The 60,948-nt window shown below is 55.6% G+C and overlaps 2 protein-coding genes across 3 annotated transcripts; one reads left to right on the top strand and one right to left on the bottom strand.

The window, feature by feature from the left end:
* The first annotated feature begins 633 nt into the window (after positions 1-633).
* MMP21 (matrix metallopeptidase 21) lies at positions 634-7,474 on the top strand. Its single transcript, XM_045854550.1, has 8 exons — positions 634-795; positions 1,069-1,624; positions 2,536-2,675; positions 2,909-3,050; positions 3,968-4,225; positions 5,775-5,947; positions 6,198-6,509; positions 7,368-7,474. The coding sequence occupies exons 1-7, from the start codon at positions 634-636 to the stop codon at positions 6,504-6,506; spliced, it is 1,740 nt and encodes a 579-aa protein (XP_045710506.1). The 3' UTR covers positions 6,507-6,509; positions 7,368-7,474.
* Positions 7,475-8,351: 877 nt separating this feature from the next.
* EDRF1 (erythroid differentiation regulatory factor 1) lies at positions 8,352-40,229 on the bottom strand. 2 transcript variants are annotated; one of them, XM_045854429.1, is made up of 25 exons: positions 39,993-40,229; positions 38,812-39,020; positions 36,991-37,057; positions 36,218-36,343; positions 35,008-35,132; positions 34,605-34,761; positions 31,660-31,761; positions 31,279-31,400; positions 30,461-30,572; positions 27,868-28,015; positions 27,676-27,784; positions 27,248-27,359; positions 25,583-25,852; positions 23,670-23,741; positions 23,235-23,385; positions 21,043-21,231; positions 20,526-20,726; positions 19,020-19,238; positions 17,425-17,648; positions 15,383-15,541; positions 15,122-15,271; positions 13,500-13,653; positions 10,878-10,993; positions 9,919-10,070; positions 8,352-9,114 (listed from the first exon to the last, which is right to left on the bottom strand). In XM_045854429.1, exons 1-25 carry the CDS (start codon positions 40,098-40,100, stop codon positions 8,958-8,960), a joined length of 3,711 nt encoding a protein of 1,236 aa, XP_045710385.1. In that variant the 5' UTR covers positions 40,101-40,229; the 3' UTR covers positions 8,352-8,957. The 2 variants fall into 2 exon arrangements, with proteins under 2 accessions (XP_045710385.1, XP_045710386.1); XM_045854430.1 differs by having other exon boundaries at positions 8,352-9,111.
* Between the last annotated feature and the right edge of the window lie 20,719 nt (positions 40,230-60,948).

Below are 60,948 nucleotides of genomic sequence, written 5' to 3'. Positions count from 1 at the left end.
GAAACACGTGTGGTGCCGTGTGCGGGTACCAGACTTATGGGGGTACCAGACTTATGGGGGGCGATCACTTTGTAAATTATATAAATGTGTAACCACTAACCTGCACACCCAAAACTAGTATTAAATAATACTGAATGTCAACTGTAATTGACAAGTAAAAAAATAAAAGGCTAAAAAAAGTTAAAGCAATTTCCACTCCCTCCACAAAAACAGACCCAAACTTCGAGCAAACTAAATGGTCCGGGTGTTTCAGAGCAGGTGCGGCGCTCAGCCGGGGCTGCCGGGGCGGGTGTGTGGGTGTCGAGCCTCCACTCCCACCAGCTCGCAGGCCGCAGCCACGCCCACCCAGCGACCCCTGGTAAACACAGCCGCTGCTGCCGCATGCGTGCCCTGCGGCTGCTGGAGGACTCTGCAAACGGAGCTGGGGGAGAGGGGGGCGTTCTCACCCAGCTTCAAGAGGGGTGGTCCCGGGGTCTTCAAAGAGCGGCCCGCAGGGCCTGCTGCCCCTGGTGGGCACACTTCGCACTCGGGTGAGAAGGGCGGGGCCCTCGGCAGCACACGATAAGAAGTCCCGGGCCTCCCGCAGGAGGGGAGACAGCGGCTCAGAGGCGGGAAGGCGGCTCGGACAGGGCCATGCTTGTGGACTCCATCTTCCGGCTGACCCTGCTGCTCTGCGGGCTCGCGGCCCCGCGGCCTGCCCAGCCAGAGGCCCTCTTCCACAGCCGGGGCCGTTGGGACCTGGCGCCGTCCCCGCTGCGCCGGGCCACACCCATCGCCAACCTCCGCGCTGCGCAGGTAGGGGAAGCCGAGGCTGCGACTACGCGCGCGCACGCACGCACGCACGCACTCGCACAGGTGTGCGTACGCCTGTCGAGTGCTGGACCTCGCACAAACCACCAATAGCAGGGTAGAAATGCCGCCCAGCGGAAGTAAATACACAGGGTAGTAAACACGGATGGCGTCACGCAGATGCCCACTGGCCCGCATGGCATGAACGATCAGAGGACACGGGTGTGGAGTGCGCCCTCAGCTGCGCCCCCCACCGACGGGTGCGTTTCTTCCCCGCAGCGGTTCCTGTCTAAATACGGCTGGGCGGAGGGGACCCCGGGGGCGGGGTTCCCGGCCCCAGTGCCCCGGGGTCCCCGCCGTGACCAGCCGCCTGAGGGTCCCCAGGGCGCCGCCCTGGCTGAAGCCCTCCGCAGGTTCCAGAAAGTCAACGCGCTGCCTGCCAGCGGGAAGCTGGACGCGGCCACGCTGGCGGCCATGAACCGGCCTCGCTGCGGCGTCTCCGATGAGCTGCCCCAGCTGCGGGCCAAGAGCACCGCACCCCGGACCCCACTGACCCCACGCCCCCGCCCGAAGCGCTTCCTACATCTGCTGTTTCCAGGGCCAGGCTGGCAGCTTGAGGGCTCCCCGCAGAGTGGGGGCACCCTGGCCTTCGCCAAAAGGACCCTAACCTGGAGGCTGATGGGGGAGGGCTACAGCAGCCAGCTGTCCGTGCAGGAGCAGCGGTACATCTTCCGCCTGGCCTTCAGGATGTGGAGCGAGGTGATGCCCCTGAACTTCCGGGAGGACCTCACTGCCCCTGCGGCCACCATTGACATAAAGCTGGGCTTTGGACGAGGTACGAAGGGTGGAGACTCTGCCCCCGCCCTGTCCTCTCTGCAGGCAGCAGGGCCCTCTCTACCTCCCCGCATAGCCCGAGGTAGGGACCAGTTAGCATGAGCTTCAGGTGGAACAGGGTGACCTGGGGAGCCCCACCCTGGCCTCCTGCTCCGCGTGGTCACCCGCAGGGCGCTTTGCGGTGGCACCAACCCCGCCTCCCAGGCTGTTCTGAGAGGGCACCTGTCCTGGCACAGGCACACTGTAAGCCCTCTGTAGATGTAGCTTTGTTATGACTCACTCGGAAGGGCACAGGCGTGCCACCTTGCGAAAAGCCCACAGGGTCTCACAGGGAGAGCAGCGCAGGTCAGCCGTGAGCATTGCTCACAGGGGCTCAGGGCACTCAGCAGACGGGGTGGCTGTCCCCCAGGCCCCAGCTGGGTGCTAACAGCTGCGCCGCTGGTCTCACAACTCCCTAATGCGGGAAGTACACAAGGCACGGGTGGCGGGGAAACGCTACAAATGCAAGGGTGTGACCACTGGGCAGCACCTGTGTTCCTGCTGGGCACTCAGCTAGTGGGGTCCAGCCCATGGGGTCCAGCGCGGCTCTGGTCTCCTCTGCAGGCCTCCAGCAACCCACGCCCACCTCGCACCCCTGCTCGCAGACAAGTGGAGCCCGGGCTCTGCTCTCGGCTCCCAGCACACTGGGTGCCCGGCTGTCTGCGCCCTTAAACCTAGTGACCCAGTTTATAAACAGCCGAGTCTCACTGCTCCTCTCGCTCAGGGGCTGGTCCGGGGTCGCTGCTCCTGCTACGGGACCGCAGTCCCCTCAAGCTGGGAAACCCCACCAGGGTGTACATTCCCCGCCAGGTAAGGGGTCTGTGCAGTGGGCACCCCCGACTCACCTGGCCCGCCTCCCTCTCCCCTGGCCAGGCCGGCACCTGGGCTGTCCTCGGGTTTTCGACGGGAGCGGGCAGGAGTTTGCACACGCCTGGCGCCTGGGCGACATTCACTTCGACGATGACGAGCACTTCACCCCTCCCACCAGTGACATGGGCATCAGCCTCCTCAAGGTCAGCGGTCTCGTGCTGGCTGCTGGGCACAGCAATGAGGCAGCAGAGGGCAGAGCTGCACGGGCAGGTGGGAGTACGGGGGGCCAGGGCCTCTCTGCTGAAGTGTCTGCGTCCCCCTGAGAAGGTTCCCTCCCCCCCCAGCATACTCCCCCCCAGAGCAGCCTGCCCCGGGGGTGGGGTGGCGCCCGGACAGCCAGGGCTGCACCGCACCGGTGGCCTGTGTTCCCTCCTAGGTGGCTGTCCACGAGATCGGCCACGTGCTGGGCCTGCCGCACAGCTACAGGCCAGGATCCATAATGCAGCCGAATTACGTCCCCCAGGGGCCTGCGCTGGAGCTGGACTGGTCAGACAGGAAAGCCATCCAAAAGCTGTACGGTAAGACCTGCACGGAGAGCTCGCCCTCGGGGCTGGCGGGGCGCAGCAGGACCCCACTCGCTCCTCAGCCCGACGGCCCCCGGGCAGCTGCCGTGAGGCTCCGAGACCGTGAAAGGCGGCCTGCGCACCCCCTTGCGTTTGCTCGTTCTCTGTCCGCTTTCTCATGACACACCGTATTCCTGGGACAGGGTGGTTTTCTAAACGCAGGCTGGCCGCCCAGCCAGGGTGTCCCTCTAGAGCCACGGGAGCTGGGAGCCACTGGAAGAAGTCGTCCGTGATCTCAGGCACGGAACAGCACGGCCATGCCGGGATAAGCTGTAATGTCTGTCTGATTGTTCAGGCCCGAGGGCCGGCGGTTCATTATTTGATGGAAGTGAGGAATGATTCGGCTCCGCAGCTGCAGGGAAGGGAGCTACCCTCCACTCTTCCGTCTGAAACAGGGACCGTGCCCACTTCGGTGCCACCCACAGCATCCCATTCTCACCACGGAGCCCCTTGGAGGGCAGGTCAGGCACCACACCACCACTCGGGGGTATCTCCCTCAGCTGTGCCCAGAGCCAAACCTCCTCCCTGCGGAGAAGCCAGAGCAGCCATCAGGGGGCGTCAGCTGGACTTAAGGTGGCCGTGTCGCTGGCCTCCCAGTACAGGCCTTCGGACGGTGAGCCAGGGCACAGTTTACAACGGGGCTGGAGCGGCTCCTGTGCCCAGGCCTGTCGGGGGGCCACCGGCTGCCTCCTGCTCCCTGCCCTCCACCGGGGGAGGCTTACTCCCACTCCCCCACCGTGTCTGGCTCTAAGATGTCTCAGTAGAAAGCTTCAGCCTAGCGGTGCTCTCTGCACAAGTCACCCAGGAGAGAGGGAACCGCTGGTTTTTGCACCAGGTGTCAAGGGCTGGACCTTCTTTTTTTTTTTTTTAAGGTTCCTGCGAAGGCGCATTTGACACTGCCTTTGACTGGATTCGCAGGGAGAGAAACCACCACGGAGAGGTGACGGTGAGGTTCAGCACCTACTTCTTCCGCCGCAGCTGGTACTGGCTTTACGAAAACCGGAACAACCGGACCCGCTACGGGGACCCCATCCCCATCCTCGCGGGCTGGCACGGACTCCCGGCGCAAGACATAGACGCTTTCGTCCACGTCTGGACGTGGGGAAGGGACGAGCGTTACTTTTTCAAAGGTAGAGGCCCTCGCGCGGCCCCGTTTCTCTTACTAAACAAATGCCGTCAGAACAAAGGCCGTGGGCCCTCACCGAGGACGCTTCTGTGACGCTCTGGGAAGTACTTCCTTTCCGCCTGTCCCATCAGACAGTGCGCGGGGGGTGTGCGGGGTCCCCATCCTTTCACCCGGGCGCAGAGTGCCCCGGATGCGCATGCGTGAGCGAACGCTGCGCGGGCTCTGAGGGGCTGCCGAACAGCTGTCCGAAAGGGCCCCCCCCCCCCAATTCGGAAGTTCCCATCTGACCCTGCAGAGAGAACCACCTTAGAAGCCCACGAGAGGCACAGTCCGTCTGAAGGGGCGCAATAAGCAGAGCTGGCCACTGTCGCCCCAGAATAGGGTGCTGGAGCCACCCAGGAGTCAGGGCTTGGCCCAGACTGGACAGATGGGGGGGACCTGAGTAGTGTGTGTGTGGGGAGGCAGGGGGCGGGGGAGGCGGTGGGGGTCAGGCTCACAGCCCTAGACCTGGCGGTGGCAGGGCCCTCGTGCGGCGGGATTAGGCTGGAAGGACAGGGTTAGCCCCGCCACAGGGAAGCCGGAACACCAGGCCCAGGACCAGGCATCAGCCAGCAGGCGGCGACCGGGGCACAGCAGCAGTTCCTGGGCGCGGAGGTCTGAGTCCTGCAGGAGGCAGCTGCGGAGGTGGGGCCTGCAGGGCTTGGTGAGCACCCCAGCGGCCAGGCCAGCGGGCCGCCTTTGCGAACCAGACCCAGGGAGTCGCATCATGAACATGGCCTTGTGGTTGCTTTTTCTTCCCCTCGCTGCCCCGCTTCCTGGCAATGCAACCACACTGCTTCGGAGTCCGAAGGTTAGGTGGCTGGGGGAGAGCCGACGAGGCCACAGCCAGCCCGGAAGGACTTGGCCAGCAGATTCTGCCATGAGAAATCTGGGAGTAAATTTAGTCTTAGTTTTCCTTCACATCGCACAGGGAATTCCTTTAGTTCAGTCGCACAAAGAAATCTGTCAAGTAGGCTTTTGTCGTTTGGGTATTTCAGAGTCAGGAAGACATTTTCCCAAGGTTTAAGAAGTGCTGAACTGAGCCCTGGCTGGCGTAGCTCAGTGGATTGAGCGCGGGCTGCGAACCAAAGTGTCGCAGGTTTGATTCCCAGCCAGGGCACATGCCCGGGTTGCAGGCCATGACCCCCAGCAACTGCACATTGATGTTTCTCTATCTCCCTCCCTTCCCTCTCTAAAAATAAATAAAATCTTAAAAAAAAAAAAAAGGGAAGAAGTGCTGAACTGCAGCGGGTGTTGGCGACCCCCGGACCACCGCTGGGGCCCAACAAGAAGTGACTCAGGACCTGAAACAAGCGGCCCTGGGGAGGGGGCGGGTCGGAGGCAGGTGCAACTTAGATGCGTTGCCGCCAGTCCGGCTGTCCCCCCGCAGGGCGTCAGGACCTCCTGGCACACTGGGGCCCATGTGGGAAGCCAGCTGGGTTGCCATTCCTGATTTACCTGTAATAAGCCGCGGTGGCGTTTTTTGTTTTTTGTTTTTTTTGTTTGGCTCTCAGGGACGCAATACTGGAGATACGACAGCGACAGGGACCAGGCCCACACGGAGGACGAGCAAGGAAAAGCCTACCCCAGGTTGATTTCGGAAGGGTTTCCGGGCGTCCCTAGTCCGCTGGACACCGCCTTCTACGACCGGAGGAAGCAGCTGATTTACTTCTTCAGGGGGTCCCTCGTAAGTGGGGCTTTGCCGCCTGGTGCGGCCGTGTCCGCCCTAACTGACCTTTTTCCCAGGCGGCCAAGTGCTCGGCTGAGAGCTGAGCGGTCGCCTCGGGCCGGTCCGGCCGCGGCAGATGTCCCATCACGGGGGACCTGGTCCAGAACGTGCAGCCCGAGGCCCTTGGGGCGGAGACACAGGTTGGCCCGCCTCACTGCTCCGAATCGGTGGTCTTCGGAAAGGCCAGTCCTGCTCCCTCGATCCGCAGGTGTTCGCGTTCGACGTGAACAGGAACCGCGTCCTCGGGTCCTACCCGAAGCAGATGGCTGACGCCTTCCCGGCGGTGGAGCCGCGCGACCACCCGCTCCGGGACCTGGACGCGGCGTACTACTCCTACGCGCACAAGGCGGTCTTCCTGCTCAAGGGCAGCGCCTACTGGCGAGTGGCGGGCGACGGCGACCGGCCGCGGGGGCGGCGCGCGGGGCTCCCGCCCAATGGCGTGTTCCCCCGGCAGCGCGTCTCCCGGAAGTGGTTTGACGTGTGCGACGTGCACGCCTCCACGCTGGACATGTCGTGAGCGGTGAGTGGCGCGGGCGGGCGCAGGGAGCCGGCGGGGTTCTCTTCCGAGACACGAAGTCAGATTTCTTTCACCAAGAAAACCCACCCGACTTCCGGTAACCGAGGTGAACAGGGCTCGCTAAGTTAGAACCACGGGAGAAAGTATTAATTGGACCTTTAAAATACTTGATCTAAAAATCAATTAGGCAAAAAATAATTTTACCGATTTTACCAAATTTGCTTAGAAAAGGTTAAAGGAAGTGCTCAGGAATCTTCCTTTGCCGCGGTCGCTAGGGCGCTGCAGCCCCGCCCCCGACACGCCTGCCCGCCACCCCCCCACGGACGTCCGTCCGGAGGAGATGGGAAGACGCCACTCCCTTAAGGGTCCTGCCCAGGGACCCTTAGGTCGGACGCAGTGGTGGCCCTTGACCCCCCTTTCCTCACTCGGGCCTGGTGCCCCGACACTGTCCGTTCCTTGGGGCTCTCTTCGCTTGAACACAGGCCTGCGTCCCACGTGGTCCCGGACAGCTTCCTAGCCCCGCCCCTTCCCAATGGAACTCTGTACGCAGAGGTTTGCTTATGTCCCGAGGGCTAACTGGGTGTTTCCCTGTATCAGCTACCTCTAAGGCAGGCACCACGTCCCTTTGAGGTCCCATAATGTAGCTCCTTAATACGAACAAACCCCGACGTCCGTATGTGACGACGGGGACAGAACTCGGGCGCTGACACCGACTGGGAAAGACTCAGCTGTCCCACTGATGGGGCCCAAACACCACGCCGCCTTTGGAGGAACAGCTGGGACACCGCATTTGTAAGCTTATTTAAATCAAAATCGGCAAATTACACACACTTTAAAAGCCTCCCCACCGCCCTGTGACAGTTCCACACTGCTGCTGTGACAAGGGAGGACAGCTAGGATCTGCATCTTCCCGTTTAGAAACAAATCCTCCTCCGACTGCAAGGCTGTTGGGCTGCGCAGAGGCTTCCGTCCCCACCTCCAGCCTCCTCCTGCGGATGCGGAGCCGGTTCTGAAACTCTTCCTCCAAACGAGAGGTAGAGGCGGCCTCCCCGTGAGCAGGTCTGACCAGCTCAGCGGCGACCCGGACCGAGCGCTGGCCCAGGGGACAGAGTGACAGCTGACCCAACAAGAGGCACTGCTGATTTCGCACAGCTGCTTTCCGGTGTAGTCAGAACTTGACGTGCTTCCCCGTGCAGTTTCTGAGAATGGATGCAAATCTGTCCCAAGGACAATGCAAACCGACAAGGGCATGGACACAGGGCGAGAGAGCCCTGCCAGCTCTGCCAGAGGTCAGCTCACCGTCAAGGGGAACACCTGAAAATCTCAGCGCACGAGAAAGCAGTGTGTAAAAATGCACCTTCAAAGGAGCCTATTCCGCACCCTTCCCGAGCACAGCCCAGCGCCCTTCACAGCAGTGCGGCTGGAGGGGCTGCCAGGCGGGGGCAGAGCTGCAGGGATGACGACCCAGACGGCGCTGCAGGGTGTGCTGGCGCACCACGGTGTCCGACGACCCAGGTGGCGCTGCAGGGCGTGCTCTCGTGCGCCACGGCGTCATGCACAGAAACCCAGCTGTCTGTCGCCTGACAGGGCAAGCACCGCACTGCCCACCGGGGCCCGGGGAAACGCCAACGCAGCACGTCTGTGCCCCGGACACAGCCGCGTGCCAAGTACTACGTATGATATCCTAGTGAGGATCCAGTGCGTGGCAGATTTTATTTGTATTGTTTTAATCTTGACTTTGTAAAATTAATTAAACGAGTTCACATCAAAACTGAATGTGAAGAATGCGAAACAGAAAAAGACAGGTATTTTAAATAAATAATTTATTTACTCAAAATAGTCTTCTTACCTTATTCACAGTTTCAAGTTTAAAATAAAAGAGGAGGGCAGTGTCTGCCCCTGACCAGCTCCCACACGAGCGAGGTCCAAGCACACGGGCCCCCCCCGCACATGCACCGACAGACGACCGCGAGGCGGCTGGCGTTCCGACACCCCGGCCTGACGCTCGGAAGGGCCGGCCTCTTCCTCCTGCGCCGCCCGGAAGGAAGCGCCGTAGGTTTAACCCACCTGAACCACCAGAGTCACCTGGATGGGAAAGTCCCCTTGACCCACAGTAACGTTTACCCAAAACAACTGTGTCTCACACCCACGTAGCTCGAACACACTCCAGAGCACTCAGAAGTGTGGCCGCATCCCAGCAAGGCTGCTGACGCCGAGCTCCACTCTCTCCTCGGAGGAGGCGGCACCGGACGCTGGTCCCACACCGTCCGTGAGGAAGCCCGAGCCGCCGGCCCGCCGGCCTCGCCGTGGGTGACGAGCACGCCGCGTTCCCGCAGCGGTGCCTGCTGGGAGTGGCATTTCCTGTGCGTTTAATTGAACGAAGCACCGAGGGGCGGGGGTGCCCGAGTGCGGAAGGCACGGGCCGCACCTGCGCGGACGCGGCCCCGGGAGTCACTGGACGGCGCCGCCCCCCGCGAGCTGGCCCAGCAGGTGCAGGAGGATGTCGACCCTCTCCAAGAGACTCGTGTCCCGGTTAGCGGTAGCCCTCAGCAGCTGCGAGTAGACGTGCTTGTTGGTCCTGAGGGCCGCGTCCCCCTCCGAGTCACTGCTGGGTGAAAACAGGGCGGAACGGGAAAGGAGGCCGTGAAGAGCGGCACCCACCGCCTGCCCAGGGAGAGCCCCCGCAGGGCGGGCCGGCCGCCCTCCCCCGCCCCCTCCCCCGCCCCCGCCCCCGCCCCCGCAGGGGGGCCGGCGCTCCGTGAGGGCCCGCTCCACACTCCTCGTTGAGCCGCTGCTGGGGGCCCGTCTCTGGACATTCATGTCTGCACACCGATCAGAGCCAACGCTCGTGCCTTTCACGGACACCTGGGTGCCGCGTGTGTGCGAGCAGGGCAGACGGAAGTCCCGCCTTCACGCCGTCATCTGTGTTCTACCTGGGGGGCCGGGGGGCGGGCAGGTGGGGCGGACACGCAGTCAACCGGAAGAGAAGCGCATCAGGTGCGACACGCTACCAGGAAAATGCCGTGGAGACAGGCGGGGCGAGGGGAGCTCCCAGCACCTCCGCCAGCCCCCACCCAGCCTGAGGGTCCCCGGCTGGGTTAGCCAGCACGGGTCTGAGTGACTGTGGGGCTGCTTTCACCGGCGCGAGAATTAGCGTGGACCCGAGGCCCAGACTCCTGACTCACAGAACTACTGCCCCCCAGCGTATGTGAAGTGTCAGGGCGCCGGGCACGTGAGGCAGGCCCTCGGGTGCTGTTCTGCACTGAGCCGTGCGCACAGGAGGCCCGGGGCTTCCCCCGGGGCCGAGGCAGGAGCACCACCTCTCCTTTCCCCGCGTCAGCGCGGACCACCTGTGCGCCTTCCGCGGGCCAGGTGCGGGGGAAGAACTCCCGCCACCAGCAGTGGGACTCACCTTGTCTTCTTCTTGCCCGGAGACAGCAGCCGGATGGACTGAAGGAGCAGGAAGGACAGCCGGGACTCGAATATGCTGAGCAGTTTGAGCGCTTCTTCTCGGTTCAGACCGGGAGCCGCGTCAGCCGCGGGGGAGGGCCCGTCGCTCTTGGGCTGGAACGACGAGAAGTCCGCTCAACCCAGGCTCCCAGCAACCGCAGCTCACAGTCACGAGGCGGGCCGGGCCTCATCAACCCGGCAAGCCGGACCAGAGCCCACAGCCAGCAAACCGAGACCTCTTGTCAGGGACAGCCCTGCTGGCGGCGGCGGCGGTGGCAGTGACCAGGCCACCTCCCCCCCGCTCCCCAGAGCACTGTAATAAACTAGAATACAACAGGAGGCCGTCTCACACCCCACAGGTCTCAGCCAGGGCGGCAGCAGCAGCAGCACGAGGGCTGGGGCGCCGGCAGGCTGGGGAGGCCTCCCAGGGGCCTGCCGCGCCCGCACGCCCAGCAGTTGGGTGCAGAACACAAGAGGGTGCAGGCCTTTTCTCAACAGAGTACACACACCGAAGCAACACCTAACAGGGGCGGTACTCCAGGGCCCCGCTAACCAAGGTCTACGCAGTCGTTTTAAAATGTAAGACACACTTGTAGCCCCGGCCACGTGGCTCAGTTGGTTGGAGCGTCACCCAGCAAAGCCAAAGGTTGCAGGTTTGATTCCTGGTCAGGACACAGGCCTGGGTTGCGGGTTTGGTCCCAAGTTGGGGAATGTACAAGAAGCAACTGATCGATGGTTCTCACATCCATGTTTCTCTCTTTCTCTGTCCCTTCCCCTTTCTAAAATCAATAAGCATGTCCTCAGGTGAGGATTCAACAAAAAGATACACTTGCAAATGAAAGCGTGCCCGTGCACACACCGCCCCCGCCCCCCACGCTCACTGTGCACCCTCACCCCTTGGAGGAACCGGCCCCCACTCACCTGGCCCGACTCCTCCACAAGCTCCTTCCGCATGAGCTGGAACGCGTGGGTCGTCCTCACCATGATGTCCAGGGCCCCGGACAGCGTTTTCAGCTTCCCCACGTTGCTGCTCTGACCTGGGGTTAAACACAAACGGTCGTCCCTGTGAGCACAGACCTAGAGGCCCACGCGATGTCAACGTTTGTTGGTGAAATGCCTGCCTTCCAGATGCGCGTACAGGACGTTCAAGCGAAGACCCACACACTTGCAAACCCGACTCTTCCTCGGTAATTATCCCTCGAGGGAAGCAGGGAGTCTGGGCCCAGCCGCAGAGAATGACTGTCCGGCCGCGCCACCTGGCTCTGCCCGGTGAGAGCACTGCTGCGCGGAGCAGGAGCCAGCCCCCGAATGCCAGGCGTGGGGCCCGTGGAGGAGGGGGGGTGTGCGGGATGAAGGCCACCCGCTGTGGACCGGCTCCATGGCGCGGCCAAGTCCCTGGGGCGCTGAGTGCCCCCGTGCTCCCGGGAGGGCAGGCACACCCGCTTCCCGTGCAAAGCGGCCGGCCGGCCCGCTGAGCCCAGACTGGTTCACACGGGGACCAGAGCGACCTGCCCTTCAGCTGCCAGACGCTGTAGAGCACCTCCGCCCCGCCGCAGGAGCCTGAGTTCCGTCGTGTGCGGGGACGCGTCGCAGGGAGTTAACCGTGTCCCGACAGACCTGGCCCCGGCCTTCGGCTCCCAACAGGTCGGGACGCCCTTGGGCGCCCTGTCTGATAAGGGGTCCGTGTAGACCTGGGGCACCCCGGGCCACTCCGAGCAGCCTCATAACTGCTGCCCTGTGGAGGCTCTGGCCCCGCGACCCCCAGAGGGCCCGGAGTACATACAGGTCAGCCGAGTGGCAGTCAACCACGCGTGCTGGTGCCCCAGTAAAAGCCTGGACCTCGAGGCACAGGTGAACTGCCCCGCGGGAAACGCTCTGTGCACAGGGTCACACTTCGCTGCTGGGGACACTGAGCACCATCCGTGCCTCCACGGGGGCGAGGGGGACAACCAGAAACTTCTCGAGAGGCCGAGGGCTCAGAACTCCCCCGGACACTGGCCCTTGTGCCTCCTGCCCGGCCGACGGGGCCCCTTCTCCATCACAGACGGTGGCCGCGAGGGCACCAGCGTCGGTGAGCTCTGTGAGCCCTCCCGGGGAAATGTCGCCTGAGGGGGTCTTTGAGACCCCCCGAGTCACAGCTGGTGTGCAGTGGTCCTGGGGACCCACGACTCTGTAAATACAGCCAGTAACTTCACAGCACAAGCACCCTGCTGTCTCGGTATCCGGAAGGCTGGCAGGTGACTGCACGTGGGAATGCTCCTGGGGGCAGAGGGCAGGCGGTAACTCCACGCAGAAACCAAAGTGTGTGTGTGGGGGGATCCTCCGCACTACAGAAAAACTACGGGGGGAGTGAGAGAGAACGGGGAGGGCGTGCTGAACTGCAGCATCCAGTACCTGGCTAGCAGCCCGCTCCCCCAGATGTTTACATTACTTTCCTCAGGTACTCAGGGTATGGAACGATTTTTTTTAAAAGGGAATTAACCATACTTACCATCTTAACAAATTTGTTCCCAGTATCTATTCTTTTTTATAAGAATGATGCTTGCTCATTTTAAGAAATTCAAACATGCAGAAAATTCAAAGATGGAAATGCAAAAAGACCACTGGAAACCTGCCCCCAGAAACAGCGACGCCCACGCCCAGCCAGGCATTATACACTGGCCAGAAGTCACCAAAACTGCTCTCAGTGAAAAGCATGTTTAGAAACCGTCTGAACAGGCAATCCAGCTCATGACGCACAAAGGCCAGACCGGCACCCAGTGGGCGGGGCCTCCTCTCGGCTCCGGCCCCCCAGGGGCAGCAAAGCCATCACCGGTTTCCCGGCCTCTGTCCAGGGCCACTGCGCAGTCCTGGGCGGGCCAAGCACCTCCCTTATGTAATGTCACAGGAGAAGACAGCTGAGGGGAACACAAGTGAACGGCTGTCACTGTGAACAGCTGTTTCTGGCTTCCGTACACACGGGTGGTTCTCCAGACAGACCCCCGTGTGGACGGAGCTGGCGAGGCAGAGCGCGGAGACGTAGTAGGGACGAGCACTCTGTGCTGCAAGGCCGCCTCCCCGCCGGGCGACCGCCCCGCGAAGGCTCTGCGCTGTCTCTCACTGCCCCCCTGCCAGCAATCTGACCTTGGTCAGCATCTGCAGGTGCGTTCTGCTCTGGAGCCACTGCCCACAGCACCCACAGCACCCACAGCACCGGGTGAGCGTGGGCAGGGGCTCCAGGGGACCACCTCCCCTCCCCAACTGCTCTTCCGTCCCCGAGTTGTCCGCCGAGACTTACGTCTTTGTCTACGCTGGCTTGTCACAATTTTTTTTTTCCAAGGAAGGACTCATGGACTACACTTAAACATTGCTAGTCATCCAACATAACCTAACCCATTTCTCTGAGTTTTAAACAGCACTTCAGAAAGTGGAGAGACTCCTGGTCTCTACCCAAAGGCACTGGGGGAAAAAACCACCAAACCCCAAAAACGACACTCCTCGCACCCCGGAGGACCGCAGCCCGCCCGACTCGGAGGCGGTCCGCACCGGGGAACAGGCACTCACCGGCCATCTGGAACTCCGCGAACGCCACCCGCTCCAGCTGCACCCTCAGCAGCTCGCACGGCGTGTCCTTCAGGAGCTGGAAGAGCGTCACGGCTTTGCTGTAGTGGAGGTCGGCCAGCACCCGGTGCTGCTTCCTGAGATGCTCGTCGCCCACCTGGCACCAACGGAACACAAGGCAAACCCGGAGGCGTGGGTGTCACAGGAGCTACGCACCCGAGCCTCCGCCAGGGTCACCAAGAGCCCGGGTCACCGAGTGCCCGGGTGAGTGCCGTCTTTCTCTAGGTCCCGCAGTCTCAGCTCCTACATCCGGGTCTTTAATCCACTCTCAGGGGACGCGCTATGTGATGGGAGGCGGGAGTCCCACTCCCCTCTGCGCGCGGACACCCCTCCGTCTCAGCACTACCTGCTGAGGGACAACTCTTCCCAACTGAACTGTCTCGGACCTCTTAGGCCTGCTTCTGCCTGAGGGTATTGGGCCATCTGGGCAAACCTGAGTGTTGGCTGGGGGCCTCCTAGGGGCAGAGAGAGAGTGTCGAGGGCCAGCACCAAGTGGAAGGAAATCCTGTCTGATGAAGCTCAACCTCAAAAGGCAATAATCTCACGATGGGGCAACGCAGAAGTAAACCCTTGCCCCAGCTGAGCGCAAGCTGAGCTGTCTTGCTTGGTACTGTGCTAAGAAAGGGAAATCGGCAAAACAAAAGCCATCCCTGAAAAGCCGTGAGCACAAGCCTCCTGGCAGAAGCAAGGCCCCCCTGGAAGGGAGGGAGGGAGGGAGGCAGGCAGGGAGGGCAGCACCTTCAAGCTGGGCCTCGAGTTATTCTTAGAAATACACGCGTCTGAGTGCCAGGATGCACGTACAAGACTCTTTGCGGTTGATTACTTCTAATTGGCTCAAACTAAGACAACCTAGAAGTTCAGGAATCACTGAATGGATAAAGCTGTGATATAATCATTTCCTGAGTATACTGAGAAACTGAACAGCTACATGCACCGACCTGCAAGAATCTCAAAAACATGGTATTAAGTGAAAGGCATTTAAGCCACAGAAGAGTATGTTGAGTACGATTCATTCTATAAAGTTCACGAGCAGGTGAAATGCGAACATACTGTCTAAGTGATAAAACACAGACAAGGTGTGGACGTAACAGAAAATCCGGGACAGTGGTCGCTCTGGGTGGGTCCGGAGGGAGGGAGGGCCCACGGGGGAGCCCCACGGTGCCCCTGCGTTGCTCAACCTTGGGGCGAGGCGTGCAGGGCTTCTCCTCTGGCACGCTTCAACCTGTACATGTGTTTCCTCCACACTTTCTACATGCTCTTACATGCATGTCCTAGTTCACAACAAAAGTTTTAACAGATAGATGCTTCAAGATTTACATACAACTGTCCTTATAAAACCTAACTATACTTTAAAAAAAGCAAAATACACCCGGGCAAATGTATAATTTTGCAAACGAACTCCCAGTCAGTTATAGTAGACACACAAACATACGGCACGAGGAAAGACAGGGACGACGCCCACACTCCACAAGTTTCCCTAAGCAGCCCACGGAGGAGCAGGCATTTGAAACGGACACCGAAGTGCCAGAGAAGCACCAGAGCGCTTTCGAGGGGACCGGCCGCACCTGGTTCCGCAGGCAACTGTGGTACATGGACGCCAGCCGGTGGTGGATGGTGGCCGCTCGGTACTGGCGCAGGGGCTGCCGGGCCGACGCCGAGTCCGCGTCGCAGTGTCCCAGGGACTTCATCATGGCCTCACTGACTTCTCTTTCAATCTGTCTCGTTTTTAGGAGGGGGGGCAAAAAGAAGAGAGAGAAGCCTGTAAGTTGACGAGAACCTGCACGGCCGGCCGAAGCCCCCCTTTACGACCCGGCACGCGCCGGCACCTGCTCCTGAGCCTTCCGGGACAGCGGCGCGTAGTCCTGCTGCAGCGTGGCCATGGTGAAGTAGGTGGTGGACAGCTCCCAGTTCACGGAGTCCCAGACGGCCGGGTGCGCGTCCCGCGTCCCCAGGGACCGCAGGGCTTTCAGGTAGTAATCAACAGCCTGTGCGGGAGAGGGGGCAGAAGCGTGGGCACATGCCTGCCACGTCCCCCAGAGGAGGACCTGACGGGGGTGGCGGGGGGGGGCGTTCGTAACAGGACCGCATCAGGAGGAAGGAAAACAGTCCGTCAGCCCGACCGTTTCGGCGACTGGGCGACGAGAGGAGAGTTAGGGCAACCCACGTTCCCGCCCCTGGCCTGCAGGGAGGGGCCGGGAGGGGCTGGAGGGGCCGGGAGCCGCAGCACTTCCTGCCTCATGCTCCTGCGTGAGGACGCACTGCCTCCCCCTCTTTTCTTTCTTAATGAAAACCACAGCCCACGTAACAAGTACACTAAAAAAAAAAAATGGTCGCTGAGTCTAAGGAGAAAGAATTTGCCAGATGAGACTGGAGAAACAAGCAGCTCCTCCCGCCCTCTGCCGCCACCACCCCAAAACAGGCGGCCCCCACCCCTCACTCCAGCAGACCGAGCCCCACGGGCTCCTGTCGCCCAGCGGGAACGCCCTCGTTTCCCGCACGCATTCACCCACCCCTCCCCCGTGGAAGTGCAGACTGACTGCAACGGGCCTTTCACTCTACAGTCTGCCGCGCCGTGGCCGTTCTTCTTCACTGCATCACTGATTGTTCGGGTTCCGTTCCTCATGTAACCCAGAGAGTCCTGAGGCACGGTTTCCCGCCCTCGGAGAGCAGAGCCTTCCCCGGAAACCGTTCTCGGCCGCAGTAGCAGGAGCAAAGCACTGACCATTGATAAAGTTCTCTGAGTGTTCCCGGGTCCGCAGCGGAGCGCACACATTTTTATTCCATCCACTGCGATCAAAACGCTCAATCGCGTCCAGTTTTACGTGAAGCCTCGCGCTCCTGCGAGCTCTCTGAGGCCTCTCCGGCGCTTCGGGCCCATCCCGCTGGCAGAGCCCGGAGGCGAGGGGACGAAGCCTGGGTGCCTGGACACGGCTCGCAGCTCTGGGGCTCGACGCCCGGAGGCCGCGCCAGCCTCCGGGGTGGGAGCCTGGCGGAGTTTTGTTTTCCACCTTCTTTGTAAAAGCAACCCCCCCCCCAGATTTCAGTTAGTGAAAACAGGTACTGACGTGGGCCTTTTACAAAAGACAGCTTTCAAAACACGGACACCCGTGCTCGATGACATGCATGTTTATTCTCACGCACCCTCTCCAACACTGAATGCTACCGCCTGCCAAAAAACATTTGCTAATTTCACAAGTAAAAAACTTAATTTTTAAATTCCATAAAAGTTTAAATTTTGGTATCTTTCTCACATGTTAACCGTCTACTGTTATTATTACATATATGAAATTTTTGTTCAAGATTATGTGCCCTTCCTTCTCCCAGGACAGTTTATTTTCACAGGTGCCTAACTGTCATGTCCCAAGGGCACTGACCTCTGACCTGTCCCATGCGCTACAAAGGTGTTCACCACCCCGTGGTGCGCTGTTCAATCCTGCTTCTGCTGTGCACGTGAAACACTCTGTCTGGGCACATCTACTCTGCCCGCCTTCTGCCTCACGATCTCTGCCTGTGCCAGGCTGGGAGGCTCCTGCGAACCCCTGAGACACCCTCCTTCCCTCGTTTCCTCCGGTGTTCTGTTCCACCTGCCGTGCGGATCACCTGCCGTGCGGGTCTGTGACCCACCTGACCTCCCCCCGGTCAGCCAACGCACCGTGCTGCGCCGTCACGGCTCAGCCTGCCAGTCACAGTCCTCCCCACCCCTGACCTCTCAGCGCGCCGGGCCCACGGCCGCGTGAGCGGACGACCCGCGCAGTCCTGGGCCGGCACCGGTTTCCCCTCTCCCGGTTCTGTCCTCCCTCAGTGCAGCGAGGGCAAACGACAATGAGGCACGAACGGGGGAGGTCCCACCCGTAGGCAAACACGTTACCTTATTGTAATACAGGCCTTCCTCGGGTGAGAATTCACGCTTGAACTCGTCCCCTGCGCCGCAGTGCGCCTGCGCGCAGATCCGCATGAGCCTTCCCGTGTTGCACAGCAAAAGGGCGGCATTTGTGGCATCGCCTATCGACTCAAAGTTGTGAATTCCTTTTTCAAAACAAGAGAAGCTTTTTTTCCACAATTGCTGCTCTGCAGTAGACACGCTTTTGCTCACTTTATTTAAAAAAAAGAAAAAAAAGACAGTGTAAGCAGACATCCACGTACACCCCGCCGGCGTCCCTCGATGCGATCACGAGAGACAGTGCCCCCTACCCCCGATTCACGAGGAGGCCCTCACCCTGAACGTGGCCGTCTCTGGAGACGGGCCCTCTGAAGAGGTAGGTAAAGTGAAATGAGGTCACACCGCGGGGCCTAAACCCAACAGGACCGGAGCTCTTGTGAGGGACACACACCGGGACACCCGCAGAGGAAAGACACAGCGAGAGCCGGCCGCAGCGAGAGCCAAGCAGAGAGGCCTCCGAGGAACCCGGCCCTGCTGGCCCCCGGAGCTCCCTCCCGAGCGCGTGCGGGACACAGACTCCCGTGGTCTCGGCCCCCGGCCTGTGGTTTTGAGTTACTGCAGACGGACACACCCTCAGACACGCTCGTCTGCACTGACTGGCACTGACGGACGGAGGCCACGGCAAGCAAGAGCATCTGCGCGAAGCAGTGCCGCGTAAGGACTCGGAAGACAGCCCCGGGAGGGTAAGAGGCGGTCTGGTTTCTCTAGTTCCCCTGGTCTCCGACTACCGCTGTTCCCACTCCTCCACCCACCTCCTCCCCCAGAGGCACTCTGAAAGCACAGGTTCCTTCTTACACCTTCCTCTTCCTACACACACACAAAACCATTTACGACAGTATATATGACTGCGTATACGTGTGTAAAAAACAACTACTGTGGAGAAAGCACGGGTCCTCCCACTAACAACAAACTCTGTCCCTAACGTCGAGCACAGTTCACAAACAGGCACACAACTCACTCCACCTCCCACCCAGCCCTTCCCACCCCGGACGCCCACCGGCCCGGCCCCTACAGCTCCGGCTCCTTCCGCGCGCTGCCACGCAGTCGGGAGGCCTCCCCCGGCCCCTGCGGCTTGCTGACGTCCCACATGACGTGTGCTGATCTGCTCAAGCTGCACCTTCTCCCAAAAGCCTTCCGAGACCCCCCAACGTCAACAAACGTCTCCTCTCCCACTCTGCCACCACACTGCACTTGCACGTGAGGGCCCTGCCGGGACGTGTGCTCCGGTCCGTCTTCCCACCGCCGAGGAGAGCTGTGTCTTAGCTGCTGCGTAACCGGCATCAGGCCGGGCACAGGCTGGCCGTGCAGCTCCCTGCTCACTGATCAGATGGAGCACGGGGGGCATTGACATGACGAATTCCGAGGGGGAATAACACTCTTTCCTAGTTTCATTTCTTGAGAATTTAAGAAAGAAGGATTTCTTTAACTGAGCACCCAGGACATACAGCCCTGTGCCTTGCTCGCACCACGCGGGAGCAATGGGACCCTCTGAACGGACAGGACAGGCCTCGAGAGGCACTCACCCGCTCTCTCGCCCTGCAGCGCGGCTGCCTGGTTCATGTAGAACACGCCGATCTCGTTCCTGATGTTGCCCATCCTCTTCGACACCTGGACGCAGTGGTCCGGGTTCTGGCTCTTTAGGTCGCTGAACTGCAAGATCTCATTAGCGGCCTCGTAACATTTGCAGCTAACGGAAAGTTGGCTTTCCAAGTCTGTAGACAAATCAGTTGCCCACGCAAATCCTTGAAAAAAAGAAAAAGGAAACATGACTGTAAGTCACTTAAATCTTACTTCCTCAGTATTTAATCTGATACTTCTGAGATAATAAAATAAATGGAATGTAGTATGAAAATACAAAGATTCAATTAATAAAACTGTAAGTTTTAAAGTAAAGATCTCTTCATTCAGAAAACTATTATTTTCCTGGGACATTAACATTGGATTAAAATACTTTCCTGCCTAAAAACACCAAGCAGTTCCCACAACCCGTATTTTACCAGGTACACCTGCTTACTGCTACAGGGCTGAAGCTGTCTCCTGACACCGGGCAAGCCAGTCTTTGTTTTCACTAGTGGAAGCTCTGACTGCTACCAGAGGCAGTCAGGTGCGTTCCAGTCCGCCAGTGTACGTGTGGCTGGCTGTCTAGTGAGGACTGGAGGGAACAGGGGAACCCCAAGTTCAAAGGGAGAAAGGGGAGCACTCCTGTTGATAACACATACACGAGAGAACAACACTATCACAAAGAATATTTTAAATCAAATTAATACAACAGGAGTGGTAAAAACACACTGTGGATTTTCCCACAGTGTCTACTAAAATGAGAAACTCAGAAGGGGAAAGAGGAGAGAAAGAGGGCAAAAAAGAAAAAAAAAAATACTGTATTTCCCCTCAATGCACGTCTCTAGACGTTAAGTGTCGAAGACTTTCGGGAGGTGGAGAGCACGTGATGCACACAGCCTAAGAGTGTAAGAGTAATTCACGGCTCACTGCCGAAGACCGACCTCTCACCCCCACCCCCCCGGCCTGACCCAGCGCTCCGATCACCGCGCTGCGCTGAGAGGGAGGGCCCTGCTGCTGTGGACTAGGCTCCCCTGTGTCCCGTTTTAAAAATCCAATACCCCCCCTCCGAAAAAAAAAAGATACATTCCATCAGACTGCCAAGCCTGAGCTAAGTTTAACACAGGGCCTCTGTATCTGAGCCCCAGGAACCGTTCAGAAGGTGACCCACCCCGGCTTCCCAACGGTCCCCCTTCCCACAGACACCCTGGCTCAGCCCGGGGACCGCGAGGGCCGCTGGGAAACCCGCGCGGAGAGACGAGCGTGGCAAGCCAGCACGGCGGTCTCAGAGCCCATCCTGCAGTCGGTTCTGCCCGTGGGGTCAGTCAGTATAAAACGCTTCAGGAGCGTTTTATGTACAAACACACGCTAAAATTAAGAAGTAAGTGAAACGAAACAGCCACATCAAAACGCTGGCATCTCTGCCCCTTCTGGGACGAAGCCCAGCGAGCATGCGGGGCACGCCGGCCCACCGTGACAGCTGGACTCGCGGTGCAGGCTGTGCAGGATCTCCTGGTCCTCCTTGGTCTGGTAGTTGAACTCCTCCAGGTGCGCCGCCCTGTTGCTCGCGTTCTGGGCCAGCATCAGCTGGATGTCGCCGCACAGGGTCAGGTACTGCGACAGGAACAGCAGCACCTCAGAGAACATATTGGTGCAGAGGCAGCAGTACGTGTCTGTGTGGGAAGAGTAAAAAGGAGGAAGAAGGGCATTAAAAATTAACACAGTCAGATGAGAAAATCTGTCACCAGCTGAAAGCTTTGTAACACAGTATCTGCTCTACGTTTATGTCAAGTGTCAAATATGGCTTCACATATTTCAAAGTGAAGACACGTTAAACCACTCAGAGCAGAAAATGAAGAACTGCGTAGCTTACAAGGTGGAAAAGGCTGTTTCAGGAGTAAAACGGTACTGCGACCCGGATGCCCCCTCCGCTCCCCCTCCCACCCCCCCGCCGGGTGACGGCACCCGCTGGCGGCGGCGGCGACTCACCGTGGCTCTGCAGAGCGAGTCTGATGTAGCGCAGCGCTCGCCCGTACTTCTGCAGGCTCATGGCGGCGTCGGACAGGACGTAGTAGGCCTTGGACGACTTGAGAATCAGCTGCAGTTTCATCTTGTGTTGCCAAGAGCCAGGGACCATCCCAGACTGACAGGAGTAACTGCCCTTCTGAAGGGAGCCCACTGTGACAAAGGGCGGGGAGAGAAGGCAGCACACGTCACCAGAATGGGAGTCGCACTGGAAGGAACGGCCGCCACCAGAAACCCTCCAGGCGCAGGCACCCCCGCTGCTGCAACAGGACCGGTGCACGCGGTGCCCTGGGGGAGGAGCACAGCAGTGTCGCACCGGACACGCTCCCCGGGGAGTCCCTGAGCCCCCGCTTCTCGGCGGCCGGCAGCGGCCACTCCCTTCCAGGGCCACTTCCGTGCCTGAATTCTCGACCACCGCCCACCCCCCTTCTCCAGTCTACGCGACAGTCCGCCTAAAGGTCTCCTTCCTGGAGCCCAGCTTCACCTGCCGTTAGGATGGCTTCTCGCCCCGCACCCAGCCTCGCGTGCACAAGCGTCTCAGCGCACCGCCGGGCTGCCCTGTTTCCGTCTTCCTCCCAGGGCTCCGCACCCGCCCCCGCCGGCCGAAGTCAGGCTGCTGCTCGCTGCCTACGCGGATGCCTATTTTTCCCGTCTCCTGTCTTAGGGGGCTGCTGCTTCTATCGGGGACATTCTTTCATAAAGTCCAGCTTACGACCACCCTCTTGTGCTAAGCACCGTGCTAGGACTGCAGACGATGACATAAACGCATGGGCCTCTGCCCTTGAAGACGGCACAGACCAGAGGGGGAGACCGGCAGGTAACACAAACCACGACGACACACAGTGTGATTTCGGAGATGAGAACCACGTGCTGTGGGAGCCGCCCTCCCCCAGCCCCAGTCTCCAGGTTTCCCTGCTTTTATTTCTGATCAGCTACAGCATGTGCGTCTTTCAAAGCAACGAGACCTCACTCGTGGTTCTGTCTGTGCTCGAGGCCCGAGAGGACACCAAAGACGAGGGAGGCGGCGTGCCAGCTCACACGGTGTCCGAGAGCGAAGCCGCCAGGCACAGCTCACGGCGTGAGGCAGGCGTGGTGGGTGGTAAGGGGACCGAGACACGCCGGGGACAGCGGTGGGCAGGGAGACCCTGCGCATGCACGGCGGGGTTTTCAACAGCTGAGGGAGCAGGGGCGGGAGGGACAGACAGAAAAGGCTCTTCGGGGAAGAAAAGCAGAAAGGAAAACGAGCCCCGGAAAAAGCCCCAGACGTCTCGGTGCGGGTCTCCTTGCTGCATCCAGGCTCGAGCCTGGCACACGGGAGCACGTCGCGAATGCTGGGAAACCCGCCTCTCCCCACCCCAGGGAGGTTCCCCAAGAGAAGGTCCCAAAGCACTAGGTGTTATTTCAAACACACAGGCTTTCAAAGCAAGCTTTCAAAACTGAAACTGATTTTAAAAAGGAGGAAAGGTTGGAAAAATAAATCACTTGGATTAAAATAAACAAGGAACTCCTACTTTTACGGCAAGGCCACATGTCTTCACGAAGTGCTGTTCCCCAGGGACCAATCAGGCCTGCTTGTAAATGCCGCTCCCTGCCCATGCAAGCAGCACAAGGCAGCACAAGGCAACACCGGCCAGCTCCCCCGACGGCACTTGCCGTGAGCCCGTTCCGTGAGCCCGTTCTCAGGGCTGCACGCACTCACTTAGCCCTCGACCAGCCCTGTAAAGCAGCGCAACTATGGTCTCCGAAAAGCGCACGGCTGCCTCAGCAAAGCCAGGGCTCGGGGCTGGCAGCTCGGCTCCCGAGAGTACTCTGCCGTTTCCCTCCTTTCCCCGCAGCCTCCCCAAGTCTGCTCTCCCCGCGGCCGGGACTTCCCGGCAGAGCCCCCCCCAGCCAGGGCGGCAGGCACTAGTCCCGTAGCGGGTGGCACGAAGAGGCAGGTCCTATGCTCGCTCCATCAGAGGGTCCCGGAAAGGGTCAGACGACCCCGCTCTGTTTCGTGTTCTGGGTGAACAGGTATCTTCCCCTACTGTCTGTTCACACGCTAGCCTTCTTCTGAATCCGTCAGTGGATGCCTCAATGACGTACGTCTGCTGTTGGTGAGGGACTAACACATTGTCCTATTGAAAAGGCCTCATCTGCACATTAACTCAACTTACTTTTGTCCAAAAACAAGGCCATCTGCTTCTCCAGACCCTCGGGACCCCCCCTTGCGGATTCATCTTCGTACTTTAATGGAATTGGGGTGCTGGGGTCGGCTGCAGGGAGGTCGCTTTCTTTCTTAATGCTGTTATCCACCGATTTCAAACCCTTGAAGAAAAGGAGAAACATCCACTGCACAGGCAGCTGAAGGTCAGCTAGACACTAAATACAAGGAAATACCTGGACCACTGAGCACAGGTAGGAGAATTAATATTGTGAAAACAGACTTTAAAAACACACCTGACTTGAAAGAGTTGGGAAAAACTAATTTTTACTTCACGGTTAGAGAGAAAAAAGTCGCAGCAGAGTGTCACTCAGACCCCCAGGAACCAGTGCTACCTGCGTGCCAGGCACAGGTCTCAGCGGCGCAGCGAGGACGCACCCAGACTCACCTCCAGAACGTAGCTGAGCACCAGCCTGCAGCGCTCCTCCGTGTCGTGGCAAACCGGAAACGCACAGCTGGGCTTCGGAGACAGACACGTGAAACCGTTAATACGCTGCCCATGTGACAAATTCCCCAGCCCTCGGTCCCTGGGACTGCTCAACCTCCATACATCAGAAGTTTCACAATGTGCTTGTGTATTCAGCTTAGTGAGGCTAATCCACTGTTGTAACTGCAAGATTAAACTGATGTAACAAGCATCACCAACACAAATGCTGCTTAACAAAAAGGTTTTCTGGCACACAATGTTGCTTTAAGTACTAAAACTTTAAAAATGACTGTTATGACAAAAAAGTGAACGTGAGCAGTCATGTTTTAGATAAACGTACACCCTGTCTCGCAGGTCAGCTCAACCTGCACTTCGCAGCCCAGTTCCAGCACCGTCCACTCAGCAGTGAGTTGACGAGCAAGTGCCACCAAGGGTCTCCGCACGAGAGCGGCACTAACTACGAGTAAGGGCCTGCCTGGCACTGCGCTGCGGTGTGAGTCCCGCGGGGCCGGGGTTGGCGGCTGCCCTGACAGAGGAGGAGCAGGCACAGGCACAGGCAGAGGTCTGTCCGAGGGCACGTGAGTCAGTGTGGGGGCTGGGGCGCCGGAGCCAGGCCGACTCCACGCCTGGAAACGACACGGAGACGGCGAAGCCAACGGAAGACGCGTGTCTGGGAAAACCACCACGGAGTGCCAGAGACTGACAAAGTCCCGTCTCTGTAAAAACTGTGAACTAACATATCACTGCTTCTTCAATCATCACCTAATTGCTTCATAAGCCCAGAGTCTTGTGTCATAATGCAGTTCCTCAAATACACATCACTTCTGCAGTCAATGATTTGATGTTCAGAACAAGTTTTCACGCCACTGTGGGGTTCAAGCAGGAAGCGCGCTGAAGCTCAGACGGACAGTCAGTGACGTTTCTGCTGCAGCCGGTCCACATCCAACACGTGCCCGAGCCCCGAGAGACACTGCGCCCGTACCTTCGGGGAGCTTTCGCACCACGGAAGAGTGGACACGCACAAGAACCCCAGGTCACCTCCGGGGAAGGAGATGAAAACAGAGCAGGCTTTGGCGAAGCACCATCAGGGAAGGCCTCCTGGAGGAGAGCACGTGTCCGTCAGGACGCAAGGCTTAGAAAAAGGCGCCATGGACCGATCTGGGGAGGGTGCGTTCGGAGCACAAGCAACTGCAGCCGCAGGGGCCGAGATGGGCCACGTGTGAGGGGCAGAGAGACGGCAGCGTGGCGTGGGTGAGCGAGAGGGGAGAGTGCAGAGACAGAAGGTCAGAGACACGGGCAATGTGTTAGGGTGACAGAGGTGTCCCCTAGTAACCTAGTGGGATAAAAAGTTTCCATCTGAACACTGAGTTCCGAGCTCAAATGAAGAGACCATCCGTAAATACGACTGTGCCCCTCTTGCACGGCGACCTGGGCCTGATCCCAGGAGGCTGGACTGGAAAGTCACTGTAACTCAGAAAACGGAAACGCAACCGCACCACCGGGAAAACACGTTCTGCACCACAAGGAGCCTGAAGGGGGGCAGGTGTTGGGGTCTGTGTGGCCCCAAGAAGGCCAGAGGCAGGTCCCGCCTGGGCGACGTGGCTCCACCCCTGAGACAGCACCGCCCTGCAGCGCGGGGACGAGGTGCCAGACCTCTCAGCACACGGACCAACCCTGGGACACGGACGCACCCTGTCCACAGCCACCCTGGGACAACTATAAAACCAAGTTCAGAATTTTTAGAGCCAATGATTGTGAGACCCTGGACCATGAAAGACTTGTGGCAGTAACGCCACCTTCTGAGAGGCTGACTGTGCTCATTGAACCACGTTTCATCACTGGTACCATCTCGATACAAATTTAAACACGCTTACTCTGATCTGATGGATGGACTTGTACTTCTCTGGAACGGACAGTTCTCCAACGGACTTGATTATGGCCACCGCTTTGTTGTCCTCCGGAGGGTCGGAGCTGGTGCTGTAGGACCCGTTCTCGTCGCTGTCTGGCATCTCCTCCTCCTCCTCCTCCTCCTCGCTGTAGCTCTCATCAGAATTCTCATTCAAAGGACACTCTGAACTTTCTTCTTTTTTAGGTTCATCCAGTTGAAAAAGCTCTGAAAGCATGTAATTGGCTGAAGCAATAATCTTATAGAAAGAAAAAAAAAAACGCGTGTGACCATCCTCCAAGCCGAGCAGCCGAGCAGTCTAAAGCAGGGTGAGCCTCATGGCTGCGCTTACACTCCGCGGGGTCTGCCCACGGCTGTCCCCACCGGAGACCGCAGCAGCGTGCGCACAGAGAGGCGCGCCCCACTCGAAGTCACCGGCACTCTAAGCGTGCTCTGCTGAAGTCCACGGGTTGGTGTCTGTTTCCTGAAATCATCCTATCCCCAGCCCTCTCTTTAAAAAAAAAAGAAAGAAAAAAGGTGGCAACTGTATTTCACCGGAGACGAAAGTGCTCACGTGTAGAGTATGTTAACTCTCAGCAAGCGTGTCCTCCCCACCCACTGAGGACACGGCATTCTTCTTCACAAGCTATAAATCAGCAGCAGCTTATCTCGAACAGGCAACTAGTATTTACCACGGAATTTACCGTCCCCAGGGGAAAGCCCCCCACTAGCTTAATGAGGGCGAAGTTGAGCCTGGTGTCCCTTGAAATGGGCACGTACAGATGACTGTCTTTCCCACTCTAATACATGATTCAGTGGTTCGTCATCACCGGCACACAACAGCTGCCACGCCATTTTCCGACTGTCACATAAACTACTCAACATCCACTGACCACCACCACTGCAATTAGATACTGAAGTCACAGCTGCTTTTTTCCTGCAAAAAAGTTTTCTCTTGGTTTGGTCTCTAGAATGATCTTTAAACTGGATGTGGATACAATAAATATCAACTTGAATCGTGTAGTAAAAAGTGTGCATTCTACAGACCCTCTCCGATGTAAACAGGCTGCAGCCGGCCTTCCACCAAACACCACAGCGGTCAGACCCAGACAGCGAGGGGTGCGGTGAACTTGCGGGCCACGGCGGAGGGACTTCGTAGAGAGACGCGTTTATTACTGTATGCTGAAGTAGGGAAGGCGAGCCTGGTTTTTGCTAACAGCGATCAGCAAGGTCCATTTGTGTAAACAGATCTTAAGATACTGTGAAGTAGGTTTCCATCTCCAAGCAGTGATAAAACAAAGGGGGAAAGAGCACTCGCCACGAGTTCTACACTTGCAGGACAGTGCTGTTCAAGAAGAATGCGACGTGAGTCACATACGAAGCTTTAAATAGTCTGGTGGCCACATTAAATATCCAGTGAGAGTCAATAATGTGTTTGACTCAACAAACACATAACATGCACACACACACAATCTTCAAAATTCAGTGAGCGTTCTGGACTTACAGTGCACCTCAATTCAGAGCGAGCGCGTTTCCAGGGCCTGACGGCCCCGCCCGGCCCCCGGCCCCCAGCCCCACCCCGGGTGGGGCAGCCCTCACGCCCAGACCGCTTTCCCGGGCCGTGTTCCCACAGAGCACGGGACGCTCATCTCACCTGGGGGTGTCTGCTCTTGTCCAGCAATTTAAGGCAGTTGAGAAGCAATGTCCTGATAGTCCCATAGTGTTTCTTATTTTGATTCTTCTTCATCATCATGTTGCAAGCAACCCTACAAAAAAAGTTTACACCAACTGTGCTCCCCATTTACCATTCTCTGCAAGACTGCAATCTAGGCTCACCCCTCTCTCCTCCCGACAGAGGGAGGGCCCGAGGAAACACCAGACACTGCACCCCCCAGCCCCGCGAGTGTATCTTGGCACAGTCGCTGTGCGTGTGTGCACACGTACACACACACACACATACAGGTTTTGTTTTCCAAGCTGTGAAGACCTGACAGGCATTTAAAAGCCCTGGCTTGGCCAGTGTGGCTGTACACTGCATTTTACAAACGCTACCTCTTCCCCTTCACGTCTGACAGCACTCACTTGTATAGGAGAATGGCCACCGGCATCGTGAACGGGTTTTGGTATTTGTCTTCAGTCTCTTCACAGAGGGTAGTGAGGTCGTAGAGCTTCACTATGTCACTGCCACTCGCTGAAAACAGACAAACAAACAAATAAACCTCACTTTATACCAGTCCCTCAAATAGATTATTATTTACTCAAGAACTGGCTCACCTTTAAACAGCCAATAGGTATGTCCCTCTTTGGTACAATTAGATTTCAGAAATGACAAAATATTCTGGGCAATGTCTTTTATGACTTTAGTAGAAAAATTAGAGTTTTCCAAATCAGGAATCTCTTCCGTCTTTATCATTTCGTACTTCTGTAAAACACAGACGGAAGGCAGTTTCAGAGGAAACTTAGGCAGCAACGCTTCTTATTAAAAAGCAAGCACACACACAACCCCGCAGGCAGGAGGCCCATGCAGCACGGACAAGAAGTCACCAGCGGTTTCCCGCCTGGCCTCTGCCCCTGCCTTCCGGAGGAACCCGACCCACCCGCGGCAGCGCTGCTGCTTCACCCCGGAGTGGTCTCCGAGGAGCAGCCCCAGCAGACCGGGCTGCACAAGCGCAGGCACGGTCTCGTCTCTGCGCTCACCCGAGCGAGCCCCGCAGCACCCCCTTCTAGTCCGTCCACCCCAGCGGCTCTCTGCGGGGAGAGGGCACCCGAAGGCGGACTCCACCCAGTGAGCGGAGACGCTTCCCCCAGGAGACACTCCTTTTGCCCTCCAGCTGTGCGCGCTACTGCTTTCCGGGAACGGAGCACGTGGGGGGGGGGGGCGGGGGCAACAGCGAGGATGAAGGCTGTGTGCCCCTGACCACCGCCGTCCTTAAAGCACCCCCTGCTCTCTCCCAGCTCGGCTCCCGCTCACACTTCCCGAACCCCCTCTCCCATCTGCGGGAGTGCTCCAGCGCCAGAAACTCCACGTCAGTCAGGACACAGGACCAAACCTAGTCCCCTAGGGTTTGCATCCCTCGTGGCCCTTCCAGAGCTCTCCTGGAGTTCGCCCGGCACCATCGGGCGCTCCTCCCCGTCTGGGAACCGCCCCCTGACCCGTGGGGAAAGGCTCCGTGCCGAGGGAAGCAGACTCCCTCGGTGGTGAGCTCTAACAGGGTCTACCCGTCTTCTCTAACGCCTGCAGTCAAAAAGCTCAGCGGCACTTCAACGCTTTCCTCGGCCAAAACCCAGGACACTGGACGAAGCCAACCCACCGTCCCCCTCTCAGACGCAACACGACCACGGTTCCAGCCCCCGAGCCGAGCCGAGCGCTGGAGTCAAGTCCCTTGGACGCTTCCCCTCTCCTCACCCGGGGCCTCTCGGTCAACGCCGCCATCAGGGTGATGGTGTCACCGCGGTTCCCGACCAAGGGTGCAAGTCAGATTCGTCCACGAAGCCCCGCCCCTTCTACATCACTGCGGCCCGAGCGAGGTGGGTTTTCAAGGCACCCACGAGGGGCTCTGATGCACACTGCAGCCCCTGGGCTGCAGCCACTAACAACGGTTAAAAGTGTGTCCTTGGTCGGGGACGGGTTCAAATACTGGCACCACCACTGACCAGCAATGTGGCTCTGGGTGACTCACTTGAACCCCGAGTCTCCCTCTCCCTCCAACGGGAATAAAGGTACATGGGCAGCTAAGAGCTGATGCGATCATCAAATAAGGCAATGCCTGTAAAGCACTTAGCAAAGCGCTTGGGACAAAATGCACGCAATGAACACTAGCCATGATGACCTGTCAGTTCTTCGCAAGTGTGAGGGCCTCGTGCACCGACAGCCTGGGCTATGGCGTCACTTCTGAAAGCAGTGCACACCTGACCTGTCCTCGTCTCCAATCCTGCTGACCTGTCCTGCACGCATGCCACCCTCAAATGAACATCCCGACACAGGAGCCCCCGTCCCAGACACAGAGATTCCCCTGACTCCAGGGCACCAACCGAACCGAGTCCACCCTCCTTGGCTCAGCAAGACTCCCTGCCGTCTGCCTAGGACTCTGCCAGTCTCCCCGCCGTTCTGCTGCAGGGGTCTTCCCTCGCTGTTCCCTCACTGGTGTACCGTCGACCCCTCGTTTCTATCACGCGTCTTTGAAATCCACCTCTTATTTTCCGGAACGCTATCTGTCATTCGAGATCAAGTTAGGATGCCACTTCCTCCACAAAGCCTGCCTTCCAGATCGGGACAGAAGGGACCCACCCTTATAAAAGCATCCACGCTCCGTGTATCACACTTCCAACACTTAACCCGCCACTTCCCACTCTCTCTGCACATCGTTACCCCCCACGAGGTGCCTTTCTGAGCGATGACCACACTTGGTTGTCTGTTCCCCCCAACATTCACCACGGGAACAAAGCGCCTCAGAAGCAGACACGCCCAACAGCAACGTGCTCCACAAACTGTGCACCGTGTGCCACGGGCACCGTGGCCTTTCCCTGACCCTCGCACGCACGCACCGAGCTGCACAAACACCTCCCCCACACGGACGCTGCCAAGTAACTAGTCGGGGTAGCGGGCTTCACAGCTGGAGTTCTGTGGCTCCAGATGTGGGTTTAGGGCTTTCATGACCTTCTCAAGAGTCACCTGTAAAATTACACTCCTATAACGTCTAGAATTCTATCAACAACTCAACTGGGAAAATACCCAAGTTTCAGTTTATTCAAGCTGTCTTCCTTGTCAAAAATACGCCTTGGATTTTGAGGGCCGTAAAAACCTCGCCGAGGTGCCCTCGGCACCAGTTTGCCCTTGAGAGGTTAGAAAACTCACTCTGTATCTTACCTGTACAATTCCATTTACATGAAAACACATCACAAGCTCTGGCACATTGCATATCAAGTTGTCCAACCAATAGTCAATTCCAGTTAGCACATTAATTGGTTTGTTGTTATCCCTAAAAATATACATTTCTAGTGTTATTTGGTTTAATTGAGACGTTCCATAATGAATGATCTGAGACGCATGTCTCCTGTTTAACTATGGTACCCTATGCTCCCTAGATGGGAAATGCCGTGAGCTTCCTTGGCTTGGCTGGCGAGATGAGCACGCGCAGCTCCCGTGCTGTGTTACATTTAACATCGGTTCATGAGCTCTGCCTGCATTTCTAACTGGGGTCCGTACGGCTTCCGTAGGGACAGAGGGAAGCCGGCAGCAGACGGCCGTGGGCCTCCCGCACGCCCCTCAAACCAGCTGAGGGGCAGGCCGCCCGCCGCGCGTGGCCATGCCCGAGTGAGAACCCATGTCGGCTACCGTGCTCACACAGGTGGTGCAGGGAGAACAGCGCTCACAGGGGGCGGGAAGCCGGAAAACCACCTCCCTCGCTGATCAGATAAACCCACGACACTCGCACACGCTGCAGACTCAGACCTGAGACGAGGCCGGGGCAACAGAGCTCTGACTCCGTCCACCAGGGACCGTACCGAAACCCCAGCTACCGGGCTGTCGGCACTGGCTGCTAACAGCTCCTTTCTTGTTACCGTGCCGACTCGACTGGCGAGGGCAGGGCAGGGCTCAAACACCTGGAGAGGGCAGTGGCGGCCCGGCAGACGGGTGCGAGCAGGACGGGACGGGGACTGGAAAGGAACCCGTGTGCGGCTTACCTGAGGCGCAAGCTGACTGCGGGGTACCTGCCTCCCCCGAATATGGGCATGTTGGAGCCCACCAGCATGTGTATGTCTTCGAACGTCCACAGAATGTTCCGCACAAAGTCATTTTTAAGACCCTTTGGTGTAAAACAGGCAGGATTACTACATGATGCACAGGAGCTCCGTCATTCCCCCCGTGACCCCCGGAAAGACCAGAGAAGGGGAAAGACAAAGGAGACAAAGGAAGTTAATGAGACAGCCTGTGAGATCAGAGGTATTTCGAGAGCAACTTCCGGGATGGAGTAGGTTTTTCCCTACGAAGTCCCACGGAGACTAGCTCCTAGGTCACGAAGCAGGCTGCGGACAGCGTCGGCGCGGGCGGCGCGGCAGGCATACCTGACTGTTCTCCCCGTCATTGAACAGAGTGGTCAGGTTTTGCTCTTTGGGCGCCGAGGCCACGTGCCCCACTATGCATGAGGGTTCAAGAGGCTCACCTCCCTGTGGAAAGTGCAAGGACAGGAGTGACTCTGCTGCCGGGGCTTCTGGTGCGCCGCCTGCCGCTGAAGAGCCTCCCGCAGCGCTCACGGCCGACGCCTCTGGCCGGCCTCCCCCCGCCCCCCCCCCCCCGACTCTGCTCAGGGCACAGGGCACTGCCGGGGCTCCGGTCGCCGTGACCCACGTCCCTCGCAACCATCACTCACAGCTACTATACTGGGCTCATCACATTGGGTCTCACTCAAAAACAGGCTCAAGATTATTTTACTTTCAAAGTTTTAAGCTTTTCTCCTTTTGGGGTGAGTTTCAATACCCGTGCTCTTTAGCGCGCCCCACCCCTGCGAAATCAAACTGCTCCTAAGAACCCCCTGCCCCACTTTCGAGACCCCCATCGTGGTCACAGCCGTCTGCATCTGTTGTCAGTGTGCGCCACAGAACGCGGTCCTGGGACACCCCAGAGTGAGCTGTGACAGACGCTGCTGGCCGCAGACTTGCTTTGGGGTAACGAAGCCGAGTACTGTTAAAAAAGCCTCTGCCGGGTCCCGCAGCAGACAGATCTCTACCTCACCTGTGCGACCCGACGTCCTCAAGTGCCCTGAATCCCAGAACTCCTACTCCTCATGCAGTCCGTGCAACAGCTTTGGAAAACTCTCCCAGAAAAGGGGACTTGTGACAACGGGTAAACTGAGTGGTGACTCAATTTTCCGATGATTAGGGCAGCTGCCACTAAGAAGCATGAACTCTTCACGTCAGTGCCAGAGCAGCCCCCAAATGAGTGTGCGCATGTGGACACTGCTTTGCCCGTGAACTCTCACCTCCGCCCACGCGTGTACAAAGAGGCTTACGACTGACTGCCTGTGAAGGAGTGCACGCGACTCCAAGGCCGGGCTGCACATGTAATGTCCAGTGCTTCTGCTGCATCCTGACCGCTTAAAGGGCCCTAACGGAGCTTCCAACTTTTTTACTATTTATTTACACGGCCCAGTTATTAACCTGCGGGCCAACTCCCAAAATCCTACTTGCCAGGTGGATGCTTTAGCGGGTCTGGGCTCCAGGCTATGACGCCCCAACTAAAGGTCTGCCTGGCTCTAAGACCACACTAAAGACGCCTATGTCACCGATCACTGCTTAACCCAGGCCTTGAACTAGCAGTCTTGGTTTGGGGAACAAGAATTCATGAGGTGCTGGCTTGCAAACAAAAATAAATCTCTAAAAGCTAAAATTCAGGCCATATAACATGTTATGAAAATAATATGCAAAAGATTATTTTGCTGGCAAGCCAGCTCTTCCCGGGAACATGCCATTGCTAAGACCACCCGACCGCTCTGGGGCCCTTGTAAACGTGGGGAGGACATGGGCACGGCAGAGGATGGCGCTACGACAGGCCCCTGCAGTCACCAGGGTCAGCGTTTGAGCCCCAGCTGGGCCTCCGCCAGCTGTGTGGCCGCGGACAAACGTCTGCTCGTTGCTCATCGGTAAGAGCTTCAGTGGGCTCGTCTGTGAAACGATAGCATCCACACCTGACACATGTGCAGCTCTGAGGATGAGAAAACGGTGCACACACACGCGCACACACACTATGAAGCACATGGCGAGAGGCATCAATGAGGGGCAGTTTACTGCCTCCACGTGCCAGTCTACATGTGATCACCACACGAGGCGAGAAGAGAATGGGGGAGGGGAGATGGGCGGAAGGAGCCTGGTGTTTGTTTCTATGGTGAGTCTCTCGTAATGTGTGGGTTTTGAAGTCAGGGAAGACTGGAAAGTTTTTAAAAACTCCTTCGGTGAAATATAACCACATACAGGAGAGCATGTAAAACAAATAACACAGCCTAATGACAAAGCACAAAGCACACAGCACACGCCAGTGTCCCCAGTCCCCACGTCTCGACCTGGGAGCCCCCAAGTCCCTTCTCACTCACGCCCCCCCCCCCCCCGCCCCCAGTGGCCACCACTGCACCAGCCTGCACGCCAACTCCTTGCTTCCTTCTCCTCAGCTTTTCCCGACTTGGGAAAAACATGAACTCATTCCACAGTCTAGTGAGATTTCTCCATCTTAAAACCTACGAAAACTACAACCAAGGTAAATGTATTTGCTTCCTTGTAACCCTATAATTTGTAAAGACATAAACAACCCGGATGAGTAATTTTCACTTCGTGAGAACAATTTACCAAGTTAAAGATTGTATTCTTATCTTCTTAGAGTTTGTCCATCTATCTTCCTTGAAAACAGACATGTATAATTCACACCGACGGGATTCTTTCTTTCTTTGATAGCAACGACAATGAAGTTAAACAAGCAATAAGAAGAAACCAAGAACATAAGGGAAAACAGACCGTATTCTACTCTTTTCCGTTCTAAAAGCTTTATAAGGTCGATGTGGGTTAAAGTCTCAGGAACTTCACCCAGAAAACCTTAAGGGTGATTTTAGGCCTAACAATCTGACTACAAGTTAAAGTCGGCATTTCGATCACAAACAAGTCTGAGGCGATACTTGAGAGGCACTTACTCCACATCCGATGGTTAAAACACACTGCATCACTACATTCATTGTGTATTACAACACTCACGACTTTAAGGAGATAACCAGTATTAATAATCATGATGGTGAGCTATTTTAAATGCTGATACAATTTTTACATATTTTGATTTAATTAAAAAAACCTGATCTAGCCATTGACATCTCTTGTACATTGCTCTTGAAAAACTGAAAGTACCGTTTTCTGACTGTGAGCCATGAAGTGACAGAGTAACTCTTACTCCCGTTTGTGTATTTTTACTAGCAAGAGAACTGGTTTGTCTCCACAAACGCGTCCACGGAAGCAGCCCCTCGGCGCGGACTCACCTGGCTGGACGCGCCGGGATCCTCGGAGACGGAGGCAGGCATGTCGAAGGGGGCGGGCCACGAGGCCCCGTCCGCGTCCTGGGTCTGGTCGGAGCCTGGAGGGTCCTGCTGCCCCGCGGCGGGCGGGACGGGCTGCGCAGCCCCATCACCGTTGATACTGGCCACGTGGGAGACAGAGCGCATCACACTGCTGCCCGAGCGAGGCTCGTGCGAGCTGACTACTTTTTAGAAACTAGACTGTGATCAAACGTAAGTCTTATTTTTTTAAAAAAAGATAAGACACCGAACTGTCAACAATACCATAGTGGCAGACCTTAAATTATTATTGTTACTGGCTTCAGATTAAATTTCCGATCAGAATTTAATTTTCCTTTCACGATAAGACGAACAAGCAGCGGAGTACCTGTAGTACAGAAACTTGGAGAGAATGGCCTTCTGGTGCCAGTGCTCTTTGCTCTTCTTCTTCCGCTGCCACTTCTGGTCGATGAGCCTTTGGTAGAACTCCTTCAGCCACGTCCAGTCCCCGGTCTGAAAAACAGAAGATGCTGAGGAACGCGTCAAAACCGTCTGTTACCTATTACTCTTTTACAGGAAAGACTTTTTGTTTTTTAAATACTATTTCCTAAATACATACCCAAGCACTTATCTTTCCAGAGTCCATTCCTGTCGCTTCTTCTAGAAAATCTCCCTGTCCTTCCCTGTCTCCCCCGCTCCCTAAGCCAGGAGAGCAGAGGTGACCCTTCTCCGTAACATCCGCTCCGGCGCCTGGAGAAGCCCCACTGTGCGCAGTGTGCTGCAATGGTGTGTGTGTGTGTGTGTGTGTGTGTGTGTGTGTGTGTGTAACACCAAAGCTGGAAGCAGCCAGGAAGCAAGAACCACTGTCAACCCGAGACCTGCCCAGCAGCGAGCACACACGTGTCAGACTGAACGGAACTGCGGTCTTTGTGAAGGGACAGACTCGACTTTAAATGCCGATCAGATCACAGTCACTCATCTTCCTGCACCGAAGCACCGCAGGAACCGTCTTTGAAGAACAGCCTACGGGACTGGCAGAGCCGTGAACTACTGGCGGGGAACAGCCCATGAAGAGCTAAGCACAGCAATGGGGAGTGAGCCTTGGGGACAGCAACAGGGAGCTTTTTCACAACAGGTCCGTCGTCGGTGTCTGGGGGGAAGACGTCGTTTACCAACACTGATCGAGAATCTCTGCTCTTAACAAAACCTGTTCATTCTAACAACTATGGACTTGTAGGAATTGTAATATTTCTCACACCTCCTGGCAGTCCTATTGCTTGAGGATCTCCTTAAGGGAGACATCACAGCGCTTTCCAAAAGTTTAAACTAGCCCCTTTAATTTCAGAATTCTCACAACTTTCTTCATTGGCGTCATTATTTCTCTTGCAAGAATCCTGGCTATCAGTATCAGTAAGTTTCTTGCCAATTCTCTTCCCTATTTTTTACCAAAGCTTTTTTTTATTATCAGTGAAACTTCTCATTTCTCAGTTGCTGAAGCCCTCAATTACGTTTCCACTTCGACCTTTCTTTGAAACAATCACATTTCTAGCCCTTAAGTTGTTAATGCTTTTCGGGTGGTTTTCCACCAAAAGTGGTACCTGCGACGACCTCATGAAGAGCTCCTGAATGTCCAGCTCGTCCAACAGGAGAGTCCTGCCCACGCGGTGCACGGCCATGCTCACGTGGGACTTGCTATAGGGGATCTTCAGGAGCTTTTTTATGTTCTCAAAAAATGAAGAGGAAAAAAGAGTTTAGAAAGATGTTTGTAGTGTGATTCAGGATCTTTCCATTTTAATGTCATTCAATTTTAAAGCATAATAAACCTTATTTACCTAAGGTTATACAAACTGTGCTTTACACGAAGAGCTAAATACAAACCTAAAGACAGACCTTCAAAACTTCAATCACCCGCACTTTACAAGTCATACTGTGTCAACCTAACTGATGGTCACAGGTGCAGTTTTGCAGGCAAGAATCTCCTGAAGTTAAGTGATAGGTCACACTCGCACTGACCTAGGATTTTAGCATATCAGATAAAACTGACCAACTAAGGAGCGATAGATCTTGCTAGAAGCAGCATTTCTAATTCTCAACTGGTAACATACGAAATCATCCCAAACATTCTCATCACTTGTAACTGCTGGTTTTATATTAGCATTGCAACCGCTGCCAGTGTTTTGGGGGCTGTTCCTTCCTCTCTGAAGAAAGGAGGTGTGCTCAGGAGTGTTACTCTAATGACCAAGAAGGCATTCGGCAAGCACAGAGCTGTCTAATTTCATCACCAGTTTTGCAGGACCACAGAGCAGAGCACGCTGTGAGTGCCCCGCACAGGTGCCCCGACCCCTCTGCCCCCCCCAGTAAGGACACTCACCTCCGAGTCCGAGACGACGTCCACATCGTTCCCCACGGAATCGATGAAGTCGTACGCCATCCCAAAGCTAAAGGGGGGAAAAAGGCCGTGAAGGTCACGCGCACAGTGACGCAGGCAGAGTTAGTCACAGAACACTGTCGTTCGCCCTTCTAGGCTGCACAACTGCCACATTCTGGCAACTCCGACATCCGTGAGCCTGCCACCAGTCTGGTCAACTAGGTTTTCCTTCTCAAAGGTACATAAAATAACAGTGTGATGTATAAACAATGGCACCTTAGACTTGATAAAGTAAAGTAATAATCATTAGGAGCAATTCACAGAAATATCTAGAATAAAAACAATGAAAATTACGGTACTTCCATTGTGTAACCACAAGCCTCAAAAAATCTCCAAGAGAAATCAGTTCAAGATGTTACTCTTTTTAGGTGGGAAGGTCAGAAAAACATTTAACAGTATTTCAGTCTTTGAGACTGTGTTCCAAGTAATACACAATGCTACTCTTTTAAAATACACATCAAAAAAAGTGCACCTGACCCCAATTCAGCAGAAGGAGAAAAAAAATGTGCCAGACGCCACGTGAGGCTCGTGTACGCTCTGCACGCCTGACGGGCACCTGCCGGCAGCGGTTTTCAGTGAGCCAACGGCCGGGAGCGGGACGCGGGCCCAGGACCACCGCCCCCCCGCCACCCGTCACAGCATGCTCTGATTACCCAACCCTCCCGCGCTTCGGGTTTGCCTTGTGCAAAGTGGCCAACAGTGCCTAACTCAGAGGCTTACTGTTAGAATTAAGTGACATCAACATGTAGAGTACTTAACCCAATGTATGCAGTCAATATAATCACCATTTACGTCACTCCTAACATTTCGTGGTGTTCACACATCATAATTAAGCCATTCTTCTGAAAGGAGACACATGGACCATTTCCAACTTTTTGCTGGTAGAAATTTCGCTACAGACAACGACATCTGCGAGCATAACCTTCACCTGGAGCGGCATCAGGAGGGCTCCCACGGCACCGGCTCCGAAGGCACTCGCGTACTCACTCACTCACTCACGGCGCCTGCGGTGCGCCGTGTGGAGACCCTGCAGGCTCGACCACCGGGAGGACCGCGGACAGCCCCCCGCACGCACTGGCCTACAAGACTACGGGTGCTCACGCTCTGGTCTCATGAGACCCCGGGCTGCTCTCTCATTCCGACGCACCGACAAAGTGTCCAAGTCAAGGTACGAGGCACCCAGCTCGCTGGATCCCTACCTCAGGCGCTTCCAGACCAGACTACCCAGGCCAGACCACGGAAATGCCCCAGGGCAGATGAGGCACCTTCGGTGGCTTTCCCCCCCAGGCGTCCCCTCAACTCTCTGCGGTCACACATTCCAGAGATAAGTAAACTGGCTAAAAATAAAACACCTGATTGAACTTTAGAGGTCAAAATTCAGCTTTGACAACAAGGTGATGCAGACTTGAGAGAAGCATGTGCAACCACTATCTTCATGTTATATAACCCGATCGGCAGCGGAAAAACAGGGCTCTGAAAGTCCCATCGACGAGCACTACGAGTTAAACGGAAAAGCAAGCGCCAGAGTTCAGTGGGGAGCAGGGCTTGGGGGCAGCAGTGAAAGTACCGCTGACTGACCCTGACCGGAGTGGCTCCGCTGGGCCCACGAAGCCAAGCGCAGCTGGGGTGATGCCCGGTCTGGGCACATCCTGGGTATGGGGCGGGTTCCAGAGGCAACCAGTCGATGTTTCCCTCTCTAAAAGTAAATTTTTTTTTTAAATCTTAAAAAAAGGAAGCAACACACAAACACTGATTGACACTTACCTTGAAAACGGCTTGCTCTTCTTACTGTTGCCAAGAATGGTGGTTCCTGCCGGCCCGAGCTTGGCGCTCTCTCGCAACCAGTTGGCAGGTGGGAGTTTCAAGTCTGTCTTCTCCTCGAGGCGCGCGAACGCGGCCCGAGGAGGGGCGGAGGAGTACTTCACCACCGCGCGGCTCTTCACTTCGCTGCCCCCGAGACACAGAGCTGACCCCTAGACAGCACGCGGAACGGAACTTCCATGAGCACCCCCGAGGTCGAAGAGAACCCCACCTTCTTACAGGAAGACAACAAGGACCCACGCACGACATCAGGCTTCCCCAGGATGTACGTCACATGCTACTAATAGCACTGACACATGGGAGCATAATCTGTCACATTTAATTAGCTCTTCTTTTTTTTTTTTAGCCAAACTGTTTCAAAGATACAACATAAGTCACGCAGTAGGATGGTTACAGTGATGACCAGCTGGGAAGCAGGCCGGCCAATCTACCTTTTCGACGTTATTCACAGAAAGCGGGGAAGCGGGAACCAGCGAGAGTCAACACTGGTGTCAACTAAATGCCACGTTCGGTCAAACCTCCATCCAGGATCAAACACGTATTTTAATTCAACACCACACACCATTTAGAGAGCAGCTTGTGGCAAGACAGGGGCTCTGGGTGGGCAGACGTTTAGTACTTAATCCTCTGACGCTCTGGGCGGCGGCCCTGGGGGCTCCCCCCAGCCGCCACTCGCACCCCCTCCCCGCAAGCCCAGGGGCGCGCCCACGACGCCCTGCCCTCCTCTCCCGCAGTCCCCGGCTAACACTGAGCATCCTCCAGGCGTGCCCGGTCCCGCTCCCCGAAACCCTCTCGTCTCCCTCCCTCCTCGACGGCTGGGCCACACTTCGGAAGCACGTAGTGCTTACACGCACGAGCCTTGACGGCAGAGGAAGCGTCTAGATCACCGATCGGTTACCCTGGGGGTAACCAGGGCAGCCAGGGTAGCTTCTGACACAGGTGACTTGCAAGTAAATGCCTGGATGCCGGACGACGGGCACACAGACGCAAGCCCCGTTTTCGGGGGGCTGCCGCCGGGGAGGCTCGGAAAAAGCGCCCGAGGCCGCCGGGAACCGTGACATCTCTCTCCCCGGAGGAACGGGCCCGCAGCCCCGGAGTCCCGCAGTCACGCCCCGCGGACTCACCTGTGCAGAAGGTTCCTCAGCCTCTCCCGGGGGCAGCAGGCTGAGTCCTCCGCGAGCCGTGGCCCCGGCCGGCGGAGCGTCGGCCCCGGCCTCCTTGGAGTCCCCCATCACCTCGGGCCGGAGAAGGCGAGGCGAAGCAGGACCCAAGTCGCCGCGACGGGAACCCGGGCCCACCTACACGGCCGCACAGCAGAGAAGGCGCCAGGAACGCCCCAAAGACGCCCCAGAAACGCCCCTCGCACCGCACTTCCGGTCTCTCGCAGGAAGAAATAACTGTGGCACGCCCAAATCTCGCGAGCTTTGTGCCCGAGGCCCGGCCCGGCTTCTCCCCGGGGCAGCCACCTTCGCGGCCAGGCGGGAGCTGTAGTGCGCCTGCGCCTTCAGAGCCTCCCTGGAAAGCCACTTCTCGCGGTATCTGACTTTTACGCTCCGCCCCTTGCGCAGGGTTGGTCTTTGTTGGCAAACAGCTCTTGGCACTTGGGCCGCGGGCACGTCGGTGTCGCCGGGGTTCTCGCTGCGTGGGCGGGGACCGCTGCTGTCCGTTATATAAAGTAGTGCAATGTTAGCAGTCTTCTCTCCCCGGCCTCAGTGCGTCCTCGGTGCACAAACGGGCTCACGAAGACGTGCCCCGATGAGGGGCATTCAAGCCTCGAGCCCGCCCCGCCTGGGTGTCCTGTCCCCGCATCACAATGCCCGGGTGGCCCGCAGTCCCGGGAGCAGGAGCGGCGGCCGGGCTTCAGAGGCGGTGGTCCCTCCACAAGGTTTTCGTGGCCAGGTGCCGCGATCGCAGCATCTTCCGAGAGCCCGCGGTTTGGCTGGCCCCGGGCACTAGCCACGGGCGTTGCGGGTGGTCCAGGAAACACCCGGGGGCACATTCTGATGCCGCGGGCCTGGGACGAGCCTGAGCGTCTGCGTTTCTATCAGGCTCCCGGGAGACGACGCCGGCGCTGGGAGCAGCCGGGAGCTGCCGGGAGCTGGAGAAACTGCCGAGGCGGTTTTAAGGCTTCGCAGCTGCTAGTGGGCCCCGTCATCCGCGTGCTCCGCGCCCGGTGTCATATCGAGCGTAGTTAAATAAGGCCACATACTTCATAAAAATTTGCTTTGCGGTAAACTATTGGAAGTTTATTTGAAAAATTAATTTGTCTTGCAGCTATGTGGCTTTCTCTGATAACTACGTGCATATTCAGAAATCCTTGTGACCGAACGAACTCAACTGGCAATTTGCTTTTTTCAAATGGAACAAAACATTTTTCCAGGTTGTATTTAACATGGAATGTGATGTAGTAGGACATTTTGTAGACACGTCAACATGTATTGATTTTGATATTTATAATTTTCTGTTTGTATTTTGCACCCAGTTATTTTTTTTTTGCAAGTAATACGTTGTTACTATAGTAAAGAAAATGGACACAAATATCTAGATATTTAACGAGGATGGTTAAGTCTATTTTGAGGACGTAATACTATTAACTTGGGTAACCATTAACTTCTTTTTCAAGAAATGTAAGTTGTACATGATATGATGTTGAATGATAACACTTTAAAAAGCACATAACGCAGTACGATCCTAATTTTAAAAACATGTCTATTGCTGTGTTTATGTCCATCAACACGAGTGGTAAGATGAAGTGATTTAAAATGTATGCTTTAAAGCTTCTTTATTTTCCTGTTTCTTTCTTTCTAACTATGCATTACAGGCACGCCTCGTTTTATTGTGCTTAACTTTGTTGTGCGTCACAGGTGTTGCTTTTTTTTTTTTTTTAACAAACTAAAGGCAAAACCCTCCACCAGCAAGAAGATGACTACTCGCTTTATCCCTGTTCTTGTTTTCCAATGGTGGTCTGGAACCAAACTGGCCATGTCTCCAAGGAATGCCTGTATTTTATAGTCAATGTAATTTTATTAAGCTTTTAAACACACACACAGACATATATATATATATAATTTTGCTTTTACTAATCTTGAAATTGTTGTTTTCATTGTATAATTTTTTGTGAGAAGGAGTTTCCTGAGGCAGCAGTAATTCCTTTCTCAAAGGGATTGCAGACTTCTGGAGCAGTAAGTGCCTGAAGTCTTGTCCGTGTGCTGAGTGGGACAGAGTGCTGGAAACAGCCTGTGGAAGGGCAGGGAGGAAGGAAGCGGAGAGAGCCAGGAACTCAGCAGGGACAAAGAGCCCCAGATGGGACCCTGGGAGCCGAGGGGATGGGGGTGGGGTGGGGTTCAGGGACTCTCCTATGGAGGGGAGTCTGAGGAGGGGCTGGGTTTCCTGGGGCCACTCACAGGGCTGGGTCAGGAGAGACTGAGGCAGGGAAGCAGAGGGGTCCCTGTGGGCAGGAGACCCTGGGCACACCCGAGTTATACAAAGTTTATAAATACGTTCTTGTGGCTCTGAGTGCTTATTAATTTTTATCTTCCCTATTCAAAAAGCTTTACTGCCATTGCTTCTAATGTAAGTGATTGAAATGTAATGTGGGAAAACTTGGATCATTACTTCCAGAATTGCGCATTTTAAGAGGGTCAAGTTCATCTTTGTATTGTACCAAAGCTGGCCTCTCCCCTCCCCCATCCCCCAGCTCCAAGCACCTCCGGATGCGCCTCATCATCCTTGGCCTGCCCTGCACCAGGGGTGCCCTTACCCTGGGTCTTGTCCCCAGGCCGCACTCTCCTGCTTACCTGCCTCCCCTGCGCCTGACGCGCTCACCCCTTCGGAAGTGTTTGTTGAATAAATAAACTGCTTATAATGTTCTGCTTATGGAGCAAGTTGTTTTCTGAGTCAGTGTTGCTGGTGCTTTTCCTCCGCCCAGAACATCTTTTCCCTTCCTCCCCGGGCTTATTCCTCTGGACAGCCTCAGGTATCATCCCTGGTGTTCCGTCCGGACACGCTCTCTCCTTCCCCCTCAGGGTCCCTTTCTTTGCTCCCCAAGTCTGTGTGTGGCTTCATCCCACACTTGTCACTGAACCGAGAACTACCTGCTTGTATCTCTCCAGCTCGGGGACCCTGAGCTCCTCAGAGCACCCCTGTGTCACCAGCGCCTGGGCACGGCCACTGTTTTAGCCCTTAGGCAAGGCAGCCTCTGGCGCCAACAGGCTTTTAAAACTCTTACGAAAACCTTTGAGACATTTTAAGTCTCAATGTTGTTGGCTCTGGAATATTTTTTAAATCGCAAAATCAAAGCTAAACATGTTTCATAAAGTAGCTCCCCAATATTTCAGTGTCAGTGCCTTTAATTATTAAAGTTAGTATTGCAGTTCCATTCTAAAATTGGTAGGTTAGACTGTCTTTGATTACAAAAGTGCTCCCAGCATGCATGACGATTTCAGAGAAATCCCAGTCAACTGTAAATTGATACAACCCACAGCATACAGTATTTTCCAAAGCGAAATTAGGAATCTTTAGAAAGCTATCCAGGAAAACAATGTGTCAGACAGATGTGCCTTGGGCCTTCGGAGTCCCTAAACAGCACCACCTGGAAGAGGGGACCCATCGGGGGACAGTTGGATTGGGGCCCCTGCGGTCAGTTCCCCCTCCACTCCACGGCCTGGCATCTCACCCCTACTGAGCCTTGCTGTGTACTCTGCGCTGGACCCGAAAGGCCCTGAGCTCCTGACTCCCAGTCCCAGATGTTTTGAGTTGGAGGAGATTGGTCCTCTGGACCAATCACATCCGTCTTTGGATGGGAGCAGTGCAGTCTAGAGAGGAGAACAGAGCTGATGTGAATATTACACAAAGCGAGTTAGTACAAAGGCGGGACTAGTAGCCAGTTCCCACAGGTAGTACTCCCAGATAGCCTTCTGAAAAGCTGAATGGCAGACAAGCCTGTGGAACCTCAATTTCTTCCAGAATCACCCAGGAGACTTAAGCAAGGAGACCTGCAGCCACCCCCAGAGTCTAAATCAGTATCTCTGAGGTAGCGTCAAGGAAAGTGAGATGACTGGTAACTGACCATCTACAGATAAGATCTCCAAAGACAACATTTTGGGGTGCGGGAAGAACTGTAATTTCACTTTTTAAAGAAAACCCAAAAAATAAGGGCAAAATTAAGCCTTGCTGAGACTTCAAAAATGCATGGACCCCAGTGCCTCTCCCTGGGCCGTGGTACACTGGGATATTGGTCCAGTACGACTGATCGCCATACATTGATCGGTTGAAACAAGCGATTCCCTGGTGTCGGGGACTTGCAGCTGGGGTTGCAGGTAAGATATGGGACGCTCTGTTACACTGAAGTTTCAGATAAACCAGGAAAAGATGTTCAGGATCAGAATGCCCCACATATTAGTGTGTGAGTGTTCCACGTGACATTCGGGGCATGCTTCTGCTAGTCTTGTCTCCCCTTGCTCCAGGAGGTCGACCTCAACCTGGATCCTCACCAGTTGGAGTGGCAGATCGTGACTGCTGAGTGTCAGACTAGATCCCGACACAAGTGACCGACACCACTGCCGCACACTTGTCCGCAGTGAGACCAGTGGTCAAGCTTAGCATAGGTGTGGCAGGGACGACCAAGCTCCCCCAGGAGGGGCCCTGGGTATCTCTGGGCCACAGTGCATGGTGGCCTCGGTGGGCTGTTGAAGGCCATCCACATGGTCACACGCGATGACAAAACAAAGCCCTGTGGAGACTGTTCTCTGAGTTCTGTGATAAGATGGTGGTGACCTTGAAACTCTGACGTGCCACACCGAGGTCACAGACCACCTGGGACAAAGCACTCGAAAGAGTCATCAAGCTTTCAAAACGAGCTACTGTATTTCCTTTTATAAAAAGTGCCCCATTTTTTCATCTCTTCTGTGATCAGTGGCTGTCATTGGGGTGCTATGTAGAGACTTTCACCAAAAAAAAATAAACAAAAATAAAGACTTAATCTGTTCCTTCAAGTGGGAGTGATGTTTTAACAATGAGTGAGAAAGTCATCAGTTTTCAAAAGAACCTTACCCTCTGAAGAGGGCCTTTTTGAAAACAGATGTTTGGACATCTCTCCAATGTTAGGGGATCTTGTGGCTAAAAATGACGGGTAGCTAATAAAAAAAAAGTCATATCCGCACACTAAACTGAGAAACTGAAATCCCTAACCGTGTTTAAAAACCATCTGAATGGGGAGTGTGTGTTCTAAACATGCCGGGGAATGGCAAGGGGGCCAGCGGCGCAGATCCAGCTCAGCTAAGGCTGGAGTGCTACGGGGCGGGAGGCCGCAGACAAACCACCCAGACCTGGAGCTTCCTCCTGGCCACACTCGCAGGGCTTTGGAGAAACCTACCCACGTCTTAATTGTTCCCTTTGATCCGGGAGCTGGCCTGCTCAGAATGCCCCAACTGATCTTTCCGTCAGCTGCCAGCTGGTTTGTTTGCCCCCAAAACGCGTCTGCAGCCCTGGCTCCCCGGCGGCCAGCAGGGTTTTCCCCCTGTCCCCCTCTGATACATCCTGTTCTTAATTTCGTTCCCTGACAACCCTCAATTGACCTTTCTTCCTCGTGCACAGAGCAAGCAAATTACATGTGAAGCCACTAGCTAAACATCTGAATCATTGCTTGACACCATTCAATTGGTCTATAAGAAAGACTGATGGACTTCACAGAAGGTGGGAATTTGACTGGCCAGATTTCAGCTGAAACCTTTGCGTGATGGGTAGACGCAATTGAAACGGGCGGTGTGACGCGGCGAGCTCTGAGAGCATGTGATTCTTCCGAATTTACTGATCTCTTGAGATATTTTAAGCCACGACAGCCGTGCCAAACCAGTTTTCAAATAAACTGAACTTAAACCAACCGCTTCAAATGTTGTAACACAAAGTTTTCAACCAGGAGTCCCCAAAACAAAAGAAACCTGGCCAGCCACTGTAATTTCTTTTAAAAAATATTAGTGACAACAGAACTAGCTCGTGTTGAAATAAAAGTAGTATAAACATTCATTGCTCTAGACTTTAAAAATTTTCCACTTTTCTATTTTTATAGTATGTTATTGCTGTTAGTATATCATTTATAAATAAATAAAAACATGCATATTGGGGCTGTGTGTTCAGAATTTTTTAAATTGATTTTTTAAAAAGATTTTATTTACTTATTTTAGAGAGGGAAGGGAGGGAGAAAGAGAGAGAGAGAGAGAAACATCAATGTGCAGTTGCTGGGGGCCGTGGCCTGCAACCCAGGCATGTGCCCCGACTAGGAATCGAACCTATCACACTTGGGTTCATAGCCCGAGCTCAATCCCCTGAGCTACACCAGCCAGGGCCAGAATTTTTTTAACCTAATCATGGTGTAATAAACAGTTTATAAACCACTGCTTTCAGAAAGACTACAATAGACACACCGTAGTATCAAAAGCCAGGTGCTCGCCACTCTTTAAGTCCAGAACAATTGCCAAGTTCAAGACCCATCTTTTCCTTGTACACTCTAATCTGACGAGAGTGGAAGACTTTTCAAGTACGGGACAGCATTGACCTTGGTGTACAATCCACCTGTGTCCTAGTGAGACCCTTGTGGCTGCAGCCACACGACACCTTCTTTAATCAGTAGGTGACAGTTATTTCGTTGCTGCTTTGTAAATGGATAACACTGAAGCAAAGAATTTGAAGCGATTTGGACGTGACTTCGGCAGCATCGGGAGGTGTTCCTTTTCCAGATACCCAGGGGCAGTCAGATTCTTTCTCAAGCGAAGCCCGAAACTCGGTGACTTTCAGAAGGCAAGGCAAGCGACATCTCTGCGGAGCATTACTTTCGCAGCAGAAGTGCTCTTAAGGCCGTGGCGAGGTTTACCCTCCGGAACTGATTATCATTACCCTACATGCATCCTAGGAACAGTTTCAAAGTCACGTGCCTCTGCTCTCCAGGCACCTCACTGGTGGCTGGAGCCCAGGCATTATTCAAGCCGTGCTTGCACCGTAGGCTAAGAGTGAGAAGGAAAGGATTCTCAAATGAACCTTCAAATCAATGCCACGGTCAGGCGCTGCTTGTGCGTTCTCTCAGCCTTTCCAGTTAAGGGCTTGGCCTTTGCAGACCCTAATGAATCATTTAGCGATTAAGCATTTACGAGGAGGCTTCCAGTGGAGAGAACACAAGGAACGCATCACTTAGTGCAAAAGCATCAAGTGTCACCGCCGGCCGCTGCAGGGACCTCTTTCCTGAACATTTCTGTAACACATGTCCTCCTCGTGGGCATCGAAGAGTTTGGTTTTATGTTCTCAGTGCAGTGCGGTCGCAGGGCTCCCAGTGACAGAATCCATCGCATGCAAATCTTGGGCAGAATGGTAACTCCTGGGTGAACCACGGGTAGTATCCACATATGACAATTATTTCCACATTTATTTACATTTTTTCCATTTAAGACACGGAGCCAGAATCCACAGATGTCGTTACCCATCTGCACACTTTCGTGTTCCTACCCAGAAGGCAAGAACGTTGCATGTGAAGAGTGTCTGGATTTCTGCTCCTTCTCACCACAAGTGACTTTCTCAGTGCCGACCGTCCACGTTTACCCGGCGTGAGTGCCGGTCCAGGCCCTGCGTGCGTCCTGGAGAGCTTTGAGGTCCGGGTACCACAGGCATGTTATACGCACCAAGTGGAAAAGCGCCATTTGCATTCATCTGCTGCTGTGGCACTTCTCTCTGGAATCTTCCTCTTGTCTGTCAACACTGCGCACAAAAGGACGGCCTCATCCGTTACAAATGTTCTTTCAGTCGTCTGGCGGTAGGAAAGGGAGAGCACCAGGAACGGGAAGAGGAAGTTCAGCTCTTCTATTGGAGGGGCCCGGGCTTGCTCACCCCTAAACCCACGCGGGGTCCTGGGGATTGCTGTGGAAAGACCTGCGTACGAAATCAAGGCAGCGCTTCGTGCACGGTGGCCGCAGTGACTGCTCATTATCGGACCGCAGTGGCCCACGGGCGGACGCCAGCTGCAGGGAGCCGCCTGTGAGTCCTCGCGCACAGCCCTGGCGGAGTGTGGTCCGCACGGGCCTCCACGGCCCCAGGAAGGCTCCCAGCGTGCAGACACTGCTACCCAGGCGGCCCCTACCACCTGGGGTGTGTCCTTGCTCGCCGCGGGCGCTGCTTGGTGTGATTTAAGAAACATCCAGGACTTTCTGCCCCAGGGGATCTGTTGTGCCTCGTCACACACAGAGGAGGGGTGGCCCACCTGCACGTGTGACAATTAGTTGAAGTGGAGCCTGGCTCCGGGGGCCTCCCGTTCCCATCTGGGATATTCTAGACCCGATGGGTTGGGGAGCCGTATACACGAATGGAGGCCTGGAGGCGCAGGGGGAGAGGTGCTCGGGGGCAGGGTGCTGCCGCGGAGAAGGATGCCCCCCCATGGAGGGAGACCCCTATCCCGCCCCTGCCCTCAGACCCCTCTCCTGGAGCCCCCTCTGAGTCCGCAAAGCTGCTTCTTCTCCTCCTCCTCCTCCTCCTCGGCCTTTGTCTTCAAATCTTTTCATCACAAACACGTCGAATACATGCGTAAGTAGAGAGCGCAGGGAGACAAACCCGCTGTCCCCGTCACCAGCATCCACCCAGGACAAGCGCGGCCACGCATCCCGTGTGCTCTCACCTCCTCGGCCCCCTCCCGGGGTCCCTGAAAGTAGCTCATCCTCAATCATGGTTCACTGACTCCTCCCTCTCGCCTTTTCTGGCCATTTGCTTCTCTTCCACCAGTCACTGTGTGAAGCCAGCCTGTTAGGTTGGCTACGAAAGGCACGCTTCTCGGGCGAACCCCGGGCATTTCCGAGAGAGACAATGGGGCTGGCCAGCAGTGCACTCCTGACTCGGTTCCCCCAGCAGATGCCTACCGAGCCCCAGGCGCAGTGCGGGGCTAAAGGGGTCAGCAGGTCAGGGCGCCAGCCCTCCGGGGCTGGAGATCGGGTCCTGGGGAGAGGGCAAGGGCGAGGGCTGTGCCAGTGCTCATAAGAAAAGGCAGAGTGTGATCGCCGAGACGAGAAAAGCACCCGGCGTGGTGGAGGTTTCCAGGGAAGGTCAACGCACAGGGTCAGGAAAGGGGAAGGTGGCGCAAGGCCAAGGCCAGGAGGGGCCAGGGGAGGTTGAGGTGGGTGAGGAGGGACCGAGAGAGAACAGTGAAGGAAAAGCAACGACCAGAGCGCGGAAGTGCGTGTGGCCTTTGGGGACAGCAGAGTCACCCAGATGTTGAAACACACGATATGAGGGGCTTGTGGGAGGAAGGGGGTGGTGAGGGGGTCAGTCGGGCTCTCAAATGAACCCTTGGGCTCTTCCTAGGCTAGTCACTGGCCAATTCTCATTTCTAAGTAACGAAACGCAAAACTGAATTTCTAGAAGCATGGCCACAAAAAACAAATCCCAGGCTCCGATTAGGAACCCGAAGGAAATCCAGATGGGTCAGTGGGAATTAGGCGGCAGGGTTAGTCCAAGAACCTCGGGGAGCTGCTGAAATCAAGCGGACCCCGGGTCCACCAGCCAGGTAACACGCTTGCTTTTCAACCCACACACGAAGCTTCTCCGCGACTCCCTGCCGCGTGCAGCGGAAACTGAGCTGTAGTCCTTGCCCACCGCGTTCTGAAAAGAGGGGGTTTTTGCCTCCACCAGGGAAATAAACACAAGGACAGAGAGTTTCTGGCGCTGGTTCCAGACGAGGGTGGCGAGCTTTGACAAAACGTTCACCTTTTGTAAATGAAATGGAAGAGTGACTTGATTTTTCAAAAGCATGAGGTTTTCATTACAAACGCAAGCACGTCTATTTTAGACGATTCAAACAGTCGCAAAATACACACAGGCAAAAAAAAAAAAAGTGCATTGTCCCGCTACCAAGGGAACGAGATTTTTAATAGTTTGGTGTCGTGCTGTGGCTTGGGAACACGTTTCCGGTGCCGGAAGGCTTGGGCGCCGACCCCTGTCGCCCGCTCACTGCGCTCATCGGTGAGTCCGACAACCGTGCGTGCCGCAGCTCCCTCCAGGGCCGGTCGGCCTCGGAACCCAGCTCTCAGGCGGGTGCAGCGGGCTGTCCCAATGCCCAGCAGAGAGACGACGTTTATTCTCAGGTGTCTATGCAACCATCCCTGTGCCTGTGTTTTGTTTTACCGTGTTTCATTTTTCCGTGGGTCCCAGAGAAGACCGCAAATGGAGGTCTCCACAGCATGTGTCCAAATCTGTAACATTTCATATCACGCTGATGAATTCTTCAGTAAAACATGTCTACACTCCTTCCTTGACAAATACGTCTTTATCCCAGCCACCCCTTGGAAACTATTAAATAATGTTTTATCTTCCTAACAGACGCCCCTTGACCACCCCTCGGGGCTAGGAGTACGCACACCACCAGGTCCTCGGGGGAATCAGGATCAGGCCTGGGAAGCAGCCCGTGGGGGTCCTAAAGCAGGCTGGGAACTGCAGGCGAGCCCGCCTCCCTGTGGGGAGGGGGAGGGCTCGAGCGGGCGCCCCTCTGGCTCTGGTCTGAGCGATTCCACAGTCTCTGTGTGCAAGTGGCGTGCTGGGTGCTGGGCACACTAAGGGGAGTAAAAGCCGTCTCGTGGGCCACACAGAGACTTTCAAACAAGTAGCGCCCAAATGTAAACTCAGCAGGAGCTGACCCAGCCAGGAGAGTCAGGGAGGAGGTCACTAGGCAGAGAGGCAGAGAAGAGAATTCCAGGAGGCAGAGAGAAAAGCCGCGGCGAAGTCCCGGTAGCAGCAGAGGGCTCGGTGTGGGAGGCACAGGAGGGTGCTGGGGAGGCCGGGCGGAAGCCCAGGCAGCCCCGGGTGTGCGATGGGGCTGGGGGACAGGCAGGCACCAGACCGGGCTCTGCTAAGAAATTTCTTTGTATCCTCAGTGGAAGGCTTTGAACAAGGGGTCCCCTGCTCAGAGTGAATGAGGCTGCACTAGGATTTTGCATCGGTCCAGGCTAGACAGGACGGTCCTTGGGGCCAGTGGGGTAGTGGAAGAGAGGGAGGGGGCGGACAGGCTCCAGAGAGATTTAGAAAGTACAACGGCGGGACCTTGAGGATGGATGGATTAGGGGTGAGGAGAAAGGGGCTATTGGGCTACTTTTTGAAACGAATGGGGGAGGGTCAGGTCGGGGAGGTGCGTAGGTCATGAGTTGGCTTTGGGGCACGTGGCCTTGAGGTGGCTTTGGGACAGCTAAGAGGGAAGCCAGCAGGCAGGAGGAAATGCCGCTGGGGCTGTAAGAAGAGGGGGGCAGCTACAGGTTTGCATGTGAGAGTCATCTCCACAGAGGTGGTGACCCCAAATCACGGGTGGGGTGTCTGGGGAAAGACTGCCTCCTGACCACCCAAGCTCCCCGATGCGGACCAGAACCTTAAGCATGAAATCACACGAGCAATGAACTCAAATGAGAATGAGAAACCTTCTAGCAACCTGGCCCATGCCGTGTGTCACCGCAAACAGGCGTGTCACGCACAGATCACCGGACACAACAAAGAGGCGCGCGCACGAGCTGGCCGCCGTTGCACGGGCTCTGTGGCGCCTGTGAGTTGGAATTAGGTCCTTGTGACTCGCACGCCATTTTGCAGCGAGTGTCTGTAAATACATCTCAGAGGCGTATTTTATGCTTCAGTTAATTCAGTTGACATCTAATTTAGTTGACGTGTGAAAATAAAATCAATTTTCAGACAAAATGCCCATAAAATAAGTGAAGTGCTATAATAGGTCTCAAGAAATTAACGTGTAATATATTTCGGCTTCTATTCTAAAGCAATTTCATCTAGAATGGTAGATATCGTGGATGCAATTTTTTTTCTGAATCTGTCAATTACCCAATAATAAATGTTGCTACTGTATATTCAGAAATCTATTGCTGGGAGTAGGTTGTCATGGAAAATGAAAATTTTTGTTGGGGTTTCCTTAAAAATGTCAAAGAACTTAAATGGGAACACTTTGTGTGTTGATGTTCAGCTATAATTAAGCCATGACAAAATGGTTATTACTTTGGATATAAACACTATCAAATTTTCATTGGGCGAGTTCTTTTTTAATTAATGTTGAGTTACGTTCTGTTTATTATCCTGTTTGCTTATGTTTCCTGTCATTTTCCAGTTGTTTGCTTGAATTTCATTTTTTTAATAGTGAATTAGCAACTGATAATGTGTATTGATTTCAGTTTTGCTTCCAATTTACATTTTTATCTCTTTGGTTGATGTGCTTGGAGTCATCATTTTATTTTTACAAGCAGTTGTACAATTCGTTAATTTAGCTAGCTGATTAAACGTGGCTCCTTAAAGGAAATCTGTTCTGGAAAATCATCCCTAAAGTAAGTTAACACTTGGCATTTTCCACGTCAAAGGGACTGGTCCTTTAAAGATAACTAGAAACGTAACTCTCAGTTCTTAAAAAACGGTTCCACAATTTCGAAACCCCTGACTATGCAGAGCTGTGCATTCCAGCAGGTGGTGCAAACTGACTCCATTTCAAATGCAAATGTAATTTAAAACTGTGATGTAACTGTTTTCGCTAAAAGCATAATATTTCCACATGTTGTCTCAATGCAAAATTATTTCCCTGTCTTTCTAATGGAAGCTGTTACTCTCTTCATGCTCCTTTTTCTTGTGTTTTACTCCACAGGTACCATCACGGTGAGGGTCATTACGGAGAGGAGAGAGGGAAAATCGGGGGGGTGGGGGGGGTGGCGGCTACCACAACTGGCAGCCCTGTGAAAAATTATGAGAACGAGGAAAAGTCACTTGTTCTGTGCTTCACTCTCACGATGAGATGGGCACCGTGACGGCGCCAGCACGATTTTAACGGGGTTTACGCCCACACGGTGAACTGGGTGCCGTGTGTTCTCTTTCCTGCAAACCGGGGGTGTCTGACTCCTGGGGGTCTGACCCCCTCACACCAGCACCTAATATAGACAGGCTGGGGCAGAAGCAGGCTTACCGTTGTGACCACACAAAACAGTTTGTTCTTGTATTATCACTAAGTATTGTATCATTTCCCATACGAACAACTGTGACCCTACTTCTGCCCCGCCTTGTACATGTATGTACACGTGGATATTCAGGGCAGCATGTTGGAAAAGTAATTTCTACTTTGTTCACAGTAGTCCACACGCACCAGAGGCAGCGAAACGGGATGACTAGGAGCCAGGGACTCCGCAGCCAGCCCCGCCCCCCCCACCCCCCGCCGCAGGAGCCCTCCCCACCTCTCTGTTCCTGCCGCCCCCACCCTTTGTTTTCAAAGTGTAGGTTATAGGGACCTACCCAGTACAACGAATACATGCCCATCAACAGGAAGCATTTAAGGAATTCCTGGCACGCAATAAGCATCGTAAACATGTTCATTATATTTTTAAAAGTAAAGTGTGAACAGGATTGTAAGGAAAGGCATGCACCCCTCCCAGGTCCCCGCGTCGCCCCCTAGGGCAAGCCCCCACAGCTCTTGGCTGTTTCCCCTGGAAGTCACCACCATAACTTAAAAGTACTCACCCGCAGATACTCCTTGTCAACTGCTGTATCCGTTTCTCAGTGCACAGTTCGGGGGCATGTGGCACGTCTGCAATGTCATGCAACCACGCTCCGCCCCCCCCCCAATTTCTAGGACATTTTTCACCACCCCAAACGGAAGCCCCCTACCCGCCGAACAAGCCCTCTCCACTCCCGCCTCCCCAGCCCCTGGGCACCCCTGCTCTCTCCAACGTCTCCATGAATTTGCCCGTTCTAGCTGAGTCATGCAAGCAGAGTCACAGTATCTGTCCCTTTGTGACTGGCTTCTCTCACTCGGCATCACGTCTGAAGGTTCATTCACGCCGTGGCGTGTGCCAGCACACCCTTCCTTTTTTAGCGCCGAGTACTATTCCATTCCACGTATATGCCACATACTGTTTATTCACCCCTCTGTCTACGGACATCTGGGCCGCGTCCACCTCGTGGCCGTTGTGAGTACCGCTGCCGTGACTGTCGTATCTGTCTGGGCCTCTGTTTTCAAGTGTTGTGGGCAGCTCTTTCTTGATGTATCGGTTTCTTACATTATCTTTTGCTTTCCAGCTCTGCTAAACCACAAGGTGGGGGCTTCATAATAACCAGCTCCCTACGTCTCTCCAAACACATGCCCCACCCCCACACGGTTTTGGCCAAATTAACAAAGTGCTATCTTCGCTGTAACTTTATAGATAGTGTGAACTGCTGGGCCAGACGTGCTCCAGTCCCTTCTCTCTCTTCTAGAGCACTCGCCATCTTCGCAGGGGGAGGGATTAACAATGGCTTCAACTTCACGTTTGGCAGATTTTCTGGGTGTCCTCACATTTTCCTTATTGCCCTGCTGCCGAATGTGCAGGCACGAGTTCCACGTGAGTGGGCACAGAGTCCTTTTTTATTTTGTTCTCGTCTTTTCCGTTGCCCCTCTTTGTCCTCTGGCTGCAGTCTAAAGCGAGTGGCCGCTCGGGCCCCCGCGTCCTGTGGCTGCCCCGTCCTCCCGTCCCGAGCCTCCCCTGCTTTCTCCTGCTGTTTCCTGCGCCCCGTCTTTGTGTTCAAAGCACATCTTTCCCTTGCTTCATGAGAAGGGGTACATGAGGATAAAAATAGAATGTCGAGTTCTTGCATGAACTGATGCAGTTTTACTTCCTTCGCTATTTTGGTAAGTAGTTTGGCTGGGAATAGAACTCTGGATTGACGGTCATTCTGACTCAGCGTCCGACGGGATGCCCTGCTTCTTGCTGAGCTTCCGGTGCTGCTGCTGGGACACCTTCCGCTACTCAGGGTCTCTCTTCCCCGTGACAGGTGCTTCGAAGGAAGGTTCAGGTTTCTGCACTTACCTGAGAGGCCCGGCGTGGTCTAGAGGAATCTTGGGTTTTCAGAGGAAGTGATGTTTAAGACCTGACAGATGAATAGGAGGCAGGGGCCCCCTAGGAGGGGAGAGATGGTTTGAGGTGCAGCCAGAGACAGAAGCAGGGGCCAGAGCAGCCAGGAGTCTATGGGCCACACTACGAGTGTAGTCTTTACTATACTCAACGTGACAGAGGCCACTGACGGGATTTAAGGGTTGATACGGTCTGATCGCATCTTCAAAGACCGTGGGGCGGCACGGAGTTGCTCTGGGTGGAGAGGACAGTGTGGGTGCCCAGTGGAGAAACAGGGGTCACCCCCACGGTGGAGTTGGAGGCAGGCGAATGGGTCTGAGATATGCCGGGCAGAGGGGATGGCTTGAACTTCGGGAGAAGAGGGGAAAGAGGTACAAGGACGACACCTGAGTCTTTGGTGCGTGGAACTGGGTGGGTGGTGGTGCCATTCATGGGGCAGGAAACTCTGGAGAGTGACTAGATTTAGGAGCTATCAGAAACAGCGGACTTGTCCATCAATAGAAGAACAGTCTCTCGGGTCAACACAGAGGCAAAGTTGGAGTGGCGCAGCTTCAGCCAATGGAAAGCCACACAGATTGCGAGGGGTAATGTGGGCCATGGTTCTAGAGATTAGGGTCAGGGCCAAGATCACGGAAGTGGTGATTAAGGAAGGGTCCGTCTGATAGAACCCCAGTCCCCATCGTAAGCAGACAGTAGTGAAGACGGGGCCTCAGGAAAAGAAAAATTCAAGGGTGTTGGCTAAGCCGCTCCTTTTAAAACTTAAAATCTTCATTTCCAACAGAAGCGGACCATCTCCGGAGGACCTCTTCATCCCAGATGACCTCGAGGAGGAGACAGAGTGACCTCCTACTCTGCACGGAGGTCCAGGTGGGATGTACCTGGTGCCACGCGTCTGGAATGGGGGTGGGAGGCAGAACCCTAGGCAAAGCTGAGCAGCCTGGGAAGCAAAGTAGGGGTGACAGGCTTCAGTTAGATGTGGAGAGGGACTGTCCTCTGAGCAGGCCTCCAGCTGCCCCCCTGGTTAAACACGTCTAGGTCCCCAGCCCCAACTCCATGCCCATGTGAGTGACCCCATTCCTCTAGCACCCTCTCTGCATCCGGGGCCTGGTGGAAGACAGCTTGTCCCAGGTGGTTTAATGAAGACGCCTTAGTGAAGGCACTGCCCACAGATGTGTGGGCAGGTGAAGGGCCCGTAGGGACAGCGAGGCCCAGTCACCACGGCTGGAATGGAGGGACGATGGAGTGAGAACTGGAACCGGGAGGGAGGCAGGGATGACTGGCGAAACAGAGCCAGAGCAAGAAGGAAGCAGGGAAGGGACATCCTGGTTTCCTTTCCTTTCTGTGCTCCTGTCTCCTCCGCTCAAACCCGCCAGGAGGGCAAGGGAAAGGCACCCAGGGGACACCATCGGCAGGGCCAGCTCGGGCACAGCCCAGAAGGACGGGGAGTGGACCGGGGAAGTGGGGAGCAAACAAATGGAGAAGCCCTGCACCCACCCTTTCCGGAAAGGCCCGCGCCGTGTTCGTGCTCTGCTGCAACGGCGGCCCGCGCCCCTGCTGCCGGCAGAGCCCTTCCCTGAACGCAGCCTGACCTGACTTCGGGACACCCCCAGACCCCACTGTGCCCCCAGGTCTGGCAGGGCGGCCCACGTGCACCCACACGCAGAGGGAGCGTGGACACGCTCCCAAGGCCGAATGGAAATGGCTTTTGGATTACCCAGCATTTGGCTGGGTGATCTGCACCACTGCCTCCGTCCATTACTGCGAGGAGCTGGGAGGGGCCAGCACTGCCCTTGGTGTTCCAGGGTGACCTTGGGGAGGGCGGATGACAGCCTGTGCGCACAGGAAGACGTTTGACTGTCATCCTTTTCCTCGCCCTGGTTCCGCAAAGCTCGCTCTTTGGCCTGCGGCTGGGTCCCAGATGGAAGAGCCTGTCATTGCCCGTGGCGTTGCGGGGAGACCAGCGTTCAGCCCGAAGCAAGGCTTTCCATTTGCAAAGCTGTACAGGATCTGTCGTTGCCTTTGAGCCTTCCGGGCTCCCCACTTGTGCTTGCAGGGTCCCCCCGCCCCCACCCCTGTGCACTCCTCCTCGGCCCCAGCCCACCCACCTGCCTCCTGACCCCACATGCAGGTCATGAGAAGGACAGATGCCAACCCAGCTGCAGGGGACCTTGCGTCTGAGCAGAGAGGACGATGGGAAGAGCGGAGAATGGGCACAGAGGCTGAGTCCAAGGTCAGGGCCCATGACAGTCCTGGAGGCACCATCCTTGGGAACCAGGCCATCCTCCCAGCGGGCTCCCCGGATGGGCACTGGGCACAGCTGCCTCCGCCACGACCTCCTGTACTTCCCTAGGCCCTGGCTCTGTGGACGGACTTCCAGAGATGGGGGGGCGGGTCCCTGGCTCTGGTCCTGCCCTTCTCAGATTTCCTAGGCCCCTCCCCTTCCTGCCCTCGGCCACCATGGAGTTCCCATGGGCACCTTGGCAAAACGTGTGCACGCTGGGGAACCAACGGTCATATGTCACACAGAAAGCTAACATGTATCCACACCTGGCTACGTGTCAGGCGCTTTCCCATGCACTTTGTCTGTGTCGACGGCTTCCATCCTTATGACAACCCAGAGGTGTAGGTACTATTTTTATCATCCCCATTTCACAGATGAGAAAGCGGGAGCACAAAGGGGATGCGTAGCTGCACCTAAGACCATACACCTCGAAGGTGGTGGTTCTGGGGTGCAAGACCAGCTGAGTGCCACAGAAGCTGAGTTCTTAGCCCCAGGGCGCTGCTGCCTCCAGCATGGGCGGGCTGGTTTGGAGTGGGACGCCTGGAGGGCCCTGGGCGACCGGGGGCTAGCATCGCTCTTCCCTTGCCCCCACCCCATCAGGGCGCAGCTTCCTGCTGGTATCGCTCCCGGGAAGAGTCCCTACCGAGAGACCAAGCCCCTGGAAGACCAGGGTGGTACAGGACAGCCGTGCTTGGCGGTGGTGGACGCCAGGAGTGGGCCGGGAGTGTGGGTGAGGAACAGGCCCGGGGAACAGCCCCCATCTGGGCAGCAGGCTTCCAGGCTTCGGGGGCATCAGCCAGGCCTCGGGTGGGGCTTTCTGATCCCGGAGGCAGCAGGATCTGTCCCCTCCCCCCGCCCCCCCAGCACCTGCCAGCGGCCCCGCCCTTTCCTTTCCCCCCGGGCAAGGCCCAGCCTTCTCCCCTTCCCAGCGTCTCCCTCAACCTCCTTCCCTTTTCGCGGGGGGAAAAACAAATTTGACTGGCTCACGTGGTAACAAGTTCGGGGGCAGTGCTGGCTTCAGGGGCAGGGTCAGCGCGTGTGACCAGGACCCCAGGCCCCTCCGGCCCTCTGGACAGGTCTTCTCTGAGCTGGCCTCCATCTTGAGGTAACGAGGTGGAAAGGAGGCAGAAGAGATGGCAGCCCTGGCGCTTTCAGATTAAAATCTGTCCGGAGAGCTGGCGATGCTTTCTCTGCTCTAGAACGGAATTTTCTTTGCTCTGATTGGCCTGCTTTTGTCATGTGCCCCTTCCAGAACCCAATGTTATTGCCAGGGGGATGGGGTGCTCTGATTGGCTAGTGCTGGAGCAGGGGGCGGAGTCAACTCCACCCAAACCGCGGGCAATGACAGTGGGCAAGAGACAGAAACCGGGTTACTGCTGGATGCAGGAGAGGCAAGCCCCAAATGTCCCCTATACCCCCTGACCGCTGGCCCCCACGTCCCCCATAACAACCCCTTTCAGTGAAGACCTGCTGGTCTGCATCCTGGCCGTGATCCCTCGGCCAGCGCCCTCAGGGCCTGCCCTTAATCCCTTTGAGGAAGAACCTGTCGGATGGTTTATTTATTGTAAAAAATTAACACTGGATGTTAAAAGAAGCCATTCCAGAAGCTTTTGCTAATGCACGGGCTACACATCCCAAACCGACACAAGCTTCCTCTTTTGAGTCTGATCCCTACGAGGGGGGCTGTCGGCCACACAGCTCAGTGCAGAGGAGCCGGCGGAGACCTTTCAGCGCGTGGGAACCTGTCTCGGCGGGGGTCCCGCTGGAACTGGGAACTTCGCTACTGCTCATTGTTCCACTTCAAGGTCGGCTTCAAGGTCTCCCTCTTAAAAGTCGGGGTTGAGGCCAAGAGTCACGCCTCAGCAGGCTTGAAGCTTTATGTGATTCCGCTTTCCACAGTGCAATGCTTATTGAAGTGGATTTCCCCGGAGCTGATGGGGGCACTTCCCCGCCTGCCACGGAGTGGAAAGGCAGAGCTTCCGGGAGACGTGGCCGCCTTCCTCCGTGGGGCTGCGGGCCCTCCAGAGCGGGGACCACCGATGATGATGCACCGTTTTGTCTCCAGCGCCTCGTGCCCGGTGGAGGGGCGCCTATAAAACACTTTTTCCTGGAACACACGCAAGTTTGTGATTCGACTGCTCTTAGCAGACCGTCACGGATTCCGTTTGTTTTATAGCTGCACTGGCGTGCCCTTCGCCTGGGCTGGGCCTTGAATTGTTGTCAGACATCGATTATACTTTACTTGCTTTGCTATGCCTTCTTTTAAAAAAAAACTTTTAAATCTTATTTCTGACCACAGTAGCCATCAATATATGCTCATGATGGAAGTTTGGAAAATCCCAATGAAGAAAAGAAGAAATTCAAGTAATTCTAAAATATTTGTGTGATCTGCCTTTTTGCCATGAACCTGGGTACATATTTTTACAAAAAAAAAAAAGCATCCTTTTGTCCATGTATTTACCTCTTTTCCAGAACAATATAATGTGGCCATTTTTCTGTCCTTCTGTGCTTTCCATGACTGCATTGGGTTCAACTGTGTTTATAGTGCGTTTCCAATTTTTTCTCTAATAAATAGTGTAATGAGCATACTGAGGGATAAATCTTTGTGCAGATAGATGGGTATTTTTCTTGGGGTGAATTCGCGGAAGTAGACTTGCTGGACCATAAAATACGGATATTTTAAAGGCTTTTTGGGAGCTGTTGCTACCAAGTCACCCTCTGCTGCCAACAGTAATTTCTTAATTCTTGGTCCCGGTGCCAGGCCTGGGGGCACCGGTGAGCTGGGTCTGCAGTGCTTCCGGCCGCCCAGTGGGCGTGTGTTGCCCAGAGCTGACCTTTGCGGGGGAGACTTCCTACTACAGTGGCCTTCGCCCCTTACAGGGGAACTGGCCTTCGAGGGTTCGGTGCTCCCCCTTGCTCCTTGTTAAGATGTCTTTTTAAAACTGTTGGTGAATGCAGTCTCCACACTGAGATCATGGTTATTCAAGAGCAGTGCCGTGCCATCTGTCACTCAGCTCCTCCGCGCCCGTTCTCCTGGATTTCACACTGAACACCCCCAGCAGGGCCCGGAGGTGAGGGCTCCCGCACCCGAGAACTGGACCTTCTCTCAAGAGGTCACCTTTAGGCAGGGCTTTGCCACACGGGACTGTCCCGACCGCGGGGGCTGTTTGCCCAGAGCTTGCCCTGGCCTCCAGGGGTGCCCGTGCTGACTTTCCTGCAAGGGGAGCTGAGGGGCGTCCGCCAGGCAGGCCCTTCAAACTGTGGGCTGGCCGTGCCCGGAGGCCTTTTCAGATGCCAGCAGCAATTGGCCAGAGGAGGCGGCGCTCCCTGGAATGTCTCTGGGCTGTCCACGCACAAGTCACAGCTGCTCCGGCCAATGGCAAACGAGAGCTAATTTGCTCTCAGGGCCCTAATTGGCTGGGGGGTGCAGTTCCGTGCCTACTATTTTAAGGCTGTTTCTAGCCCCGGCTTGGCAGGCTTGCTTGAGACATCTGGCAACAATGATCAGAATGCCTCTGTTTGCAAGGAGGCTGCTGTTGATTCATCCGCGGGCTCGCAAGGAAAGGCTCATGTGAGAGAGCCAACGTGTTTCAAAGAAAAGTGTATTTTCACCAACCAGCCTCAAAGCAGTAATTATATGTTCAGAAAACACAGTCAAAATTTATTTCTAAATATTCGGCAGCGAGGGGTTGAAGGTAGTGCGTGTGTGCTCGTGTGTACGCGCGTGTGCATGCGTGCTTGTGCGTGTGCCAACATGTTGCATGTGTTTTAAATAAACCCAGCCCCTTCCCCTCTCAAAGGCAGCAGGAAATGCAACTGTAGACTTTGAGATTAAATTTTTAGCAACAGGATGTGTTTTTTAAATGGTGTTGATATATCAAAAGGGAAATGTACAGTTAAAGGCTTTAAAATGATTGTCAA

The sequence above is a fragment of the Phyllostomus hastatus genome, unplaced genomic scaffold (genome assembly GCF_019186645.2).
Source record: "Phyllostomus hastatus isolate PE091 unplaced genomic scaffold, TTU_PhHast_1.1 phas_scaffold_1066, whole genome shotgun sequence".
Classification (NCBI taxonomy): domain Eukaryota; kingdom Metazoa; phylum Chordata; class Mammalia; order Chiroptera; family Phyllostomidae; genus Phyllostomus; species Phyllostomus hastatus.
Note: the sequence above shows the minus strand (reverse complement) of the source record. Positions and strands in the feature narration are given on the sequence as shown.

Bases quoted from the DNA above. Each gene is read 5' to 3' on its own strand.
- MMP21 (XM_045854550.1), top strand. From the start codon at position 634: ATGCTTGTGGACTCCATCTTCCGGCTGACCCTGCTGCTCTGCGGGCTC. The intron at 796-1,068 runs GTAGGGGAAGCC...TCTTCCCCGCAG, and splicing joins CCAACCTCCGCGCTGCGCAG to CGGTTCCTGTCTAAATACGG. The intron at 3,051-3,967 runs GTAAGACCTGCA...TTTTTTTTTAAG, and splicing joins AGCCATCCAAAAGCTGTACG to GTTCCTGCGAAGGCGCATTT.
- EDRF1 (XM_045854429.1), bottom strand. From the start codon at position 40,100: ATGGGGGACTCCAAGGAGGCCGGGGCCGACGCTCCGCCGGCCGGGGCC. The intron at 28,016-30,460 runs GTAAGATACAGA...TGTGTTTTACAG, and splicing joins ATGTAAATGGAATTGTACAG to AAGTACGAAATGATAAAGAC. The intron at 17,649-19,019 runs GTGAGTGCCTCT...TTTTAAATAAAG, and splicing joins GCTGCAGGGCGAGAGAGCGG to TGAGCAAAAGCGTGTCTACT.